The sequence below is a fragment of the Petromyzon marinus genome, unplaced genomic scaffold (genome assembly GCF_048934315.1).
Source record: "Petromyzon marinus isolate PM22_M1 ecotype Great Lakes invasive population unplaced genomic scaffold, UKy_Petmar_22M1.pri1.0 PM_G_Scaffold_36, whole genome shotgun sequence".
In the NCBI taxonomy this organism is placed as follows: domain Eukaryota; kingdom Metazoa; phylum Chordata; class Hyperoartia; order Petromyzontiformes; family Petromyzontidae; genus Petromyzon; species Petromyzon marinus.
Genome location: NW_027422939.1, coordinates 701072 through 773160, shown reverse-complemented (window position 1 = coordinate 773160; position 72089 = coordinate 701072). Strand labels below are relative to the sequence as shown.

Here is a 72089-nt window from a genome sequence, read left to right as displayed (position 1 = left end):
ACACTACTACACTACACTATACACTACTACACTACACGCTACACTACTACACTACACTATACACTACTACACTATACACTACTACACTACACTATACACTACCTACTACACTACACTACACACTACACTATACACTACACTATACACTACACTATACACTACTACACTGTACACTACACTATACACTACTACACTATACACTATACTATACACTACACTATACACTACTATGCACTATACACTACTACACTATACACTACACTATACACTACCTACTACACTACACTATACACTACACTATAAACTACTACCCTACACTATACACTACACTACACTATACACTACTATACACTACACTATACACTACACTATACACTACCTACTACACTACACTATACACTACACTATACACTACACTATACACTACACTATACACTACTACTATACAGTACTACACTACACTATACACTACTGCGCTATACACTACACTATACACTACACTATACACTACCTACTACACTACACTATACACTACACTATACACTACTACTATACAGTACTACACTACACTATACACTACTGCGCTATACACTACACTATACACTACACTATACACTACCTACTACACTACTCTATAAACTCCGTTCCGCCCCCCCCCCCGGCCAGAGCCGCCGTCGGCCCCCAGGGACGTCGTCACCTCGCCACTCTCCGCCGCCGCCTCGGTGACGCTCCGGTGGAGCCCGCCGGCGAATCCCGGCGGGCGCTCCGACCTCGCCTACTCCGTCGTGTGCCGGCTCCACCCGCCCCCCCTGCGGGGGGGGGGTGGGGAGAGGGGCCAGGAGCCGGCGCCGCCGTGCGGCCCGGCCGTGAGGTTCCGGCCTCCGCTCCCGCTGACGAACGCCAAGGTGGAGGTGAGCGGCCTGCGTGAGAACGCCGCCTACACCCTGGAGGTGCACGCCACCAATGGCGTCTCCCGCCTGAGCGGCGTCCCCTCGGCGTTCGCGGCCGTCCACGTCGCCACGTCACGGGATCGTGAGTCGTCGTCCCCCCCCTCCTCCTCTCGCTCACGGCCATCGTCTTTCTTTTTTTGAAATCTCTTTTTCATCTTTAGATATTTAGTTGCTTTTGTCAAATATTTTTTTTCTATCTTTTTTTAAATGGTTTTTTAAAATATTTTTTTTAAAATACATTCTCCTTTTTTAAAAGCTATAACATGCACATAACATTATAATAATATTATTCTTAAATGCTATGCAAAAACATGATAATTATATTATGATTAAAGACAATGCCGCCTGCATTTGCAGCCAGCCAATCACCGCTCTGCATCTTAGTTGGCCGTCTGCATTTGCAGCCAGCCAATCACGGCTCTGCATCTTAATTATCCGCCTGCCTTTGCAGCCAGCCAATCACCGCTCTGCATCTTAGTTGTCCGCCTGCATTTGCAGCCAGCCAATCACCGCTCTGCATCTTAGTTGGCCGCCTGCATTTGCAGCCAGCCAATCACCGCTCTGCATCTAAATTGTCCGCCTGCATTTGCAGCCAGCCAATCACCGCTCTGCATCTAAATTGGCCGCCTGCATTTGCAGCCAGCCAATCACCGCTCTGCATCTTAGTTGTCCGCCTGCATTTGCAGCCAGCCAATCACCGCTCTGCATCTAAATTGGCCGCCTGCATTTGCAGCCAGCCAATCACCGCTCTGCATCTTAGTTGTCCGCCTGCATTTGCAGCCAGCCAATCACTGCTCTGCATCTAAATTGGCCGCCTGCATTTGCAGCCAGCCAATCACCGCTCTGCATCTAAATTGGCCGCCTGCATTTGCAGCCAGTCAATCACCGCTCTGCATCTTAGTTGTCCGCCTGCATTTGCAGCCAGCCAATCACCGCTCTGCATCTAAATTGGCCGCCTGCATTTGCAGCCAGCCAATCACCGCTCTGCATCTAAATTGGCCGCCTGCATTTGCAGCCAGCCAATCACCGCTCTGCATCTTAGTTGTCTGCCTGCATTTGCAGCCAGCCAATCACCGCTCTGCATCTTAGTTGTCCGCCTGCATTTGCAGCCAGCCAATCACTGCTCTGCATCTAAATTGGCCGCCTGCATTTGCAGCCAGCCAATCACCGCTCTGCATCTAAATTGTCCGCCTGCATTTGCAGCCAGTCAATCACCGCTCTGCATCTTAGTTGTCCGCCTGCATTTGCAGCCAGCCAATCACCACTCTGCATCTAAATTGTCCGCCTGCATTTGCAGCCAGCCAATCACCGCTCTGCATCTAAATTGGCCGCCTGCATTTGCAGCCAGCCAATCACCGCTCTGCATCTTAGTTGTCCGCCTGCATCTGCAGCCAGCCAATCACCGCTCTGCATCTAAATTGGCCGCCTGAATTTGCAGCCAGCCAATCACCGCTCTGCATATTAGTTGTCTGCCTGCATTTGCAGCCAGCCAATCACCGCTCTCCATCTAAATTGTCCTCCTGCATTTGCAGCCAGCCAATCACCGCTCTGCATCTAAATTGGCCGCCTGCATTTGCAGCCAGCCAATCACCGCTCTGCATCTTAGTTGTCCGCCTGCATTTGCAGCCAGCCAATCACCGCTCTGCATCTAAATTGTCCGCCTGCATTTGCAGCCAGCCAATCATCGCTCTTCATCTTAGTTGTCCGCCTGCATTTGCAGCCAGCCAATCACCGCTCTGCATCTAAATTGTCCGCCTGCATTTGCAGCCAGCCAATCACCGCTCTGCATCTTTTTTGGGCGTCTCTCGCTGCTCCTGTTCGCCCCGATGCGACCTCACACATCCGTGCACACCGCTTGCAAACCCCCCCAGCGCGCGCGTTACTCCATTACACATGTAACATTATAATTATATTATTCTTAATGCATATACCACTCTAATTATTATTCTTAAAGACAATGCATCATCTGTTATAATTATCATCATCATAGCCATGTTCGCATGTTCACCACAAAGCACCGCGTGTGTGGCTGTTGCAAGTTGAGTTGATTGCTCGCAAAGCGGCGTCCGTCTGCTTGGTGTTTGAACATCTCACCGCAACTCGTATTTCATTCAGCAGCAAGGGGAAACGCACACCGATTGTCACTCACCGCACCTCGAGACGTTGGCCAGGGGGGTAAACAAACGAGTTAGCGCGTGACCACGTGCTGTGATTGCCCGCAGCACCGTCACCCGTGGTGCGTGTCCACACGGAGATCGTCTCTGAAGACGCCGTCCTGTTGACCTGGGCCGAGCCGGAGCAGCCCAATGGCATCGTTATGGACTATGAAGTCAAATGCTTTGACGAGGTGCGTAGCGGCTCGCGATTATCCATTTTACTTGCGCGCGTGTGCGTGTGAATGTGCACGCGCGTGCGTGCTGAGCGGTGGTGCAGCGATACGCGCTACGCTGCGCTACGAACCCGGCGTCTCGAGTTCGATTCCCGCTCACGGCAACCGGCACCGGTGACGATAATCTGAACGAGTCCTGGGTCTCCCCTAGGTCGACTCAGCCTCAAATTGAGTACCCTGGTGCGGTGTGTAGTAAACATTGTTGTATATATAGGTGTTATGAAAACTGATGAAAATAATGAAAATTAAATGAAATTTGAGATTAGCATAATTTATCCGAAATTATGTTAATCAGTGTAATTATGTGCATAAATTATGCTGATTCGAGAGATAATCGTATTAATTTATGCGAGTGGGCGTGGTTATGATAATGCAGGTCGTTATGGATTATCAGGTCGAGCCTCGGTGACGAGGTTTGTGTTATGAATTGGAATAACGCAATTAATCGTATGCAGTGACGCAGGCGTTGTGAGCGTGAATGAGAGAGAGTCGATTCGACTCTGCTCTTTAATTCCGTATTATCGATAAGGATACGATTACTCTCGATTGAACATTATGAATTATGTGTGTTATGGATTATGTGTGGTGATAGTGTACTTATGATAGGTCCCCAGGATTCAGATCTCATACGCAGAACAATATTATGCAGGATTTCAGGAAGAATCACACACAAACGTTCTGCTTTTATCAATTTTATTTCTAGCTAACTTTAATTTTTGGATAATATGAAAACTCAATCTCGGGATTTGGAATTTCAACACAGCGTTAACATGATAACATCACGATTGCGTTGTTTCACCTCGATAGCGGCACCTGTGGTTAATTCCCGACGCGTAACGCAATCGATCGGTTGTTGAGAGAGAGATTAAAAATATGCGAACTATTCTATCAAACCTTAACTTTATAATATGCAAACTCGTATACTTGAATTGTTACACAATACGGCACTTGGTCTTTGATTCGTATCCAATCCTTAATACATTCTGATATGCGAAGTTATTATGCTTGAAATCGTCAGCACAGTACCACGTTGATGTTCGTTCATTGATTCATAACGATTATGAATTTAAAGCGTTCGACTGAAATACTTCTAATTACCTTATCAACAACACTCGATGGCCGCAATGCTTCGTTACTTGAATTGTCACACAACACAGCATTCGGTCATTGATCATGCGCGGCCCTTAATGCAATTATTGTCACGTTGTTAACAATAGGATGACTAATTATTATGCAACGCTACTCGTTGAAAGGGCACTCCAACCAGTATTATTCTTGGAGGCACAAATATGCGTTTGAATTCGTTATTTCATTCGTGGATACCAGCAAGATTATGTAGAAAGAAAATATTAACGAACGACTCAAGTATTTCTAATCGACTTCTCAACGCGACTCAATGGGTGGCGATGTTTCCTTTTTAGATCCTTATCTCGGGCCAATCTTTTAATTAATTGTGGCCAGATCCCTGACAGGGAACCGGTTGAGCACGCTCTTCACCCCCGCGAGCGGCGCTCCGTGGTGAGGTGCCAAGAATTAATCCTTGTTAATGGGTCAGTTGGTAATTTATGCGGTTAGAAGTACAGCCCCAGCACAATATTACAGAGGAAAATTATGAACACTCTTAAAAACGATGGATTATTCACTCGGTCGTTGCGATGTTTCCACAATCACGGATGGTTCAATGGCTTGAGGTTTTAGGCTTTGTTAATGACCCGTGTGTGTGTGTGTTGAATGGTATGAGTGGTGAAAGAGTAGGCCAATGTTCGGAATCGATTCTTTGCGTCAAGCAGACGTCTGGTTTGTCGTGTAGTGGGGGGCAGTGTATCATACGTATCAGTTGATTCTTCTTTCAGTAGTTGGTTCGGACTCGACGGACGTTGGTGAACGAGTAGATACGCTCTTTTGCTGCCCGTGTGCAGGGTGGGGTGGGGGCCACTACTAAGTCCCGTGTGTGGCAGATGGTCCCCGCGATAACGATCTGTTTGCCCTGGCGTGAAATTCCTCTCTCGCGCTCTTCGGGAGAGACAAAGGTGGTCGGGAGCACCTCTTTATACTTTCGACTTATATTTCTCAAATACCATTTGGTCCCATGTTCGCCAAGACTCGTGTTTGTAACTACGTCCTCCCGACACCTCTCGGTTTTACCGAGGTTCGAATTGTTATGATAGAATTATTAAAAAGAAAAATAATTATCATCCTGAGTTTAAGAGGTCCGTTTCTTGATTGTTGGAATCCATATCCCTTGGTTCTGTAAGGTTCTATAATGGAATGTCGTGTAAGGTTAACACGTTGTTATTATTAATATTATATTGCAATTTTCTTTAAAACTGTCTTTGCCTGGTTGCCGTGTGTGGGGTGGGGTGTGTCTCCTCATCAAACCCGGCTGGCTTTTCCAGATGGCCCCTTGTGATAAGGTGTAATTCCTGCTTCTCCGCGCTGTGAGAGGGACAAAGGTGGTCGGGGTTGCTTGGGATATTGTTTAAATTCTTTTGCAAGTTTACCCATTGTCTCATTCCTTCTCGATAACCTTTGATGTGACTCGGTATTCCTGCTCCAAGCTTTGTTTTAACAGTAAAAGTATTAAAGGTGAAAATCATTTGATAGCGAATTAATCATTGGATAATAATTCACTGATGTGTCTGGTGGCCTGTTCTTAATTGGAGTGAGCGTTAGGATCGCTAATTCTATATTATTCTTGTTGTTGCCTTTTTTTTTACTGGCAAATAAGGAAAAGAATATGTATACGATTTACCCTGTTGGCGTCTCCGTGTCTACTCTCTTGGTGTTCTGACCTCGGAGGGACCTTTCCTAAGGGCCCATCAAACCCTTGTTCACCTGGAGATTTTTGCCGATAGCTGTTACATCCTCCTCGCCTTGAGAGTTTTATTATTTCTTTATATATATATGGCCTGTTTATGACCGACATCTGGTTTTTCGTGTTTCTGGCTTACGGGTTTTATTCATTAAAAAATATAAATTGTTTGTCACGAAAGAAAGGAAAAAGAAATCTAGGTGTATGCATCCGTAAATATTCTTATGGATATTAATTGTGGAAAAAGGGCCGTATACAACAACATCACCACTGTGGATACAAAGGCGGCCGGGCGTGGTGCTGACCACCCACCCCCTCGTGTGCCTCCATAGGTGGCCGCTAACAGCACTCGCCCCGACAGTCTGCTGACACTATACGGGGGTTCTTTGTCTTTGCATTAGCAAGTGGAGGGCAGTAGAGTTAACACAACAATATGCTGTGAACCACGTGACCCAGGTTCAATGGGTCTCTGTGGGATGAGTCTGAACCCATCCCCCCCCCATCTGTACCCCCCCCATCTGTACCCCCCCCCCCCATCTGTACCCCCCCCCCCCCACCAGGATGACGACGACGAGAGAGAGGTAATGAGGCTGATCTCCAGCGTGCCGAGCATCACCGTGACGGGGCTCCGGCATGCCGCGGTTTACTCACTGCAGGTCCGCGCTCGCAACGCCGCCGGCTACGGAGACTACAGCCCCACACTCCACTTCCAGACGTCTCCCGCACGTGAGCAACAACACCACCATCCAATCACCACCACCACCACCCAATCACCACCACCACCCAATCACCACCACCACCCAATCACCACCACCACCACCCAATCACCACCACCACCCAATCATCACCACCACCCAATCCAGCCACCACCCACCACCACCAGCCACCACCACCCAATCACCACCAACCAGCATCAACCCTACCCAACCACTACCCAACCACTACCCACCCACCACCAACCAGCACCAACCCCACCACCACCAACCACCACCAACCCCACCACCACCAACCCCCAACCACCACCCCACCACCACCAACCAGCACCACCACCACCCACCACCAATCACCACCCACCCACCACCAACCACTACCAACCCCACCACCACCAACCACCACCCCAGCACCATCCCCACCCAACCACTACGCCGCCACCACCACCACCCCACCACCACCACTCACCAGCACCACTCACCAGCACCATCCCCATCATCTCAGCACCATCCCCACCCAACCACTACGCCACCACCACCACCCATCCACCACCACTCACCAGCACCATCCCCACCCAACCACTACGCCACAAGGACCACCACCACCACCACCCACCACCACCACCACCACTCACCAGCACCATCCCCACCCAACCACTACGCCACCACCAACCCCACTACCAACCTACCACGACCCCACCAACAGCACCACCACCCCACCCCTCCTGTCTGTTGTAGTTGTTGTGGTTGTTGTTGTAGGTGTTGTCCTGTTGTTTGTTGTTGTGTTGGTGGTTATTGTGGTGTTGTTGTAGTTGTTGTGTTTGTTGTTGTGGTTGTTGTGGTTGTTGTGGTTGTTGTAGTAAGTGAAGGATGTGTTTGTAACTCTTTCCCTCCCCCTCCCCCAGCACAAGCGACTCAGGAAGTGACCCTCTGGGCCTCCTTGCTGTCCGCTGGCCTCGTGGGGCTGATGCTGCTCATCGCTGCTGCCTGCATCATCGTCAAGAAGAGGTGGGGGGGGGTCACACTGGGGGGGGGGTCACACTGGGGGGGGTCACACTGGGGGGTCACACTGAGGGGTCACACTGGGGGGGGGGTCCCACGGGCGTTCTGAGTGTTCCCACGTGATCTGGCTGCACCACCAAGAGGCAATCTCCCTGAACGTTGGGTAAGAGGCGGCACCCTCCAGAGCGAACTCGCTTCTTCAGCACTGCCGCCGCCGCCGCCTTGATGGCTGCGTGCATCGCGTTGCGTTTGAAGGAGGAGGAGCAGGAGGAGGAGTGGTCACTGGCAAGCAGCAGAGTCGGAGCCTCGCGAAGAGAGACGACCTCGCTTCTACAGCGTGCGGGGTAAACGCTGCTCCACCTCGCGCGCACAGACACACACACCACCTCTAAAACACACACACACACATCTCATACACACACACATCTCTCATACACACACACCACTCACACACACACCTCTCACACACACACCTCATACACACACACCACTCATACACACACATACACACACCACTCATACACACACACACACCACTCATACACACACACCTCTAATACACACACACCTCTCATACACACACACACACCTCTAATACACACACACACACACACACCACCTCTCACACACACACACCACTCCTCATACACACACACACCACCTCTCATACACACACACACACCTCATACACACCACTCCTCATACACACACACACCACTCATACACACACACACCACTTCTCATACACACACACCTCTCACACACACACACACCACCACTCATACACACACACACCACTCCTCATACACACACACACACCTCACACACACACACCACTCATACACCCACACACACACCACTCCTCATACACACGCACACACCACTCACACACACACACCACCCCTCATACACACACACCACCCCTCATACACACACACACACCACCCCTCATACACACACACCTCTCACACACATACACACACACCACCCCTGACACACCACCCCTCACACACCACCCCTCATACACTCACAACAACAACCGCCATTCGCCACTAAGTGGCGGTGACGTCACCACGACGCTTGTGCCAGGCTATGTGCACCCTGAGGCCACGCGAAGTGTCGAACGCCCACTGGCAGGAGGTCACGGGGCAGACCCAGCAGGTGCCACAGGTCGACTGACTGAGATGACTGGCTGATGCACCACCTGTGCCCCCTACTGTGCCAACCCGCTGTGCTTTAGCCACCCGGCGCTCCGCTCGTTGTTGTGAGCATCGCTCCTCCACCCTCCGATGTTGGTGGTGGTAGTGGTACGCCACTCAAGACATTGATGCATGCACAAGTCGCTCTCCGCTCCTCCACTATTGAGAGACAGTGTTCTTCCTCCTCCCACGAAGAGGTGGCAAAAACCCCACCTGCCACCAGCACACCAACCACAATCACCGTTACCGCCATTGCCATCTTCACCCTCGAGCAACGGGGACGGAGCGAAGCGCGTGACAACGAGCGTGCGACTGGGAATCATGTCGCAGCTGGAGAGGGCGGTGTGACCTGGCCTTGACCAGGTCACTAAAGCAGAGATGTAGGTCTTGCTGGAATTCCCTACACATCTGCTGTAGCAGACGGACAGAAAATATCGCATCTGAGCAGGACCGCCCTTTCCTGAAACCGCATTTGGGCTCCGCAAGCCTCTCCTCAGCGTGCCTGGCAAGGCGATGTTGAATAATCCTTGCCAGGACCTTTCCCGGCACACTGAGGAGTGAGATGCCCCTGTAGTTGTTACAGTCTGTGCGGTCCCCCTTCTTAAAGAGGGGGACCACCAGGGCATCCTTCCAATCCTGTGGAACCTGTCCAGTGGTCCAGACTGTTGTTATGATGTCATATAGGGCAGTCTGTGCACAAATGCCACCCTCCCTCAGCATTTCACTTGGGAGATCATCTCTGCCCGGTGCCTTTCCTGGTCTCAGACTCCGGATCGCCTTCAGTGCTTCCTCAACAGATGGCACCTCAGCCAGCCACTCACAGGGGGTGACTTCTTCCAATATTTGAGGCACCGCAGCCTCAGCAGGGTCATCCCCACTTTGTGCCATGATGTTTTCCTGGCTGAGAGATTTTCCCTCCTCCAGGACCTCACAGAAATGCTCAGCAAATCTGCAAACCGGTTCCTGGGGGTCGGAGATTGGATCACCGTTTTTTCCCCTAATGTTGGTAATAGGTGTGGCGCTGCAGGTTGCTTTTTTGATGGAGTTAAATAGAGATTTGTGATCACGGGCCACTGAGGCAGACTCCATCTCCTCAGCAACCCACGACCACCACCCATCCTTGCAGCGCCTCACGGCTCTCCGAACCTCCGAGCGAAGGCTGCGGTAAGCCTCCTCATTCTCTGATGTGGGATTCTGTAGCCGATGACAGTGGGCCTGTCGCTTTTTCTAAACTATCCTGATCACCTCCTCTTTCAGCCAGGGTCTCTGGGGAGGTCTGGACTGCGTAACCAAAGCAGCCAATGCAGCTGCATGAGTCACAGTCCTAAACCTCGCCCATTTACCCTCGACATCAGGAGGAGTGGGGGACGATGCCAACCCCAGCCGCAAGCGATGATGAAATTCTCGCTTGCAACTTTCATCAGATAACTGAGACTAGGCCACTTTAGGTTGGAATGGGGTCCTGGGTGTACACCCACCACCGGAGTGGAAGAATGGCAGGCGCATCTCACAGATGACTAGTCGATGGTCAGAGGGCAGATCAGCTCCACGGTAGGTCCTGGTGTCAAAGACATGGGCTCGCATCCGCTGATTCGTCACTATGTAGTCCAGCAGATGTTCTTGCTTGGACCCGGCATGCATCCATGATGTTGTGTGGATGCGCCAATGCCGGAACAGCGTGTTGGTAATTACAAGCCCATGGGCTGAACAAAAATCAAGCAGCCTCCTACCGTTGTTATTGAGCTGATCTGGCCCATGCCCTCCAATCACTCCAGACCAGGTGCCAGCATCATGACCAACTCGGGCATTGAAGTCACCAAACAAGATGACTCTATCCCGAGGGGCCACTTTAGCCAGCACCTGTGACAGGTCATAGAAGGCATCTGACTCATCGGCTTTGCCTGCATCCCTCCACAGATGTTCGTCTTCAGTGGGGGCATAAGTAACCACGACCACCACTCCTCGTCTCCGGTTGATGGGAAGGCGAGCCCAAAGTAGCCTGGGGCTTACAGCTTCCCACACCTCATCACCACGCTCCCATGCCCCCTTCATTCTTGTGTTCAAAAGAAGAGCCACACCCTGTTGTTTGGCAGTCTGCTGCCTCGAGTAGAGGACTGTCCACCCCTCATTGTGGCAGGAGCCAGAACCGGTCCACCGGACCTCCTGAATGCCACAGAGATCCAGGCGGTACCGGTCCAGCTCCCGACAGAGGAGTGGCAGCCTCTCCTCCGCAGTGAGCGTTCGAACATTCCACGTGGCCACACGAAGTGGCTTTTCGTTGTTTCTGGAGGAGACCCGAGGGTAGAGATTCAATCTCCTGGCTCTGCCAATTGGGGTTTGGCCAGGAGACGTCATAGACGCCTGTCCCCCCGGGGCCTCCGGCACAAGCTTATTAGTTAAATTTTTTATTAGTAGTTTCGTGGTAAAAATGTTGAAGGTGGAGGGGTTACCGGCCCCTCGTACCCGTCCAGAGCCCCCGTTTAGCCACTGTGGTGGTCACAGACGCCATGAGAGGAGGGGCCAATCGGAATTGGCCCTCCCCCCACAGCACTGTCCACGACAGAGTTTCCCGTCCGGCACCGCGAGGAGGTAGGGGGTTGTTTTGCCGGACACTCACACACACACCACCCCACACACACCACCCCTCACACACCACCCCTCATACACTCACACACACACACACACCCTGTGCACGGTTGATTTCGCCGTTGCCACCCACAGTGAAGATGCCGGGCTTCAGGCTGTACATTGACCCACACGACTACGACGAGCCCAGCGATGCTCTCCGCGAGTTCACGACGGAAATCGACGCCTCGCGAATCAAACTTGGACGCGTCATCGGAGCAGGTGAACGGGGGGGGGGGGGGGGGGGGACGGGGGCGGGCACGTCTGTACCGTGGTACCCGTTAACTAAAACTTACTCACAGGGCGCCCACTTCAAATGTTGACACTGCTGAGAATTTGCAACGCCGCCGCAAGAAATGTTTGTGCCTCCGGGGCTCTGGAGACCGCCTGGAGAAGGTTCCAGGCGCACGGTGACAACGACGGCGAACGAGTGGGAGAAACTCTTTGACTTTTGGAAGCTATTAACGTTACATTTGTTATCATGTTTAACACGTAGGCTTTCGCGAACCCAGATCATCCATACGTGACAAGCCTTACTAGTTGGCTGGGTCGGGTGGTGGCGAGTTTAACCATACATTTATAAATTTACGTGCACTAACCAGAGAAAAAAAATCTCCATTATGGATTTGTTATCATGTTACAGCGTAGTATTATTATTATCCGTTCTCTTTCCATGAAAAACCAATAGTCCAATATAAGTGTTAACATTTTCTTTGGTTCTTTCGGTAAAGTCACGTAGAATGAGAATAAAATAATAAATTGATAAAATAAAATAACACAATAATATTCTCACGACGTTTCGGCCACAACACAAGCGGCCTTCATCAGGTGAAGGGGACGAGACTGTCTGGACAGCGCTGTCCTCCAGACAGTCTTGTCCCCTTCACCTGATGAAGGCCGCTTGCGTTGTGGCCGAAACGTCGTGAGAGTTTTACCGCGTTATTTTATTTGAGCAATTTATTATTTTAGTCTCATTCTACGTGGTGGTGACTTTAGCGAAAGAACCAAAGAAGATGAATCCTCGCAGTCACGAAAGCTTCAAATCGAAAAGTGTTAACATTGTTTTGCAGCACCCCGTCGTTTGCCGTGGGTTCACACTCCCCAACGCATGCACCACACAGCGACCGGCCAGTGCACAACCAGCAAGCAATCGGCACGTTTTATTCACGTGACGAACCTTACTTAGCAGCTGGACGGGGGTGGGGGGGGTCCTCACACCTGCTCTACGTGCTACCCACTGTCATCGACCCCTCGGCCCGCAGGAGAGTTTGGGAAGGTGCACGTCGGATACCTGAAGCGCCAGGGCAGCAGCGGAGGGGCGGCGACAGTGCGCGTGGCCATCAAGACGCTGAAGGGCGGATCCAGCAAACAGCAGCAGCAGGACTTCCTGTGTGAGGCGAGCATCATGGGCCAGTTCGAGCATGACAACATCGTCCGCCTGGAGGGCGTCGTCACCAAGAGTGAGCTTCGAGAACGTCCAATCGATGCCACACGCATTTTAAACAAACTAAAAACTGGCAATTAATCTTTGTTTGTTTTTTCCGGTAAAGTCACATATAAATAAGAAGTAATAAAATAACATAATAGCGTACGACGTTTCGGTTGCAACGCAAGCAGCCATCATCAGGTACAGAAGAACTAAATTTAAGAGAGAGGGGAAATACATAACCCCAGATGTATACAACCGAAACGTCGGACGCTACTACGTTATTTTATTATTTCTTATTTATACGTGACTTTACCGAAAAAAACAAAGATTAATTCCTGCAGTCACAAAAGCTTTGAACCAAGTTTAAAACTGGCAAGTCTGTTATGTAGCTGGCTGTCCAGCTGATTATGCCCGTTGTTGTAATCACTGGTGATTGTACTCAGATTGGAAATGTTGTGGATTTGCTCTCCAACACACCGGTGTGGTGTACTTCTATACTACACTATACACACTGCACATTACACTATACACAACACTATACACGACTATACACTGCACTCCTCTATACTACATTATACACTACTATACACTACATGCCACTGGTTCTTTATGTTCTAAAGATGTAGATGCCACTGGTTCCTCGCGTGCTGCAGATGTAGATGCCACTGGTTCTTCACGTTCTGCAGATGTAGATACCACTGGTTCTTCACGTTCTGCAGATGTAGATGCCACTGGTTCTTCACGTTCTGTAGATGTAGATGCCACTGGTTCTTCATATTCTGCAGCTGTAGATGCCACTGGTTCTTCACATTCTGCAGATGTAGATGCACTGGTTCTTCACATTCTGCAGATGTAGATGCCACTGGTTCTTCACGTTCTGCAGATGTAGATGCCACTGGTTCTTCACGTTCTGCAGATGTAGATGCCACTGGTTCACGTTCTGCAGATGTAGATGCCACTGGTTCTTCACGTTCTGCAGATGTAGATGCCACTGGTTCTTCACGTTCTGCAGATGTAGATGCCACTGGTTCTTCACGTTCTGCAGATGCAGATGCCACCACCATCTATTGCGCAGAGGTTGAACCTCTGACTCTCGGTTCAGAACGGGCAACCGGACGTACGAACAGGTTTGTTTGTACCTCTGAGAGTTCGTAAGAGGAACATTCGTAAGTAGAGGAGTCCCTGTGTATGAACCCACAGCGACGCATCTTGGCAGAGATACAAGGTGTGTATGTGACCAAGTGATGATGTTACGGTATAAGTCGTGAATGCTGTGCGTGGATTGCTAACGTTTGGTTTTCTTGTCCTCTCGACGAAGGTAAACCTGTCATGATCATCACCGAATTCATGGAAAACCATTCCTTGGATTTATTCCTCAGGGTAAGAAGTGGCAATGCCAAATGATGCGATCATCGGTGTGTTGCAGTCTCACACTCCTCAGCGGTTGTGTGTGTAACTGTCCATAAATGGAGAGCACACGGTGGCGTTGTTGTGTGTGTGTGTGCCGTAGATCCTACTAACCGGGGCTCCGCTTGTGGTGACAACTGCACGCGTCTGCGTCAAACTTCTTTGTACCTTACGTGCCAACTGGCGCGGGGGGGGGGACAAACTAAACACAACAAGCGAGAGTTCTAAACAAATTAGTTTAGACAACGATGACTTAAACGCACATAGCAGCTCCCGGAAGAGCATTCCAGACGGCCGCACAACAAGCAGCACAACGTCACCCAGGCGGCTCATCGCCTCCTCTTCTCCCTCCCTTCCTCTTCCTTCTCCCCCCTCTCCTCCCCCCTCTCCCCCCTCTCCTCCCCTCCTCCCTCCCTCTCTCCCCCCTCTGGCCGGGCACGGTGTAGATGAAGAAGGGGCACCTCGTGGTGACCCAGCTGCTCGGGATGCTGCGTGACGTCGCATCGGGCATGGAGTACCTGTCCCGCAGGGGCTATGTGCACCGCGACCTGGCCGCCCGCAACGTGCTCGTGAGTGGCGAGCTGACGTGCAAGGTGTCCGACTTTGGCCTCTCGCGGACGCTTCTACTGGACGCCGACCCCGAGGGAGCGTACACCTCCCGGGTAAGGCGGGGCAGGAAAAAAGAAGCGCCGGCGTCGTCGACGGCCGACGTTCGGCCGACGTTTGGCCGACATTCGGCCGGAGTCGAGGAGAAGGCAAAGCCGCGCCGGCCCGGCGTGTGTCGGCGCGGCGTTACCGCTCCCTAAGGGGCTTCCGTTTTTCGCCGAAAGTACTTGCCGCCGCCGTGCGTCGAGCGAAATGCATTAACCTCACACACACACACACGCACACACGCACACACACACACACGCACACACACACACGCACACACACACACACGCACACACACACGCACACACACACGCACACGCACACACACACACACGCACACACACGCACACACGCACACACACATACACACGCACACACACACACACGCACACATGCACACACGCGCGGTGAAAGTGCGAACGTGCAGCGTACGGTGCCGTTGTCTTTGGGATTCACGGGTCCACACCGGAGACGGTGTGGACCCGTGAATCTCGACGCTCGGCGCGTCGAGGCGGCGCGAACTCGCGACGCCGGCTTTGACCCGGCAAACCCTTCGCCGCGTGCCGACGACGTCGGGCCGCGAGAGCCCCGCGTGCCGGACCCGAGGGCGAGGTCCCGTTGTGAATGTTCCCCACCAGGGGGGGAAGATCCCGATCCGCTGGACCGCCCCGGAGGCCATCGCACAGCTCAGGTTCACGTCGGCGAGCGACGTGTGGAGCTACGGCATCGTCGTGTGGGAGGTGACGTCGTACGGCGAACGGCCGTACTGGGACATGAGCAACCGGGACGTGAGTTCAGCACCGGCACCCCTGTGTGTGTGTCTGTGGTCTCTGTGTGTGTGTCTGTGGTCTCTGTGTGCGGCTGTGGGTCTCTGTGTGAGTAGTCTATGGGTCTCTGTGTGTAGTCTATGGGTCTCTGTGTGAGTACTCTATGGGTCTCTGTGTGTAGTCTATGGGTCTCTGTGTGAGTAGTCTGTGGTCTCTGTGTGCGGCTGTGGGTCTCTGTGTGAGTAGTCTATGGGTCTCTGTGTGAGTAGTCTATGGGTCTCTGTGTGTGTGTCTGCGGTCTCTGTGTGAGTAGTCTGTGGTCTCTGTGTGCGGCTGTGGGTCTCTGTGTGATTAGTCTATGGGTTTCTGTGTGAGTAGTCTATGGGTCTCTGTGTGGTGAGTCTATGGGTCTCTGTGCGAGTAGTCCATGGGTCTCTATGCGAGTAGTCTGTGGGTCTCTGTGTGAGTAGTTTATGGGTCTCTGTGTGAGTAGTCTATGGGTCTCTGTGTGAGTAGTCTATGGGTCTCTGTGTGAGTAGTCTATGGGTCTCTGTGTGAGTAGTCTATGGGTCTCTGTGTGAGTAGTTTATGGGTCTCTGTGTGAGTAGTCTATGGGTCTTTGTGTGAGTACTCTATGGGTCTCTGTGTGAGTAGTCTATGGGTCTCTGTGTGAGCAGTCTATGGGTCTCTGTGTGAGTAGTCTATGGGTCTCTGTGCGAGTAGTTTATGGGTCTCTGTGAGTAGTCTATGGGTCTCTGTGAGTACTCTATGGGTCTCTGTGTGAGTAGTCTATGGGTCTCTGTGTGAGTAGTCTATGGGTCTCTGCGTGAGTACTCTATGGGTCTCTGTGTGTAGTCTCTGGGTCTCTGCGTGAGTACTCTATGGGTCTCTGTGTGTAGTCTATGGGTCTCTGTGTGAGCAGTCTATGGGTCTCTCTGTGAGTAGTCTATGGGTCTCTGTGTGAGTCGTCTATGGGTCTCTGTGTGAGTAGTCTATGGGTCTCTGTGTGAGTAGTCTATGGGTCTCTGTGTGAGTAGTACTCTATGGGTCTCTGTGTGAGTAGTACTCTATGGGTCTCTGTCAGTAGTCTATGGGTCTCTGTGTGGGTAGTCTATGGGTCTCTGTGTGAGTAGTACTCTATGGGTCTCTGTGTGAGTAGTACTCTATGGGTCTCTGTGTGAGTAGTACTCTATGGGTCTCTCTGTGAGTAGTCTATGGGTCTCTGTGTGAGTAGTACTCTATGGGTCTCTGTGTGAGTAGTACTCTATGGGTCTCTGTGCGAGTAGTCTATGGGTCTCTGTGAGTAGTCTATGGGTCTCTGTGTGAGTAGTACTCTATGGGTCTCTGTGTGAGTAGTACTCTATGGGTCTCTGTGTGAGTAGTACTCTATGGGTCTCTGTGTGAGTAGTCTATGGGTCTCTGTGTGAGTAGTACTCTATGGGTCTCTGTCAGTAGTCTATGGGTCTCTGTGTGGGTAGTCTATGGGTCTCTGTGTGAGTACTCTATGGGTCTCTGTGTGAGTAGTCTATGGGTCTCTGTGTGAGTACTCTATGGGTCTCTGTGTGAGTAGTACTCTATGGGTCTCTGTGTGAGTAGTACTCTATGGGTCTCTGTGTGAGTACTCTATGGGTCTCTGTGTGAGTACTCTATGGGTCTCTGTGTGAGTAGTACTCTATTGGTCTCTGTGTGAGTAGTACTCTATGGGTCTCTGTGTGAGTAGTACTGTATGGGTCTCTGTGTGAGTAGTCTATGGGTCTCGTACCCCCCAGGTGATGGAGGCAGTAGAGGGCGGCTGGCGTCTGCCGTGCCCCATGGACTGCCCCATGCTTCTCCGCCGCCTCATGCTGAGCTGCTGGCAGCAGGAGAGCTCCTGGCGGCCCTCGTTCAGCCGCCTCGTTACCGCCGTCACTGACGCGCTGCACGACACGGCCAGGTGCGTTTGTGTGTGTGCGTCTGTGTGTGTGTGAGTTTGTCTGTGTGTGCGTGTGTCTGTGTGTGTGTGTGGGGAGCAAGAAAACAACCCCCTACCTCTTCGTGGTGCCGGACTGCAACGCTGTCGTGGGCGGTGCCGTGGGAGGAGGGACAATTTAAATTGGCCTTTCCCTTCATGGTGTTTGTGACCACCACAGCGACCAAATGGGGGATCTGGACGGGTGCGAGGGGTTGGTAACCCCTCCACCTTCAATTAATTACGACTAAATCATGAATGAAATTTTTAATTAATAAGCTTGTGCCGGAGGACAGGCATCTATGACATCTCCTGGCCAAAACCCCATTTGGCGGAGCCGGGAGACTGAATCCTCACCATCGGAGCTCCTCCAGAAACAACAACAAAAAACCACTACGCGTGGCCACGTGGAATGTTCGAACGCTCACTGCGGAGGAGAGGCTGCCACTCCTCTGTCGGGAGCTGGACCGGAACCGCCTGGATCTCTGCGATATTCAGCAGGTCCGGTAGACCGGCTCTGGCTCCTGCCACCATGAGGGGTGGATAGTCCTCTACTCGGGGCAGGAGACTGCTAAACAACAGAGAGCGAGTGGCTCTTCTATCTAAACAAAAGAATGAAAGGGGCGTGGAAGCGTGGCGGTGAGGTGGGGGAAGCTGTAAGCCCCAGGCTACTTTGGGCTCGCCTTCCCATCAACCGGAGGCAAGGAGTGGTGGTCGTGGTTAGTTATGCCCCCACCGAAGACGAACATCCGTGGAGGGATGCAGGCAAGGCCGATGAGTCAGGTGAGCACCTGTCAAAGGTGCTCACCTGAGTTGGTCATGATGCTGTCACCTGGTCTGGAGTGATTGGAAGGCATGAGCCAGATCAGCTCAATAACAGCGGCAGGAGGCTGCTAAATTTTTGTGCAGCCCATGGGCTTGTCATTACCAACACGCTGTTCCGGCATCGGCGCATCCACGCACCATCATGGATGCAAGCAAGAACATCTGCTGAACTACATAGTGACAGAAGAGCATGTTCTGTCAGTCGACCCGTGGCACCTGCTGGGTCTGTCCCGTGACCTCCTGCCAGCGGGCGTTAGACACTCCACGTGGCCTCAAGGTGTGCATGGCCTGGCACAAGCGTCGTGGTGACGTCACCGCCACTTAGTGGCGAATGGCGGTTGTTGTTATGTATGTGTGTATGTGTGTGTATGTGTGTGTGTATGTGTGTATGTATGTTTGTATATGTGTGTATGTGTGTGTATGTTTGTATGTATGTTTGTATGTGTGTGTGTATGTGTGTGTGTATGTGTGTGTATGTATGTGTGTGTATGTGTGTATGTATGTATGTGTGTATGTATGTATGTGTGTACGTATGTGTGTACATGTGTATGTATGTGTGTGTGTGCATGTGTGTATGTGTGAGCGATAGTGTAGCGATAGTGTATGTGTGTGTGTATATGTGTGTGTATGTGTGTGTGTATGTGTGTATGTGTGTGTGTGCGTGTGGGGAGCGGTGGTATAGTGGTCAGCACGCCGCCCTACGAACCCGGCGACACCGGATTTGATTCCCGCTCACGGCCAACACCAATGACGATTATCTGAACCGGTCCTGGGCCTCCACTAGGTCGACTCGGCCTCAAACGAGTACCCGGTGCGTTGTGTAGTAAACATCGCTAGCACTGGGGCGACGTGATGATGACGCGCACCGCTTCCCGGTAAAACAAAAACAGGAAACGAGAGCGGGCGGCACAAACGTCGCGACCACTTTGGCCTTCTCACGGTCCCAATGAGGGTCTGCCCGGTGGTCGGTGTTCCACCCTCGTCACCTTCCACTCCCTTCTCTCCCCCTGCCCAGCTTGTCGTCTCCGGCGGCGGTGGCCTCCATTCACGGCGACGCCTTCTCACCGCCAACGCCAACGCCGATTCCGCCGCCGTCTCCTCCCACTCGGTTGTAGTCGTGTTCGCTGGCGCGTCCTCCACTCGGGGTCTCAGCGTTTGCCTCTCGTGTCCCGTTGGGTTTTTCTCACGGCGCTCCCCCGTCGGTTTTAACACTTTCTATTGTTTTTCCCCCGCTCGCGACGACCTGCGTCTTCCCCGTGCTCGTTTGTTGTTCGCGTGCCTCCTCTTTGATCCCTTAACTTGTGTAATGACAGGGTGACACCTGCCGGCCTGTAGGGGTAATTGACGGTCGTGGCTGCATCACATCGTCTCTTCGTGTTCTTTACTAACCACACAGACTATAGTGGAAGCAGGGCCGACGACTTACACAATCCCTGGTCAGCTCCTCTCTCCGCTGCTGGATGACGCCGTTACTGCTGCTGCTGCTGCGTGCGGCCGTGATTCGACTGCTGCTGCTGCCACGTCTCCAGGCGTTTGAGTTGTGCGCTGAGTTGAGGCTCTTTATGTAATCACTACCTGGGGGCTGCTGCGTTGGTTCATCCACTAAGGGGGAGTTGGGACATCGCCCCACAAAGCAGCTCGAGATGACAAATTACTTTTCTAATAAAAAAATTAACTTTTCCCGCAAATTGTTTTGTCGTGTTTCAAAAAAAAAGTCGTATTGTCTATAAGCGCCCGCCGCCGGTAGATGAGACAGTTTTATCACTTTCATGGGAAGCCCCGCCTAGTGGCAATGTCACGGAGCGACGTCGCAATGGCAACCTGTGGCGGAACGAACGAGCGAGGAGCCAAAGTGGAATGGCAGAAGCTCACGCGGCAGGAGGTCGCAAGACAATTCGGATTGTGGTGGGGAGGTCAACTGACTGGGTGGGTGGGGGGGCGACTGGCAGAGCTGCCCACCATGCCAACTCCACCAGCAGGGAGAGCCGCCACCTCACGCCCGTGGTGCCTTTCAAATTGCGGTTGAAACTTGAACTTTTGAACTTGCGGTTGAAACTTGAACTTTTGAACTTGCGGTTGAAACTTGAACTTTTGAACTTGCGGTTGAAACTTGAACTTTTGGACTTGCGGTTGAAACTTGAACTTTTGGACTTGTGGTTGAAACTTGAAATTTGAACTTGCGGTTGAAACTTGAACTTTTGAACTTGCGGTTGAAACTTGAACTTTTGAACTTGCGGTTGAAACTTGAACTTTTGGACTTGCGGTTGAAACTTGAACTTTTGAACTTGCGGTTGAAACTTGAACTTTTGAACTTGCGGTTAAAACTTGAACTTTTGAACTTGCGGTTGAAACTTGAACTTTTTGAACTTGAGGTTGAAACTTGAAATTTTGGACTTGCGGTTGAAAGTTGAACTTTTGAACTTGCGGTTGAAACTTGAACTTTTGAACTTGCGGTTGAAACTTGAACTTTTGAACTTGCGGTTGAAACTTGAACTTTTGAACTTGCGGTTGAAACTTGAACTTTTGGACTTGCGGTTGAAACTTGAACTTTTGAACTTGCGGTTGAAACTTGAACTTTTGGACTTGCGGTTGAAACTTGAAATTTGAACTTGCGGTTGAAACTTGAACTTTTGAACTTGCGGTTGAAACTTGAACTTTTGAACTTGCGGTTGAAACTTGAACTTTTGGACTTGCGGTTGAAACTTGAACTTTTGAACTTGCGGTTGAAACTTGAACTTTTGAACTTGCGGTTAAAACTTGAACTTTTGAACTTGCGGTTGAAACTTGAACTTTTTGAACTTGAGGTTGAAACTTGAAATTTTGGACTTGCGGTTGAAAGTTGAACTTTTGAACTTGCGGTTGAAACTTGAACTTTTGAACTTGCGGTTGAAACTTGAACTTTTGAACTTGCGGTTGAAACTTGAACTTTTGAACTTGCGGTTGAAACTTGAACTTTTGAACTTGCGGTTGAAACTTGAACTTTTGGACTTGCGGTTGAAACTTGAACTTTTGAACTTGCGGTTGAAACTTGAACTTTTGGACTTGCGGTTGAAACTTGAAATTTGAACTTGCGGTTGAAACTTGAACTTTTGAACTTGCGGTTGAAACTTGAACTTTTGAACTTGCGGTTGAAACTTGAACTTTTGGACTTGCGGTTGAAACTTGAACTTTTGAACTTGCGGTTGAAACTTGAACTTTTGAACTTGCGGTTAAAACTTGAACTTTTGAACTTGCGGTTGAAACTTGAACTTTTTGAACTTGAGGTTGAAACTTGAAATTTTGGACTTGCGGTTGAAACTTGAACTTTTGAACTTGCGGTTAAAACTTGAACTTTTGGACTTGCGGTTGAAACTTGAACTTTTGGACTTGCGGTTGAAACTTGAAATTTTGGACTTGCGGTTGAAACTTGAACTTTTGAACTTGCGGTTGAAAATACTCTTTGTTTTTTTCGGTAAAGTCACGTAGAAATAATAAAGAAATAAAATTACATGATAGCATACGACGTTTTGATTGCAAAGCAGGCAATCATCATCAGGTATAGAAGAGCTAAATTTAAGGGAGAGAGGAAACACAGAGAGATGGAGAAGCACATCAAATTGAAACAAGATTTAGTAAAATTTTGGAAACAATATAATGCAGCACAAAGGGTCGGTCAAAACACAATTAACGCATGGTCTGGCTGATTAAGTTATTTCAAAGATTGCTAAATTATAGGTTAAGAGTGATAGAGTACAGATCACAGACACGTATACTGACATCCAAGCAGAGAGAGCCAGCACAGAGACACAGAGAGAGACACACACATGGGACAGAGTGAAACAATGCTTCTATTTAGCTATCAACACATACATTACATTATACACTACACTATAAACTACACAGAACATTTTTTTTGTTCCTCTCACACAGCTTAAAAGCCGTGATCTGAACGTGGCTCTCTCACTCCAGCGCTGTCCTACCAGACAGTCTCGCCCCCTTCACCTGATGAAGGCCGCTTGTGTTGTGGCCGAAACGTCGTGAGAATATTATTGTGTTATTTTATTTTATCAATTTATTATTTTATTCTCATTCTACGTGACTTTACCGAAAGAACCAAAGAAGATACACAGAACATCTATATACATAGCTATCAACACATACACTACATTATACACTACACTATAAACTACACACAACATCTATATACATAGCTATCAACACATACACTACACTATAAACTATACACACCATATATATACATAGCTATCAACACATACACTACACTATACACTACATAATAAACTACACTCATCTATATACATAGCTATCAACACATACACTACACTATACACTACACACACAACATCTATATACATAGCTATCAACACATACACTACACTATACACTACACACACAACATCTATACACCCACATCAACCGTCACCACCAACCCCCACATCAACCATCATCATCACCACCCACATGAACCATCACCACCACCACCCACATCAACCATCACCACCACCACCAACATCACCACCACCCACATCAACCATCACCACCACCACCCACATCACCACCACCCACATCAACCATCACCACCACCACCCACATCAACCATCATCACCACCACCACCCACATCAACCACACCATCACCACCACCCACATCACAACCACCCACATCAACCATCATCACCACGACCCACATCAACCATCATCACCACCCACATGAACCATCACCACCACCACCCACATCAACCATCACCACAACCACCAACATCACCACCACCCACATCAACCATCATCATCACCATCCACATCAACCATCACCACCACCACCCACATCACCACCACCCACATCAACCATCACCACCACCACCCACATCAACCATCATCACCACCACCACCACCCACATCAACCACACCATCACCACCACCCACATCACAACCACCCACATCAACCATCAACACGACCCACATCAACCATCATCACCACCACCCACATCACAACCACCCACATCAACCATCATCACCACCACCCACATCACCACAACCCACATCACAACCACCCACATCAACCATCATCACCACGACCCACATCAACCATCATCACCACCACCCACATCACAACCACCCACATCAACCATCATCACCACCACCCACATCACCACAACCCACATCACAACCACCCACATCAACCATCATCACCACAACCCACATCACAACCACCCACATCAACCACACCATCACCACGACCCACATCAACCATCATCACCACCACCCACATCAACCATCATCACCACCACCCACATCAACCATCATCACCACCACCCACATCAACCACCATCACCACGACCCACATCAACCATCATCACCACCACCCACATCACAACCACCCACATCAATCACACCATCACCACCACCCACATCAACCATCATCACCACCACCCACATCAACCATCATCACCACCACCCACATTAACCATCATCACCACCACCCACATCAACCATCATCACCACCACCCACATCAACCATCATCACCACCACCCACATCAACCATCATCACCACCACCCACATTAACCATCATCACCACCACCCACATCAACCATCATCACCACCACCCACATCAACGACCCTCACGTGTTGCACACTGCGCATCGACTTGCCCCTCGGTCAACTGTACGCACGGCGTATTTCACTACACTACAGTGTGTGTGTGTGCGCACGTTGGAACTATACGTGTAGCGCGTACTATAGTGTAGACTCTAGTGTATACTATAGTGTATAGTGTAAGGTGTACTATAGTGTCGTGTGTACTATAGTGTACTGTAGTGTGGTGTGTACTGTAGTGTAGTGTGTACTGTATACTGCAGTGTAGTGCGTACTATATACTATAGTGTAGTGTGTACTATAGTGTCGTGTGTACTATAGTGTACTGTAGTGTAGTATGTACTGTAGTGTGTACTGTAGTGTGGTGTGTACTACAGTGTAGTGTGTACTATAGTGTAGTGTGTACTACAGTGTAGTGTGTACTATAGTGTACTGTATACTGTAGTGTAGTGTGTACTATAGTGTAGTGTGCAGTGTAGTGTACTGTATACTACAGTGTAGTGTGTACTATAGTGTAGTGTGTACTGTAGTGTGGTGTGTACTATAGTGTAGTGTGTACTATAGTATAGTCTGCTGTATACTACAGTGTAGTGTGTACTATAGTGTAGTGTGTACTATAGTGTGGTGTGTACTATAGTGTAGTGTGTACTATAGTGTAGTGTGTACTATAGTGTAGTGTACTGTATACTACAGTGTAGTGTGTACTATAGTGTAGTGTGTACTGTAGTGTGTACTATAGTGTAGTGTGTACTATAGTGTAGTGTGTACTCTAGTGTAGTGTGTACTATAGTGTAGTGTAGCTATCAACACATACACTACACTATACGCTACACTATAAACTACACACATCTATATACATAGCTATCAACACATACACTACACTATACACTACACACACAACATCTATACACCCACATCGACCATCACCACCACCACCCACATCAACCATCATCATCACCACCACCCACATGAACCATCACCACCACCACCGCCCACATCACCACCACCACATCAACCATCATCACCACCACCCACATCAACCATCATCACCACCACCCACATCACCACCACCCACATCATCACCACCCACATCAACCATCATCACCACCACCCACATCAACCATCATCACCACCACTCACATCAACCATCATCACCACCACCCACATCAACCATCATCACAACCACCCACATCAACCACCATCACCACCACCCACATCAACCATCATCACCACCACCCACATCAACCATCATCACCTCCACCCACATCAACCATCATCACCACCACCCACATCAACCATCATCACCACCACCCACATCAACCATCATCACCACCACCCACATCAACCATCATTACCACCACCACCCACAAGAACCATCATCACCACCACCCACATCAACCATCATCACCACCACCCACATCAACCATCATCACCACCACCCACATCAACCATCATCACCACCACCCACATCAACCATCATCACCACCACCACCCACATCAACCATCATCACCACAACCCACATCAACCATCATCACCACCACCCACATCAACCATCATCACCACCACCCACATCAACCATCATCACCACCACCCACATCAACCATCATTACCACCACCACCCACATGAACCATCATCACCACAACCCACATCAACCATCATCACCACCACCCACATCAACCATCATCACCACCACCCACATCAACCATCATTACCACCACCACCCACATCAACCATCATCACCACCACCCACATCAACCATCATCACCACCACCCACATCAACCATCATCACCACCACCCACATGAACCATCATCACCACCACCCACATCAACGACCCTCACGTGTTGCACACTGCGCATCGACTTGCCCCTCGGCCAACTGTGCGCACGGCATATTTCACTACACTGCAGTGTGTGTGCACGTTGGAACTATACGTGTAGCGTGTACTATAGTGTATACTATAGCGTATAGTGTAGGGTGTACTATAGTGTAGTGTGTATTATAGTGTCGTGTGTACTATAGTGTACTGTAGTGTGGTGTGTACTATAGTGTAGTGTGTACTGTATACTACAGTGTAGTGTGTACTATATACTATAGTGTAGTGTGTACTCTAGTGTAGTGTCTACTGTATACTATAGTGTAGTGTGTACTGTATACTATAGTGTGTACTATAGTGTAGTGTGTACTGTAGTGTGGTGTGTACTGTATACTATAGTGTAGTGTGTACTGTATACTATAGTGTGTACTGTAGTGTAGTATGTACTATAGTATGTACTGCAGTGTATAGTGTAGTGTAATAACGCGGGTTTGTGACGGTGTAAGGGGCACTGACGGCAGGGGGCAGTGCACACGTTGGCGTGAGGAGATCACGTGGGGAGCTCAGGACAGGGGTCCATCTGGAAGCTGAGAACCCGCAAGTCGCTTTTAGAAGGGGGGGCGTGGCTATGTAGGGCGTGGCTAGGTAGGGCGTGGCTAGGTAGGGCGTGGCTAGGTAGGGCGTGGTTAGGTTGGGCGTGGCTAGGTAGGGCGCGACTAGGTAGGGCGTGGCTAGGTATGGCGTGGCTGTGTAGGGCGTGGCTATGTAGGGCGCGGCTATGTAGGGCACGGCTAGGTAGTGCATGACTAGGTAGGGCGTGGCTATGTAGGGCGTGGCTAGGGCGTGACCTCGCCCCGCCCTTGCCAGGATATGAGAGGGGCCCGGGGCCGTTGCTGGCAGTGTCGCCCTTCGTCTCGACCAGTGACGTGCGGTGAGGTCAATGGCTAGGCAGGCACTGGCCAGTGTCAGAGCCAGATTCACACACTGAGGGGGGCGTGGCCTCACTGAGAGGGGGCGTGGCCTCACTGAGGAGGCGTGTTAGACACGTCCCCCTCAGTGAGGCAGATGTGATAGCTGCCTCCCCCGATGCTTTTTCATTGCAGTTTCACGATGAGACCAGCGAGTCTAAATATCTTTATACACATACGTGAAGTAAGTTACCTGGACTATGGAAGGCGAGGACATGAAATGAAGGGGTCTACAAACATTACATTAGTGACATATTGAGACAGTAACAGGCACGCGCTTATTGCCCGCGCTCCATCCAGTTATTGAGGGGTTGCGCAATCAGAGGGGAGGCTGAGCTCGTCGCTGCCTCACCTCTCACCCCTCCCTGTATTTGCAGCGGAGCTCCGCAAATTTGGCGATTTTAACTGTAAAAAATGATCGTGTAGTCATACAGAAATGGCATAACACAGATCAGTGGGACAAACGTAATCTTTATTTGATCAGATTTTTTTTTACTTTTAGTAACAGCTTATTTTCATTGTGGCATGACAGGTAAAGGCTCTGCCTCCCCTGCCTCCCGTGACCGCACGTCCCAGGTCTCGACCACCTTTAGGCGACGTCGCTAGCTGGCTGGCCAGGCAGCCTGCCGACTGCGCTAGCGAGGCAGTACCTCCACGCGATGGACGTGCGGCTGACTTGCAGTCAGCGCGCAGGGCGTCTGGGGTTCCCTTACGTGTAGAAATGAAGGCGGTGTCTTAAAAACCCCGTCTCGGAGTGAGTCGCTACAGTAGTGTAGTGTTTACTGTAGTGTAGTGTATAGTGTAGTGTATACTATAGTGTAGTGTATACTGTATACTATAGTATAGTGTGTACTGTAGTGTAGTGTGTACTATAGTGTATACTATAGTGTAGTGTATACTATAGTGTAGTGTATACTATAGTGTAGTGTGTACTGTAGTGTAGTGTGTACTATAGTGTAGTGTATAGTGTAGTGTGTACTATAGTGTAGTGTATACTATAGTGTGTACTATAGTGTAGTGTATACTATAGTGTAGTGTGTACTATATACTATAGTGTAGTGTGTACTATAGTGTAGTGTATACTATAGTGTAGTGTATAGTGTAGTGTGTACTATAGTGTAGTGTATACTATAGTGTGTACTATAGTGTAGTGTATACTATAGTGTACTGTATACTTCAGTGAAGTGTGCACTATATACTATAGTGTAGTGTGTACTATAGTGTAGTGTGTACTATATACTATAGTGTAGTGTGTACTATAGTGTAGTGTGTACTGTATACTATAGTGTATACTCACACAGAGACCCACAGACTCGCACAGAGATCCACAGACTCACACAGAGACCCATAGACTCACACAGAGACCCATAGACTCACACAGAGACCCATAGACTCACACAGAGACCCATAGAGTCACACAGAGACACATAGACTCACACAGAGACCCATAGACTCACACAGAGACCAATAGACTCACTCAGAGACCCATAGACTCACACAGAGACCCATAGACTCACACAGAGACCCATAGACTCACACAGAGACCCATAGAGTCACACAGAGACACATAGACTCACACAGAGACCCATAGACTCACACAGAGACCAATAGACTCACTCAGAGACCCATAGACTCACGCAGAGACCCATAGACTCACATAGAGACCCATAGACTCACTCAGAGACCCATAGACTCACACAGAGACCCTTAGACTCACACAGAGACCCATAGACTCACACAGAGACCCACAGACTCACACAGAGACACATAGACTCACACAGAGACCCATAGACTCACACAGAGACCCATAGACTCACACAGAGACACATAGACTCACACAGAGACACATAGACTCACACAGAGACGCATAGACTCACACAGAGACCCATAGACTCACACAGAGACCCACAGACTCACACAGAGACCCACAGACTCACACAGAGACCCATAGACTCACACAGAGACCCATAGACTCACACAGAGACCCATAGACTCACACAGAGACCCATAGACTCACACAGAGACACATAGACTCACACAGAGACTCATAGACTCACACAGAGACACATAGACTCACACAGAGACCCATAGACTCACACAGAGACCCATAGACTCACACAGAGACCCATAGACTCACACAGAGACCCACAGACTCACACAGAGACCCATAGACTCGCACAGAGATCCACAGACTCACACATAGACCCATAGACTAACACAGAGACCCATAAACTCACACAGAGACCCATAGACTCACACAGAGACACATAGACTCACGCAGAGACCCATAGACTCACACAGAGACCCACAGACTCACACAGAGACCCATAGACTCACACAGAGACCCATAGACTCACACAGAGACCCACAGACTCGCACAGAGATCCACAGACTCACACATAGACCCATAGACTCACACAGAGACCCATAAACTCACACAGAGACCCATAGACTCACACAGAGACCCATAGACTTACACAGAGACCCACAGACTCACACAGAGACCCATAGACTCACACAGAGACCCACAGACTCACACAGAGACCCATAGACTCACACAGAGACCCATAGACTCACACAGAGACCCACAGACTCGCACAGAGACCCATAGACTCGCACAGAGACCCATAGACTCACACAGCAGAGACCCATAGACTCACAGCAGAGTCCCACAGACTCACACAGAGACACATAGACTCACACAGAGACCCATAGACTCACACAGAGACCCATAGACTCACACAGAGACCCATAGACTCACACAGAGACACATAGACTCACACAGCAGAGACCCATAGACTCACAGCAGAGTCCCACAGACTCACACAGAGACACATAGACTCACACAGAGACCCATAGACTCGCACAGAGATCCACAGACTCACACAGAGACCCATAGACTCACACAGAGACCCATAGACTCACACAGAGACCCATAGACTCACACAGAGACCCATAGAGTCACACAGAGACACATAGACTCACACAGAGACCCATAGACTCACACAGAGGCAATAGACCCACTCAGAGACCCATAGACTCACGCAGAGACCCATAGACTCACATAGAGACCCATAGACTCACACAGAGACCCATAGATTCACACAGAGTCACATAGACTCACACAGAGACCCACAGACTCACAGAGAGACCCATAGACTCACACAGAGACCCACAGACTCACACAGAGAACCATAGACTCACACAGAGGCACATAGACTCACACAGAGACCCATAGACTCACACAGAGACACATAGACTCACACAGAGACCCATAGACTCACACAGACCCATAGACTCACACAGAGACCCATAGACTCACACAGAGACCCACAGACTCACGCAGATACCCATACACTCACACAGAGACCCACAGACGCACACAGAGACCCACAGACTCGCACAGAGATCCACAGACTCACACAGAGACCCATAGACTCACACAGAGACCCATAGACTCACACAGAGACCCATAGACTCACACAGAGACCCATAGACTCACACAGAGACCCATAGAGTCACACAGAGACACATAGACTCACACAGAGACCCATAGACTCACACAGAGACCAATAGACTCACTCAGAGACCCATAGACTCACACAGAGACCCATAGACTCACACCGAGACCCATAGACTCACACAGAGACCCATAGAGTCACACAGAGACACATAGACTCACACAGAGACCCATAGACTCACACAGAGACCAATAGACTCACTCAGAGACCCATAGACTCACGCAGAGACCCATAGACTCACATAGAGACCCATAGACTCACTCAGAGACCCATAGACTCACACAGAGACCCTTAGACTCACACAGAGACCCATAGACTCACACAGAGACCCACAGACTCACACAGAGACACATAGACTCACACAGAGACCCATAGACTCACACAGAGACCCATAGACTCACACAGAGACACATAGACTCACACAGAGACACATAGACTCACACAGAGACGCATAGACTCTCACAGAGACCCATAGACTCACACAGAGACCCACAGACTCACACAGAGACCCACAGACTCACACAAAGACCCATAGACTCACACAGAGACCCATAGACTCACACAGAGACCCATAGACTCACACAGAGACCCATAGACTCACAGAGAGACTCATAGACTCACACAGAGACACATAGACTCACACAGAGACCCATAGACTCACACAGAGACCCATAGACTCACACAGAGACCCATAGACTCACACAGAGACCCACAGACTCACACAGAGACCCATAGACTCGCACAGAGATCCACAGACTCACACATAGACCCATAGACTAACACAGAGACCCATAAACTCACACAGAGACCCATAGACTCACACAGAGACACATAGACTCACGCAGAGACCCATAGACTCACACAGAGACCCACAGTCTCACACAGAGACCCATAGACTCACACAGAGACCCATAGACTCACACAGAGACCCACAGACTCGCACAGAGATCCACAGACTCACACATAGACCCATAGACTCACACAGAGACCCATAAACTCACACAGAGACCCATAGACTCACACAGAGACCCATAGACTTACACAGAGACCCACAGACTCACACAGAGACCCATAGACTCACACAGAGACCCACAGACTCACACAGAGACCCATAGACTCACACAGAGACCCATAGACTCACACAGAGACCCACAGACTCGCACAGAGACCCATAGACTCGCACAGAGACCCATAGACTCACACAGCAGAGACCCATAGACTCACAGCAGAGTCCCACAGACTCACACAGAGACACATAGACTCACACAGAGACCCATAGACTCACACAGAGACCCATAGACTCACACAGAGACCCATAGACTCACACAGAGACACATAGACTCACACAGCAGAGACCCATAGACTCACAGCAGAGTCCCACAGACTCACACAGAGACACATAGACTCACACAGAGACCCATAGACTCGCACAGAGATACACAGACTCACACAGAGACCCATAGACTCACACAGAGACCCATAGACTCACACAGAGACCCATAGACTCACACAGAGACCCATAGAGTCACACAGAGACACATAGACTCACGCAGAGACCCATAGACTCACACAGAGGCAATAGACCCACTCAGAGACCCATAGACTCACGCAGAGACCCATAGACTCACATAGAGACCCATAGACTCACTCAGAGACCCATAGACTCACACAGAGACCCTTAGACTCACACAGAGACCCATAGACTCACACAGAGACCCACAGACTCACACAGAGACACATAGCCTCACACAGAGACCCATAGACTCACACAGAGACCCATAGACTCACACAGAGACACATAGACTCACACAGAGACCCATAGACTCACACAGAGACCCATAAACTCACACAGAGACCCACAGACTCACACAGAGACCCACAGACTCACACAGAGACCCATAGACTCACTTAGAGACCCATAGACTCACACAGAGACCCGTAGACTCACACAGAGACCCATAGACTCACACAGATACACGTAGACTCACACAGAGACTCATAGACTCACACAGAGACACATAGACTCACACAGAGACCCATAGACTCACACAGAGACCCATAGACTCACACAGAGACCCACAGACTCACACAGAGACCCATAGACTCGCACAGAGATCCACAGACTCACACATAGACCCATAGACTAACACAGAGACCCATAAACTCACACAGAGACCCATAGACTCACACAGAGACCCATAGACTCACACAGAGACCCACAGACTCACGCAGATACCCATACACTCACACAGAGACCCACAGACTCACACAGAGACCCACAGACTCGCACAGAGATCCACAGACTCACACAGAGACCCATAGACTCACACAGAGACCCATAGACTCACACAGAGACCCATAGACTCACACAGAGACCCATAGACTCACACAGAGACCCATAGAGTCACACAGAGACACATAGACTCACACAGAGACCCATAGACTCACACAGAGACCAATAGACTCACTCAGAGACCCATAGACTCACACAGAGACCCATAGACTCACACAGAGACCCATAGACTCACACAGAGACCCATAGAGTCACACAGAGACACATAGACTCACACAGAGACCCATAGACTCACACAGAGACCAATAGACTCACTCAGAGACCCATAGACTCACGCAGAGACCCATAGACTCACATAGAGACCCATAGACTCACTCAGAGACCCATAGACTCACACAGAGACCCTTAGACTCACACAGAGACCCATAGACTCACACAGAGACCCACAGACTCACACAGAGACACATAGACTCACACAGAGACCCATAGACTCACACAGAGACCCATAGACTCACACAGAGACACATAGACTCACACAGAGACACATAGACTCACACAGAGACGCATAGACTCACACAGAGACCCATAGACTCACACAGAGACCCACAGACTCACACAGAGACCCACAGACTCACACAGAGACCCATAGACTCACACAGAGACCCATAGACTCACACAGAGACCCATAGACTCACACAGAGACCCATAGACTCACACAGAGACACATAGACTCACACAGAGACTCATAGACTCACACAGAGACACATAGACTCACACAGAGACCCATAGACTCACACAGAGACCCATAGACTCACACAGAGACCCATAGACTCACACAGAGACCCACAGACTCACACAGAGACCCATAGACTCGCACAGAGATCCACAGACTCACACATAGACCCATAGACTAACACAGAGACCCATAAACTCACACAGAGACCCATAGACTCACACAGAGACACATAGACTCACGCAGAGACCCATAGACTCACACAGAGACACATAGACTCACGCAGAGACCCATAGACTCACACAGAGACCCACAGACTCACACAGAGACCCATAGACTCACACAGAGACCCATAGACTCACACAGAGACCCACAGACTCGCACAGAGATCCACAGACTCACACATAGACCCATAGACTCACACAGAGACCCATAAACTCACACAGAGACCCATAGACTCACACAGAGACCCATAGACTTACACAGAGACTCACAGACTCACACAGAGACCCATAGACTCACACAGAGACCCACAGACTCACACAGAGACCCATAGACTCACACAGAGACCCATAGACTCACACAGAGACCCACAGACTCGCACAGAGACCCATAGACTCGCACAGAGACCCATAGACTCACACAGCAGAGACCCATAGACTCACAGCAGAGTCCCACAGACTCTCACAGAGACACATAGACTCACACAGAGACCCATAGACTCACACAGAGACCCATAGACTTACACAGAGACCCATAGACTCACACAGAGACACATAGACTCACACAGGACTCATAGACTCACACAGAGACACATAGACTCACACAGAGACCCATAGACTCACACAGAGACCCACAGACTCACACAGAGACCCATAGACTCACACAGAGACCCACAGACACACACAGAGACCCACAGACTCGCACAGAGATCCACAGACTCACACATAGACCCATAGACTCACACAGAGACCCATAAACTCACACAGATACCCATAGACTCACACAGAGACCCATAGACTTACACAGAGACCCACAGACTCACACAGAGACCCATAGACTCACACAGAGACCCACAGACTCACACAGAGACCCATAGACTCACACAGAGACCCATAAACTCACACAGAGACCCATAGACTCACACAGAGACCCATAGACTCACACAGAGACCCACAGACTCACACAGAGACCCATAGACTCACAATGCGACCCATAGACTCACACAGAGATCCACAGACTCACACATAGACCCATAGACTCACACAGAGACCCATAAACTCACACAGAGACCCATAGACTCACACAGAGACACATACACTCACACAGAGACCCATAGACTCACACAGAGACCCACAGACTCACACAGAGACCCATAGACTCACAGAGAGGCCCATAGACTCACACAGAGACCCATAGACTCACACAGAGACCCACAGACTCACACAGAGACCCATAGACTCACACAGAGACCCATAGACTCACACAGAGTGCCACAGACTCACACAGAGACCGACAGACTCACACAGAGACCCACAGACTCACACAGAGACCCATAGACTCACACAGAGACCCATAGACTCACACAGAGACCCATAGACTCACACAGAGACCCATAGACTCACACAGAGACCCACAGACTCACACAGAGACCCATAGACTCACACAGAGACCCACAGACTCACACAGACCCACAGACTCGCACAGAGATCCACAGACTCACACATAGACCCATAGACTCACACAGAGACCCATAAACTCACACAGAGACCCATAGACTCACACAGAGACCCATAGACTCACACAGAGACCCACAGACTCACGCAGAGACCCATACACTCACACAGAGACCCACAGACTCACACAGAGACCCACAGACTCACACAGAGACCCACAGACTCGCACAGAGATCCACAGACTCACACAGAGACCCATAGACTCACACAGAGACTCATAGACTCACACAGAGACCCATAGACTCACACAGAGACCCATAGAGTCACACAGAGACACATAGACTCACACAGAGACCCATAGACTCACACAGAGGCAATAGACCCACTCAGAGACCCATAGACTCACGCAGAGACCCATAGACTCACATAGAGACCCATAGACTCACTCAGAGACCCATAGACTCACACAGAGACCCTTAGACTCACACAGTACTGTAGTTTATAGTAGTGTAGGGTATAGTGTAGTGTATAGTAGTGTAGTGTATAGTAATGTAGTGCATAGTAGTGTAGTGTATAGTAATTGTAGTGTATAGTTGTGTATAGTGTACAGTGTATAGTTGTGTAGTGTATAGTAATGTAGTGTATAGTTGTGTATAGTGTACAGTGTATAGTTGTGTAGTGTATAGTAATGTAGTGTATAGTTGTGTATAGTATAGTGTACAGTGTATAGTATAGCGTACAGTGTATAGTATAGTGTACAGTGTATAGTATAGTGTACAGTGTATAGTGTGCAGTGTATAGTGTACAGTGTATAGTATAGCGTACAGTGTATAGTATAGCGTACAGTGTATAGTAGTGTACAGTGTATAGTAGTACACAGAGCACCGGTGAGCCCCCCTAAAAGCGATTCACCAGAATGTTCCTGTGAGCTCCAGCAGCGGCCAGAGACAACCTGGAGTCACCGGCACTCATCACGGCAACTGTGGAGACAGCAGGAAGACAGCGGCACTCGTCACGGCAGCTGTGGAGACAGCAGGAAGACAGCGACACTCGTCACCGCAGCTGTGGAGACAGCAGGAAGACAGCGGCACTCGTCACGGCAGCTGTGGAGACAGCAGGAAGACAGCGACACTCGTCACGGCAGCTGTGGAGACAGCAGGAAGACAGCGACACTCATCACGGCAGCTGTGGAGACAGCGACGTGGTGGGGGGGGGGGGTGAGTAATGCTCAGCCGCCGGGCACGGCTGACGACCACCTCGTGGGGACCGCCTGTGTCGTGAGTCTATGGGTCTCTGTGTGAGTCTGTGGGTCTCTGTGTGAGTCTGTGGGTCTCTGTGTGAGTCTGTGGGTCTCTGTGTGAGTCTGTGGGCTTATGGGTATCTGTGTGAGTCTTTGGGCCTCTGTCAGAGTAAATTGGTATCTGTGTGAGTCTATGGGTATCTGTGTGAGTCTGTGGGCCTCTATCAGAGTAAATTGGTATCTGTGTGAGTCTATGGGTCTCTGTGTGAGTCTGTGGGTCTCTGTCAGAGTAAATTTGTCTCTGTGTGAGTCTATGGGGCTCTGTGTGAGTCTGTGGGTCTCTGTCAGAGTAAACTGGTCTCTGTGTGGGTCTATGGGTCTCTGTGTGAATCTGTGGGCCTCTGTCAGAGTAAATTGGTATTTGTGTGAGTCTATGGGTCTCTGTGTGAGTCTGTGGGCCTCTGTCAGAGTAAATTGGTATCTGTGTGAGTCTATCAGTCTATGGGTCTCTGTGTGAGTCTGTGGGTCTCTGTCAGAGTAAATTTGTCTCTGTGTGAGTCTATGGGTCTCTGTGTGAGTCTGTGGGTCTCTGTCAGAGTAAATTGGTCTGTAGTGATAGCAAGTACCGCCACAGTCAGTATGCACTGCTGTAGTGATAGCAGTTACCACCACAGTAAGTATGCACTGCTGTAGTGAGAGCAGGATCCACCACAGTCGGTATGCACTGCTGTAGTAATAGTAAATAATGCTATCGAGTTGGTACATACCGCTATATAGAGTTAGTAGATACTAAAACAGTCAGACTATACCACTACAGTCAGCAAATACTGCTACAGTCAGCAGATACAACTACGGTCAGTAGCTACTAGAGTCAGTAGGCACTACTATAGAGTGAGTAGATACTGATATAGAGTTAGTAGTTACTACTATAGTCAGTGAATACTCCTATAGAGTCAGCAGATACTACTATACAGTTAGTCGTTACTACTATAGAGTCGGTAGACACTACTGTAGGGCCAGTAAATACTACTACGGTCAGTAGTTACTACAGTCAGTAAATACTACTAAACAGTCAGTAGCTACTACTGGCTCAGTAGATACTACTGTACAGTCAGTAGATACAACTACAGGGTCAAGAGATACTACTTATTCTGTTGTATGTAGGCTGTGTAGGTATATCCAGGACTAGCTGTTACTACCCGGCTTCGCCCGGGACTTGGATTCACCACACCCGGCCGCCTTTGTCTCCCCAGTGGCGATGTTCACACACCACAGCAGTTACTCGTTAGAGGCTGAGTCGACCTAGGGGAGGCCCAGGACCGGTTCAAATAATTGTCACCGGTGGTGGCCGTGAGCGGGAATCGAACTCGGGTCGCCAGGTTCGTAGTGTAGCGTAGCGCTAACCGCTACACTACAATGCGTTAGGCTTACACACACACACAGACACACAGACACACACAGACACACACACACACAGACACACACAGACACACAGACACACACACACAGACAACGCTAACCGCTACACTACAATGCGTGACGCTTCCACATACGAGGGTCACGTGACAGATCTGACGTCACAGCTCACTTGCCGTGCAAAAAAATCTATACATTATTGAGCTCCCCCCCCCTAAAACAACACAAAAGTGTATTTGTATAATGTTTGCACGGTGTAAAGTCTGGAAAGTAACTGAAGGCCGTCAATGTGTGTGTACACTGTGTGTGTACACTGTGTGTGTACATTGTGTACATTGTGTGTGTACACTGTGTGTGTGTACATTGTGTGTGTGTACACTGTGTACAGACACTGTGTGTGTACACTGTGTGTGTACACTATGTGTATACACTGTGTGTGTACACTGCGTATGTGTACACTGTGTGTGTACAGTGTGTGTACACTGTGTGTGTGTACACTGCGTATGTGTACAGTGTGTGTGTACAGTGTGTGTACAATGTGTGTGTGTACATTGTGTGTACATTGTGTGTGTACACTGTGTGTGTGTACACTGTGTGTGTGTACACTGTATACAGTGTGTGTGTACACTGTGTATACTCTGTGTGCCACTGTGTGTACACTGTGTGTGTGTATACATACACTGTGTGTACCCTGTGTGTGTACACTGGGTGTATACACTGTATGTACACCGTGTGTACACTGTGTATGTGTACACTGTGTATACCCTGTGTGTGTGTGTACACTGTGTGTGTACACTGTGTATACACTGTGTGTGTGTACATTGTGTGTGTACACTGTGTGTATACACTGTGTGTGCACACTGTGTATGTACACTTTGTGTGTGTACACTGTGTGTGTACACTGTTTGTATACACTGTGTGTGTGTACACTGTGTGTATACACTGTGTCACTGTGTGTCGCTGTGTCACTGTGTGTCACTGTGCTTGGCACAAGCGTCGTGGTGACGTCACCGCCACTTAGCAAATGGCGGTTGTTGTTGTGTCACTGTGTCACTGTGTGTGTCATTGTGTGTGTACACTGTCACTGTGTGTGCGTCACTGTGTCACTGTGTGTACACTGTGTGCACTGTGTCACTGTGTGCGTGTAGACTGTGTGTGTACACTGTGTGTGTGTATACTGTTTGTGTTCGCATTGAACCGAACCCCCGGCAAGGCCGTCTACTTAATGACGAGAGAAAATTCACATGAAATGTCCTTTTCAATGAAGTCTTCCAGATGTAAATTGATACAAGCTTTTAATGAAGAAATAAAAATTATCTAATTCAAAACACAACACAATTCAAAGATGTTTCATTTTAAAACTTCAAAACGGAGCACCGGGTGCTTGCGTGAAAGCGTCCTTCGTGTGCAAATGTTGTGACTTTCCTGGCATGAAGGGCGTCAATGTGTTGGTCCCTTATTGGTGCACAGCGTCTCAACAGCAGTGGGGTTTGCTTCAAGCGATAGGTACGAACATCCAGACGTTAATCAGCAAGGAGCATTTCTAGTCCCAGTTAGACAAAATCTACGTCAACACGTAAGACAAAACTACAATTCGTGTTGTAGAGAATGTACCTCCTCCTATACGTGTAACTTTCAAGTGGTATGCCTTGTAACTGATGAATGATCCGAGCGTGCTACCTATTTCAAAGACAATGAGTTGCTCCAGAGGCAGATGCTTCGTGAAACACAAAAGTACCCTTTGACCTGTATCACAAGAACAACGGGTCTCACCCGAGTTCTCTGTACAGGTTACTTCCAAAACACACACACACTTTGTCCTAACATCACTTATTCAATGTTTGACCCTCAGACAAAATGGTTCATGCACGCGCACAATCAGACAAGTATTCATTCTAAATCATTGACGGGCATATTAACAAAATTGAATTTCTGCAGTGAAATTGACTGCATCACGTTACATCGTATTAACAAGAAGTTATTTTACAAATACGCACCGTCTGCTTAACAGTGAATGTACACCGTACTATTGTTGTGTCATTCAAAACGAGTAGGCCGTTGCATGCTGGCGTCTGGGTCAAAATGTAGCAAATTCTACACATTACGCTACAAATAATAGATCACGGCGTTTAGATCGCAACACAAGCAATCGTCATCAGGTGGGACAAGCACAGCAGCAATAAGAAGAAACTGCTGGAGAAGGCGCCTACTACTTCAGCAGTTTCTCTTGCTGTGGTTGTCCCACCTGATGACGATTGCTTGTGTTGTGATCTAAACGCCGTGATCTGTTATGTTCCTACCCACGTGGTGACTTTACCAAAATAACTCAAGGGTGTGGATTCCTGCAGTCACGACAGCTTCGAATCAAAATTGCCTACAAACTACACAACTGAGATGACGCATCAATCATCGCCCCCTACTGACAGGCTCTTGTCCACATGCAGGCCGGTGCTGGGCCACCACCTTGTGCCACACGGGCAGCTGCTACTTGGGGATGCTCTTCGAGTGTTTCAGACGAGGTACGACACAAAACTCCGAGTTGCTGAGGCGATTAAGCAAGCACCGTGTAAATGCAATTATTATAACATAGTGAATGATTGGGAGCTTATTGTCTCTCGCTCCTGGTTAAAGATCTACCCAACCCACAGGTCCACAAAGACTGGCCGCCCTTACTCTGCAGGTTGAACCTAGCAACTGAGTGTCCAACTTCACGTTCTTGTCATTGAAGGCCTGTGACAAAGGTGCATCTATTGTAGCGACATCGTCTCTGGCTTACACATCTACCGGGTCTCCACTTGACTTTGTATTGTCTAGGAGGAAGTCCACCCACACCTCCACTTCCACAAACTGCTGGGAGTTGCCTCGCTCTGCCTCAGTCAGAATTCTCCTCCTGCTTCACGTTGCCTCCATCGATATGAAGGTCCCATTTTGGAGTTGAATCTTCATCTTCACATTTTACCTTCACTTCTTCCCTCTTCACCATCACTTCTTCACATTTCACTTTCACTTCTTCGCTCACCACTTCTTCCCTCTTCACCATCACTTCTTCATATTTCACCTCGATAACTTTAAAAGTGTCCAAGCTGGGATTTTCTTCCGGTTCGTGTTTCATGAGGGATGGGCTCATGGTGGCACTTTGACCTTCACAAGCTGATTTCAGACTGCACTCCTTGTGGATCTTCTGATGCTTCTGTGTTCTCTGGTGTTTTACAAGATCAGATGACTGTGCAAACGCCTGCACGCACACACTGCACTTGAAGGGTTTCTCTCTCGTATGTGTTCTCTGGTGTACTTCAAGATTTGATGAATGTGCAAATGCCTTCCCGCACACACTGCACTTGAAGGGTTTCTCTCCTGCGTGCGTTCTCTGGTGTGTTTTAAGAGCAGATAACTGTGAAAATGCCTTCACACACACACTGCACTTGAAGGGTTTCTCTCCCGTGTGTGTTCTCTGGTGTTTTAATATATGAATCTGGAAATGCCTTCCCACACACACTGCACTTGAAGGGTTTCTCTCCCGTGTGTGTTCTGTGGTGTTTTTTAAGAGCAGATGAATTTGAAAATGTCTTCCCACACACACTGCACCTGAAGGGTTTCTCTCCCGTGTGTGTTCTCTGGTGTTTTTTAAGAGTAGATGAATCTGAAAATGTCTTCCCACACACACTGCACCTGAAGGGTTTCTCTCCCGTGTGTGTTCTCTGGTGTTTTTTAAGAGTAGATGAATCTGAAAATGTCTTCCCACACACACTGCACCTGAAGGGTTTCTCTCCCGTGTGTGTTCTCTGGTGTGATTTAAGAGCAGATGACTGTGAAAATGCCTTCACACACACAGTGCACTTGAAGGGTTTCTCTCCCGTGTGTGTTCTCTGGTGGCTTTGAAGATTAAATGAATCTGGAAATGCCTTCCCACACACACTGCACCTGAAGGGTTTATCTCCCGTGTGTGTTCTCTGGTGTGTTTTAAGAGCAGATGACCGTGAAAATGCCATCCCACACACACTGCACTTGAAGGATTTCTCTCCCGTGTGTGTTCTCTGGTGTGTTTTAACAGCAGATGACTGTGAAAATGTCATCCCACACACACTGCACTTGAAAGGTTTCTCTCCCGTGTGTGTTCTCTGGTGTTTTTTAAGAGCAGATGAATCTGAAAATGTCTTCCCACACACACTGCACTTGAAGAGTTTCTCTCCCGTGTGTGTTCTCTGGTGTGTTTTAAGAGCAGATGACTGTGAAAATGCCTTCCCACACACAGTGCACTTGAAGGGTTTCTCTCCTGTGTGTGTTCTCTGGTGGGTCTGAAGAACTGATGGCCGTGCAAATGCCTTCCCACACACACTGCACTTGAAGGGTTTCTCTCCCGTGTGTGTTCTCTGGTGTACTTGAAGATGTGATGAATGTGCAAAGGCCTTCCCGCACAGAGTACACCTGAAGGGTTTCTCTCCCGTGTGTGTTCTCTGGTGTCTTTTAACAACAGATGCCTGTGAAAATGCCTTCCCACACACAGTGCACTTGAAGGGTTTCTCTCCTGTGTGTGTTCTCTGGTGGGTCTGAAGAACAGATGGCCAAGTAAATGCCTTCCCACACACAGTGCACTTGAAGGGTTTCTCTCCTGTGTGAGTTCTCTGGTGCCGTGTCAAATTTCCAGTCCGATCCGTGCTGTATGCACACTGGTCGCATTGTTGACTTGTCCTAGCGAGCTGCGCTGACTGCATTTGCTCCATCAGACCAATTCTGCGGAGGAAGCGTCAGAGGAAGCGTCAGCTGAAGACAGAAAAAAATAATATCCACACCATCTACACGACAGTATCGAGGCACAGAGGAATGCATATATAGTCACATGTGACTTACACGTCTATATTCATATATTCAGGATGTAGTAAAAAGTTTCCCAAATTCATCACACGGGCTGTTATGGCACACAATGAGAGGGCAAATGGTTATAAACATGCCTGGAAGCCCTCGTATCTTCAAAATGAATGTTCACCCAAAACTCCGAGCACACAATTTCAGCTGTCTGGCTACAAAAGGAATATTTATGAGAGCTAAATTCAGCTGACATAGCAAAGGGTGTTGAAAACAATACTATTTGTGTTAGGCAGAAATGCATAAATTAATGTTCAATCGCAACTTAGAGGTGTGAATCCAGGCTCAGATGTCCTTGAATGCTGGGATGAACAGTTCCGACTTCAGCTGAATGTGTGTGCTGTGTTCACCTCCTGTTTCCATTCTTATAGAGAGTTCCAGAGGAAAACAAAAATAAACTATAACTATGATATAACCTCCGTGTTCAACAGAGTTAATAGACGTTACTGCAAACACAAACTGTACACTGTCACTGGGTAAACAGGCGGTGGTGTGTCTAGAATCACGCCTGGCCACCATCTGCTTGGCATGAATGCTTCCTCACTCCACCAAGTAATTAATCGAGGATCAACGTGGTGAGATGTTAACTACCTCACCTGGTATACAGGAAGTCGTGGGTTCGATCCCGACCCTGACGCCTGCTGTATATTTGGAGTTTGCGCGTCTCTCCGTTTAGCGTCTTTGACCGATAGACATTGACACACGTATTCTTGTTGATTTCGGTAAAGTTACGTAGATAGAAAATAACAATAACAGATAATACAATTACATTAAATAAAGACAACTTGTGTTGCGATCAAAACGACGGGAGTTTTTTGCTTTATTTACAATTTTATTTAATTCATTTGTATTATGTTATTTTTATTTTATTTTCTATCTACGTGACTTTACCGAAAGAACCAAGAATATTAATTCCTGCAGTCACCAAAGTTTTAAGTCAAAACATTCACACACGTTGACAAAGCCTCACCTTGTGTTGTTGTGGGCAGGTTGCTTCTGATAACAAGAGCGGTATAGCAGTTCAAGCGGACTTGGCCTGGTGAAAAAGAAAATAAAAACTGCGTGAATATTGACAATAAAACAAAGTTACAAAGTGGCGAGCCGGGTGAAGAAAAATTAAACTTAAGCGAGATAATTAAAGTGAACGCAATCAGGCGAGGGCAGGAGGCAAGGCCCCGCGTGGCTAGGCCCCGCGTTGTAAAGTTCCAACCTGGACATCGATTCCCATGCTCGCTGCTACTCAACTGACATCCCTACGAGAGAGAGAGGCTCTACCTTGGTAAACAACAACCACCACCACCACAACAACCACAATCGCAATGAGAATTTCTCACCTCGGATTTCAGTGCAGGAAGCGATAGCTGCCTGTTACCTCGTGACGTCACGCGGTAGCAGGTGACGTGACGTCACTTCTGGGAAACGGGACACGCTCCTCCCACAATGAGCTTCTCCGTAAATAAATAAATTAGAGTATGAATAAATTATGTTAATGTACAATTCGATATATAGGTGCTGAACCCGTCGCAATAAACTCGCGACGGCTTTAAAACATTATGTTAATGAGCCGCCAGTCACTGGGCGTAGCTTTGCCCAAATAAGGATTGGCACTGGAACGATAACGGCAGTGACCCAAGCGGAGGTGACGTCTCGCTCAAGAGCGGGGTGGAATACCTTGAAGACATGACGTCACTATCGAGGTACACCTCCCCCTGGCGTTTCACGCCGATGAAGTAATGCAGAGTGGTGACGTCACAGAGCGGGATTGGAGTTTAAGTTGATTTAGATTCATTTTCATTGCTCCCTCCCTTGAGTGCGTGGGCTCAGCTACAACAACAACGTGGACATTATTGTGTGTACACTGTGTGTGTACACAGTGTGTATGTGTACACTATGTGTGTGTGTGTGTGTACACTGTGTGTGTGTACACTGTGTGTGTGTGTGTACACTGTGTGTGTGTACACTGTGTGTATACTGTGTGTGTGTGTACACTGTGTGTGTGTACACAGTGTGTGTACACTGTGTGTGTGTGTGTGTGTACACTGTGTGTGTGTACACTGTGTGTACACTGTATGTGTGTGTACACTGTGTGTGTGTGTACACTGTGTGTGTACACTGTGTGTACACTGTGTGTACACTGTGTGTGTGTACACTTTGTGTGTACACGTACACTGTGTGTGTGTACACTGTGTCTGTGTGTGTACACTGTGTGTGTGTACACTGTGTGTATACTCTGTGTGTGTGTACACAGTGTGTGTACACTGTGTATGTATACTCTGTGTGTGTACACTGTGTGTGTACACTGTGTTTACACTGTGTGTGTGTGTACACTCTGTGTGTGTTTATACTGTGTGTTTACACTGTGCGTGTACACTGTGTGTGTACACTGTGTGTGTACACTCTATGTGTGTTTACACTGTGTGTGTGTACACTGTCTGTGTACAGTGTGTGTGTGTACCCTGTGTGTGTACACTGTGTCTGTGTACACTGTGTGTGTGTACACTGTGTGTGTACAGTGTGTGTGTGTACACTGTGTGTGTGTACACTGTGTGTATGTGTGTACACTGTGTGTGTACACTGTGTGTGTACACTCTGTGTGTGTACAATCTGTGTGTGTGTACACTGTGTGTGTTTACACTGTGTGTGTGTACAATGTGTGTGTGTGTGTACACTGTGTGTGTTTACACTGTGAGGTTGTGTCTGTGTGTGTGTGTGTACACACACACACAGACACAACCTCTACCGTCAGCAGTGGATGGGTGTAGCGAGGTGCAATGCCCGCCCCCATCTCTGTGATTAAAACACACAAACACCACTAGCCTATAATAATAAAGTGACCAAAAAGGACAAAGAGTACGTTTGACCTGTCAACTGATATAAATTCCACATTTATATGGCGTAGCCCAGTCTCTCCATTGGATGACTCCTGTTAACCTCACACAGAGTAGTACTCAATTTATTGAGCTCTGATGCCCAAACTGTATTTTGAAATTGCAACCTTTAACACTGCGAGACAAACGTTTTAACCACATCACTTTACAGCCAGATATCTCTGCCCAAGTTGGAGCACTCTACCAATGAATCCAGTCATCTGAAATTAACGTTATTGTAACATGCATTCGGAATTCCTTTGGTCGCCCAAATGAGCCTCCGCACCTTGGCATGGATAGCGAGTCCTGCACTCACGTCAGAAGCAATAACGTCCAGCTATTTTATTTCAGCATGGCAGATTTTAAGCCATGTTGACTTGGAATAAACCTCCCCAGGTACTTGGTCCGATTGAAACTGTAAAAATAAAATAGTACCCTTAGGGGTTAGCCTGAATTGAACCCATGAGATCGGATCCAAGCGTAATGCATCAAAGCAGCACTCCCATCTCACTGGGTTTGTACAAAATATCTGTGCTATACACCATACTACTTTACAGTAATATACTACTATACTTTAGCTGGAATGTAGCATGTTTATGGTAGAGTGGATTATTTGTAAATTTTGATTGAAAATCCGAAGTGTCTTCAGTTATAAGACTCCGTCATTCTTCAAGCTGCATACCAATGTTGAACAAACATTTACATTGCTAAAGGACATTTGCAGATGATACATTATTAATGTTTGAGACAGAGGGACATGCCAATGCACGTGAATGTTTTTTCAATAAAACATATCAAAACTATACAGTTGCAATGATATTAAAATTAAATCCAAGCAACATTACCATTTTCCCTGCTCCTTGAGTTTGTGCTCAATACTTTAACGTGTACAGGGCCATGGCGGTGTGGGGGCCGACGTCCACCCCACCGCCCTCGCTAGGCAGGTGGGGCGCGACGTCCGCCCCTGCCGCCGCCTCCTCCACCGCGTCGGTCGGCTCCCGCCGGGCCCCCGCCGACCGAGCGATCGGGGCCCCCCGCGCTAGCGCCCTCTCCGAGGGACAGACTCGTGCTGCTGGCTCACGGCCGCACGGAGTAAACCCACGCACTCCCGCGCACACCGCGGCTATCGCTAACGCAGCGGACAGCGGCACGCTAGCGCCTACACCGGCGAGCGATTACCTCCACGAGCATCCGCGGGCACCGCAGCCGTCGTTAACACGGGGCCCGAACGGTCTCGCACCTGCGGGCGATTATCTCAACGCGCGTCCGTGCACGCCGCGCGCCCACTACGGCTGACGCTGACGCAGCATGCGGCGGCCCACTCGCGTCCAGGCCGACGGGCGATGATCTCAACGCGCGAGCTCCGGCCGCGGCTCCGCCCTCGCTCTCGCCACGCATCCGCCCACGGAGCCGCTCCGCACGGGGATCACACGCGCACCACACCGATGCTCTCTGCTAACTTTTATTCGTGGCGCAAACCCCGCACCGCCCGGAGGGAATATTCTACGAGCCGACCCTAGGCCTACCGCTACCCAAGTCCGCAAATGCTCGCACGCCCCATCACGTACCTCGCGGCCGTGCTCACGGCGTCTCGCGGACGCCGTGAGAGTCGGAGGGACGAAGACGAAAGGGAACTTTGCCTATCGCCGCCTCGTAGCGGCGCTCGCCGGCGTCGCACAGATGCCGTGAGCGGCTCGAGAAGGCGGGGAGCATCGCGCGCGACTCGTCGCCGCCGACCCGGCAAACCTTCGCGCGCCCAAACAATTTGAAGCCAACTCAGGGGCGCCGCAATGTGACTCGCTCCGCGAGGGTCGGCCATTCTCCTGGCACCGGGAAACCGCGGGACTTTCATCCCAGAGACCCTTCGGATGAAAACCCGTCGTGACGGGCAAACCCCCGCCAGGACGCTACGTGCGCGCGCTGCAGGTGCATGCTCAGTGTGGGGGGCCACGGGGGAGTCGAGGCGATGGCGGAGACCGTGGCACCACAACGGATCGGGAATTGTGTTGAAATCCGGCTCACGCAAAAGCACAAAAGGGGCGACCCAACGGGGCCCCGAAATCAAATCGATTCGCCGAGTCGACAAATGTGCACATCGCCCCGGGGATGGCAACTGACAGTCGAGTACGGAAAATCGTGATGTGCACCGATTCTGTTTATGTGCGACACAACTTCACGCCACATGGTCCCACGGGGAAAGACGGTGGCATAAGTAAATACAAAAACGAACCAGTAAACCATTGGTGATTGATCAAAGCTATGAAGGCGATGATCCAGGAAAATTATATTATGATGCTGTGGTAAAAGGTAATAAGTTACTCTAAAGTGCATGGCCATGGAAACGTTGGTAATGATTAGGAAAAAGTCTGAAATATGTTGACGTGTAAATCAGCAAATCAAATTAAATCCACAGAGGAGGGAAAGAAGGATCCCAAGCATGCGACACTCAGAACCAAAAGTGGCAGAAACTCGGCCGAGAGAGGGGAGAGAGAGAGAGGAAGAGACTTTTCAGGACTTTATTTCCATAAAAAAAGTAACAAAAAAACATTACAGCAAAATAACACCAAAATTGAAAATCAATAAAACATCAAACTCTTAACAGCGGTATGTGCATGAAATACAAATGGCACCGGGATAGAGGCTGTGGAAACGAGGCAGTGCACGGACATCTCCATGTGCAGCAAAGTTGTTCAAGGGTTTTTCAATTTTATAAAGAATCAAATGTTTTGACATCAGAATGCGATGTGAACAATATATATTTTTCTCCCCTACATTTTCAAAACGAAATGGCGTTGACATGTCAAACACCTGAATTCGTTTTTTCAAGGATTCTGTTGTCGTAGCTACGTATGCAGTCTGCAAGTTTTTTATGTGGGCACGTGCAAATATTGTCTGGGTACATGAAAATATTCCTTTGAAAATGTGTCCTAGACTATATATATTTGTAAGTTAATAAAAGTAGAATTGAAACATTAGCACAATGTAGATTTGTATATTGTAGGGTAGAAATATATTTATCATAGCGATGATCTAACATTGGTTTAATACAATTTACATTTTTACTTAGAATACTTTAGCCATGCAATAGACTAAATATAATGCTTGTGTTTTAAAAGAAAAAAATATATTTACTAGGATTAAAGTTGCGCGAAAGATTTTATAAAATCTGAGGCTTGGAGATTTGCATGCTGGGAATTAAATTGAGACAGAAAGGGGTTAATGCATGGCTTGCAGAGCAGTTGCACGTTACAGAGATCATTGACAAAACAGAATGCGATGTGAACAATATATATTTTTCTCCGCTACATTTTCAAAACGAAATGGCGTTGACATGTCAAACACCTGAATTAGTTTTTTCTTCAAGGATTCTGTTGTCGGTTTTCATTAAAGTGTAATGACAGGGTGACACCTGCTGACATCACAGGGTGACACCTGCTGACATCACAGGGTGACACCTGCTGACATGACAGGGTGACACCTGCTGACATCACAGGGTGACACCTGCTGACATCACAGGGTGACACCTACTGACATCACAGGGTGACACCTGCTGACATGACAGGGTGACACCTGCTGACATCACAGGGTGACACCTGCTGACATGACAGGGTGACACCTGCTGACATCACAGGGTGACACCTGCTCACATGACAGGGTGACACCTGCTGACATCACAGGGTGACACCTGCTGACATCACAGGGTGACACCTGCTGACATGACAGGGTGACACCTGCTGACATCACAGGGTGACACCTGCTGACATCACAGGGTGACACCTGCTGACATGACAGGGTGACACCTGCTGACATGACAGGGTGACACCTGCTGACATGACAGCGTGACACCTGCTGACATGACATGGGGTAACACCTGCTGACATCACAGGGTGACACCTGCTGACATCACAGGGTGACACCTGCTGACATCACAGGGTGACACCTGCTGACATCACAGGGTGACACCTGCTGACATGACAGGGTGACAACTGCTGACATGACAGGGTGACACCTGCTGACATCACAGGGTAACACCTGCTGACATGACATGGGGTAACACCTGCTGACATCACAGGGTGACACCTGCTGACATCACAGGGTGACACCTGCTGACATGACAGGGTGACACCTGCTGACATGACAGCGTGACACCTGCTGACATGACATGGGGTAACACCTGCTGACATCACAGGGTGACACCTGCTGACATCACAGGGTGACACCTGCTGACATCACAGGGTGACACCTGCTGACATCACAGGGTGACACCTGCTGACATCACAGGGTGACACCTGCTGACATCACAGGGTGACACCTGCTGACATCACAGGGTAACACCTGGTGACATGACAGGGTGACACCTGCTGACATCACAGGGTGACACCTGCTGACATGACAAGGGGTAACACCTGCTGACATCACAGGGTGACACCTGCTGACATCACAGGGTGACGCCTGCTGACATCACAGGGTGACACCTGCTGACATCACAGGGTGACACCTGCTGACATCACAGGGTGACACCTGCTTGCATGACAGGGTGACACCTGCTGACATCACAGGGTGACACCTGCTGACATCACAGGGTGACACCTGCTGACATCACAGGGTGACACCTGCTGACATGACAGGGTGACACCTGCTGACATGACAGGGTGACACCTGCTGGCCTGGCAAGGGCTTAACAGGTACAGCCACAAAGGTAACAACCAATCAGGGAAGGAGGCGCATCTGGGGCAAAGGCAACAGGTGGGGCTAGCCGAGTTACTCCGGTAACCTGCTCAAAAGGTTCCACGAGAGGGCGTGGCCAGAGGCGGGGCCTAGCCACACCTCTGGCCACGCCCTCTCGTGTAACCTGCTCCAAGGTTTCACGAGAGGGCGTGGCCGGAGGCGGGGCCTAGCCACGCCTCTGGCCACGCCCAGTCCACCTTGATGGTCCGGCCCCATAGCTGCAAGTTGATAAGAAGGAGCTTCCGCCGGGCCATGGCGGCCGCATGATGGCTCCGGTACTCGATGAACGCGTAGCCTCGGTTGAGGGTTTTGTCCCGGTAACAGACGCTCATCTTGACGTCCACCACGCCCTCTGTGGCACCGCTCATCGCCATCATCACCTCCGCTCGCTTCTTGTCCTCTGGCAGCCCCCCAATGAAGAGGCAGCGATTGTCCACGCTGAAGCGGACTCCAATGCGGCGTCCGGGACGGATCTCGAATTTGTTGAGTTTCTTGACGGCATCCGTGGCTTCGGCGAGCGTCGCGTAGGTAGCGAACGCGTAGCCGCGGGTCTCTCCACTATGATCCATCATGAGGCGGAGCTGGTAGAGCTTCCCCACCGTCACCAGCACGGGCACCAGCTCATCCTCGTAGAGGTCGCGCGGGATCCCCCCCAGAAACACCTCGCAGCCACGGGCGGGAGGGGGCCCCTGCCAGTCGGGCGGCGGTCCGAACTTCCTCTGTCTGCTCTCCTGGACGATGCTGTACCCCGTGCGCAACATGAGGTCCAGCAAGACCTTCATACGGGCCATGCCGAGCACCGATGGTTTGGCTACTACGGTGGTGCTGGGGCAGCGCCTTGGGGCCCGGTGGAGCACTTGACACTCCGCGCGGTCGCCTCGTGCCGACAAAGCCACGGGGGGAATCAGCTCCTGAAAAGCCAAATCCCCGGCAGGAACTCGCTCGGCCCAAACCTACAGGCCAGCAGTGAAGAGAGGAAAAGAGAGAGAGTGGAGACGGATGGAGAAAGATAGACGCGTTTGTTCGGTCCATGGGCCTAAATGTGACGTTAGCGTAGCCTGTGCAGTATGCATACAGTGCTTTTGTCAATCCACTGCTGGATGAAGCCCTCCCCCACATTGCGCAGAGGAGACAAGAAACACAAACCCACACGGTTCCCGAGCGGCGCTCACGAGGCGGCGTTTGACTTCGCGCAGTGAACTTCGCCCGTGATGACGTCACTGGGCACGACAGGAGAGGTTGCCACTGACTTTTAGCGCCGGTTTTTTTCTCCCCATCCAATAGTCCATGAAACGCTTCAAAATGAGACCGTTTTGCCGGTATCAAAGTATGACAAAATAAGAATAGAATTGATCCTTTTTTGGCAACAAAACGGGTGTTTAGATGTCCAAACACAAAACAGAAACCTTCTTCAATGAATCGTAAGATCTGTTTTATTGCCAGAAAGGATACAACCTATTCTTATTTTTTCATAGCCCATGAGATGTCTCCTTTGTCGGTACCACGTGAGGTGGCCTAAATTGAGCAGTTGCAATTTCTCTACGTGGCCAGTGATAAACAAATTCAATGAGTGAGACTATAAAGTAATTTACTTTCATTTTCCATCCAAATAAATGGGTACAACTGAAGTGTTGCTACCTTAGGTGGTACCGAGTTCTGCTCTGGACCATGAGTGGGCCGTGTAATAAATTTTGGCCAGTTTTCAACATTGTTAGGTCCCTAACAGCAACAGAGCTATTGTACTACAATTGTGTTCATATTGGATCATCTTTACAACAGAGCAGACATGCAGACAGAGCTAATGCTTAATGCTTTCAACCCTCGTTGTTGAAATGTGAGTTTACTTGCAAATGGAAACACAGTTCTAGATTTAAAGCTTTCGTGACTGCTAGGATCCATAATCTTTGGTTCTATTTGGTAAAGTCACGTAGGTAAAAAAATAAAATAACAAAAATCACGACGTTTCGCCCACAACACGGCCTTCATCAGGTGAAGGGACGAGACTTTCTGGAGGACAGCGCTGGAGTGAAAAAGCCACGCTCAGATCACGACCTTTAAGCTGTGTGAGAAGAAACAAAGCGCCTTGACAAAGGAATTAGCATATAATTTAGCATTGAAATGGCTCATTGAAATAGCTAAGTTAAAGTATACACATCTGCAGAGGCACCCCTTGACAAAGGAATTAGCATAGAATTTAGCATTGAAATAGCTGAGTGATTAGCTTGTAACTGGTCACAGAAATAGCTATGTTAAATTCAGAGCATATACATTCACCGAGGCACCTAGTACAAATCAAACAGGAGAATTTAGCGAAACACAACCACGCTCAGACCGCGGACCTTTAAACTGTGTGCGAGCAAACAAGGTGTCCTGACAAAGAAATTAGCATAAAATTAGCATTTGATTGGCCGATTTTAGAAAAGATGTGGTGCACGTGCCGGTGGACTTGCCGTTTGGCACGGGGGGGGGGGGGGGGAGTTTACCTATTGATGGTGTGAAAAACGAATTTATAAGAGCTGCGAAAGTTTGGGGTACCACTACTTGAAAAATATACTGTACCATTGAAATTAGTTTAATGATTAGTTCGATTTAGAACATCTTTCCAATGGTTGCTTAATTTGAAACCATCTTCTCGGTTGAAATTGTGTCTGTGTTTGTAAAACCCGTGGGTTTGCAAAGAACCTTGGTATCGGGAGAAAATTATATCGTGATCACCCACAGCGTTGTAACAGTGATCAGCCACGGCAGAAGAATTCGTTTTGCCGTGTTTCAAATCTGATTTGTGCTCGCGAATTCGGTCAGAGACATGTCGCTTTGTCTCCCCGATATAGCAATCACCGCAGGTACAACTCAATTTGTAAACCCCGGGGTACTGTAAGTCAGGAATGACATCCTTCACGGATGGGATCAGATCACGAATTTTGTGTACTGTATTGAACCGGACCTGGATCTTGTGTTTGTTTAGAATTTTGGAAATATTTTTAGTAACGCCTGCTATATATGGTAGTGTGATGGTTTTGACCGGAGTATCAAGTGGTTGTTTCTGTATGGAGGGAGAAAAAGCTTGGCGGATGGTACGGTCAGAGTAACCATTCCTTTTGAGGGCCAGGTGTACATGTTGTAATTCACTAGTCAGGTGGTGTTGGTCCGAAATGCAATGAGCACTATGGTATAAAGTTTTGATGAGAGAATTATTTTGGGCTGGGTGGTGGTGGGAATCAGGTTTCAAGTAGGAATCTGTGTGGGTGGGTTTCCTGTAGACAGAATGCCCCAATGAGCCATCAGGTCTCCTCTCAAACAGAACATCACTCAGCTATTTCAATGCTAAATTTTATGCTAATTCCTTTGTCAAGGGGTGCCTCTGCGGATGTGTATACTTTAACTTAGCTATTTCAATGAGCCATTTCAATGCTAAATTCTATGCTAATTCCTTTGTCAAGGCGCTTTGTTTCTTCTCACACAGCTTAAAGGTCGTGATCTGCGCGTGGCTTTTTTTTCACTCCAGCGCTGTTGTTGTATATGAGCCTTTTCCAAAATTGATATGAACAATAATATTTGCCATTATATATATCATATTTTTTTTAACAAACGAAAAAAATAATCAATAAAACCCGTAAGCCAGGCACACGAAAAACCAGATGTCGGTCATAAACAGGCCATTAATAAAGAAATAATTAAACTCTCGAGGTGAGGATGTTAGCAGCTATCTGCGAAGATCTCCAGATGAACAAGAGTTGAATGTGCCCTAAGGGAGGTCACGCAGAGGGAAGCCCTCCGCAAGCCAGAAATGAGGACGCCCATGGGTTAAACCATTTTTTTTTTTAAACAACGGTTAAAATTTAAAATGCAATAACAAGAATAAGCTAAAGTTAGCGGTCCTCGCGCTCACTCCAATTAAGACCAGGCCACCAGATACATCAGTGAATTATTATCCAATAATTCGCTTTCAAATGATTTTCACCTTTAATACTTTTACTGTTAAAACAAAGCTTGGAGACAAAATACACAGTCACATCAAAGGTTTTCGAGAAGGAATGAGACAACGGGCAAACTTGCGAAAGAGTTTAAACAATATCCCAAGCAACCCCGACCACCTTTGTCTCTCTCGCAGCGCGGAGAAGCAAGAATTACACCTTATCACAAGGGGCCATCTGGAAAAGCCAGCCGGTTTGATGAGGAGACACACCCCACCCCACACACGGCAACCAGGCAAACAAAGTTTTAAAGAAATTGCAATATAACATTAATAATAACGTGTTAACCTTAAACGATATTCCATTATAGAACCTTACAGAACCAAGGGATATGGATTCCAACAATCAAGAAACGGACCTCTTAAACTCAGGATGAAAATTATTTTTCTTTTTAATAATTCCATCATAACAATGCGAACCTCGGTAACCCGAGAGGGGTGTCGGGAGGACGTAGTTACAAACACGAGTCTTGGCGAACATGGGACCAAATGGTATTTGAGAAATATAAAGTCGAAAGTATAAAGAGATAGGTGCTCCCGACCACCTTTGTCTCTCCCGCAGAGCGCGAGAGAGGAATTTCACACCAGGGCAAACAGATCGTTAACGCAGGAGCCATCTGTACACACACGAACTCACACACAAACAGACCACGCCCCCCCCCCCCCACCTTTTCCACAGCGTGGAGAGAATTGTCTTTGAATATAACGGTCAGCCGCATTTTCAAAAGTCAGTCAACAGTCAAGAGTCAAGACAGATCAGCGAGTCAAGACGTCCACAGGACGAGCAGTCGCATGGAGCGGCTGGCTCCGAGCCTTGCTGAGTAGCGAGGATCGCATGAGTCGCCATGTATCAACGAAATTGAGTCATACAGCAGTGGAGAGAAACTGCTATCAGCGAATCAGCACTGAGAGCGCTCGAGCATCTCCACAGGGAGAGAGCGTGCAACGTGGCTAAACCAGCAGCGGAAAAGCTTGGACAGCCGCCAACAACTTCAGCAAACCAGCGACCAAGCGCGTGCGACTTGAGTCATACAGCAGTGGAGGAAACCTGCTGTCAGAGAGCCGCCAACAACTTCAACAAAGAGAGCACGTGCGACTCGGCTCACTCAGCAGAAGAAAACTTGACCTGTCGCCCGCGAGCGCAGCGTCAGATACTACAGCAGCGGAAAGAGCGCGGCCAGCAACGCCAAGCAAGAGCGTGCAGCAGCTCATCCGGCAGTGGATGAAACTGCTGTCAGCGAACCAGCACGGGCACGTTCGCGCATCTTCAAGGAGAGGGAGCGCGCGCCACCAGCGTGCCATCAGCACCAGCATCAGCACCAGCGCGCGAACAGCGTGCCACCAGCGTGCCACAGCTCGCAACTTCACGTCACCAGGGCTGAGAGGGAAGCGGCCCCGCACTCAACACCCATCGGCGCGACGATGGCGAGCGTCGTGCTGACTCATCCAGCCAGCGGTGGACAGAAACTGGCAGTCGTTCGTATGCCCCTCCCCCACACTCCCTCCTCACTCCCCCACCGCTACACAACGAACAAACATTTTTTTGACAAGGAAATCAACCTAGGCGTTTGCTCAACGCAAGAAATCAACAACGCTTCCATTAAACATACAAGACTCATGATAACTGCGTCAACTATTAGCTGATAACGAAAAACATCGCCACCCATCGAGTTACGTTGATGAGGCAATCAGAATTATTTCAGTCGAACGCTTTAATTGCATAATCGTTGATGAATCAATGAACGAACATCGCCGTGGTACTGTGCTGACGATTTCAAGCATAATAATTTCGCATATCAGAATGTGTTAAGGATTGGATACGAATCAAAGACCGAGTGCCGTCTTGTGTAATCATTCAAGTATACGAATTCGCATATAATAGAGTTAAGGTTTGATAGAATAGTTATGCATGTTTAATCTCTCTCTCAACAACCGATTGATTGCGTTACGCGTCGGGAATTAACCACAGGTGCCGCTATCGAGGTGAAACAACGCAATCGTGATGGTATTATGTTAACGCTGTGTTGAAATTCCAAAATCCCGAGATTGAGTTTTCATATTATCCTAAATTAAAGTTAGCTAGAAAATAAAATTGATTAAAGCAGGTTTGTGTGTGATTCTTCCTGAAATTCTGCATATTGTTCTGCGTATGAGATCTGAATCCTGGGGACCTATCATAAGCACACTATCACCACACATAATCCATAACACACATAATTCATAATGTTCAATCGAGAGTAATCGTATCCTTATCGATAATACGGAATTAAAGAGCAGAGTCGAATCGACTCTCTCTCATTCGTGCTCACAACACCTACAGAACTGCATACGATTAATCGCGTTGTTCAAATTCATAACACAATCGTCACCGAGGCTCGACCTAATTATCATAACGACCTGCATCATCATAACCATGCCCACTCGCATAATTAATACGATCATCTCTCGAATCAGCATAATTTATGCACATAATTACACAAATTAACATAATTTCGGATGAATTTTGCAAATTTCAAATTTCATTTAATTTTCATTATTTTCATCAATTTTCATAACACCTATATATACAACAGTTCCAACCTGGACATCGATTCCCATGCTCGCTGCTACTCAACTGACATCCCTACGAGAGAGAGGCTCTACCTTGGTAAACAACAACCACCACTACCACCAGCATGAGAATTTCTCACCTCGGATTTCAGTGCAAGCGCGGATCGGCAGCCTCCTGTTACGCGCGATGTCACGCGGAAGCAGGTTGGCGGAGTGTGAATACCTTGGTGAGATGACGTCACTAGCGAGGTACACCTCCCGCTGGCACTTCATGCCGATGAGGTCATGCTGAGTGGTGACGTCACAGAGCGGGGATGGAGTTTAAGTTGATTTAGCTTAATTTTTCATTGCCCCCTCCCTTGGGTACGTGAACTCAGCAACAACGTGGACATTATTGTGTGTACAGTGTGTGTACGTACACACACTGTGTGTACGTACACACACTGTGTGTGTAGTGGGGGGCAAAGGCGGTGCATTGGCCAGTCATCTGAGTCAGTCGACCCATGGCATCTTATCATCAATTTATTTTTATTTGTTATTTGTATAAAAAAATTGTTTAATCTTTAATTTTGTTTTCTATCTACGTGACTTTACCGAAAGAACCAGGAATATGGTAGCGTATTCTCTATTTGTTGCAGAGGTTTAACGTTCAAATCCGACAGGCACACCTGGCTACCCCAGTAACATTCACCACAATATGCGCTGTTCTGCTTCACGGCGGATGTCAAACAGAGTATTGTGTCACTTACAATGCACAGGTCATTGCATGTTGGTGTAACGGTCAAAATTGTGGTTAATTCCAGACATTATCCGGAAACTCCACAATGTAGATGACGCGTCAATGATCGACCCCTACCGACAGACTCATGCCACGTGCAGGCCGGTGGAGGGCCACCTTGTGCCACACAGGGGCAGCTGCCACTAGGGGGCGGCCTTCGATTGTTTGAGATGAGATTCGATACGAAACACCGAGTTGCTGAGGCAATTAGGCAAGCGACTTATGAGCGAAAATATGTTGTTTATAACATAGTGAATGCTTGGGAGCTTAATTATCTCTCGCTCCTGCTCACAGATTTACCCAGCCCACAGATCTTACATATGAACAGCTAACGGTCAGTGAGGTCAGCAGCACGGTAGGTTCTGGTGTCAAGGACATGGGCCTGCATTCACTGGTCCACTGCTATATAGTCCAGCGGATGTTCTTGCTTGGACCCGGCGTGAATCCAAGATGTTGTCTGGATGCACAGATGCCAGAACAGCGTGTTGGCCATGACAAGCCCACAGGCTCCACAGAAGTCTAACAGCCTCCTACCGTTGTTATTGAGTTGATCTGGCCCATGCCTTCCAATCGCTCCAGACCAGGTGCCAGCATCATCACCAACTCGGGCATTGAAGTCACCCAACAGGATGACTCTATCCCGAGGGGCCACTTTTAGCTAACACCTGTGACAGGAGGTCATAGAAGGAATCTGAATCCACGGGCTTGCCTGCATCCCTCCACTGATGTTCGTCTTCGGTGGGGGCGTAAGCAGCCACCACCACCACCATTCTCTGCCTCCTGTTGATGGGGAGGCGAGCCCAAAGTAGCCTGGGGCTTACAGCTTTCCACACCTCGCCGCCACCTTCCCACGCCGCCTTCATTCTTTTTTTCAGAATAAGAGCCACTCCTTGTTGTTTGGCAGTCTCCTGCCCCGAGTGGATGACTCTGCACCCCTCATGATGATTGGAGTCAGAGCCGGTCCACTGGATCTCCTGAATGCCACAGAGATCCAGGCGGTACCGGTCCAGCTCTGTGCAGAGTAGCAGCCTCTCCTCCACGTGGCCACTCTCAGTGACTTTTTGCCATTTCTAGAGGAACCCCAAGGGTAAGGATTCAGGCATTGCTCCTCACAATGTTATCGTCTGGCATTACAACCACCAACAACACACCTATATTTGAATTGCAAGTAACTTTAATGAACACAACGCAACCCAAACAACTGTTCGTTTGAAAAACATATCCTAAAGAATCGTCACTGGGTGTTGGCTGTGAGCGGGAATCAAACTCGAGTCGTCATGTTTGTAGAGCAGCGCACTAACTGCTAGACTACCGCCACACACGTTACACACACACAAGGTACACACACACAGTGTACACACACATGGTACACAGACACACAATATATACACACACACACACACAGTACACACGCACGCACAGTACACACACAGTACACACACACACGCACGGTACACACACACGCACGGTACACACACACGGTACACACACACATGCAAGTACACACACACACAGTACACACACACACACACGGTACACACACACACGGCACGCCCTCACTCCTTCAGTCACGTGACTAAGGTTGACGTGCCGCCCCGTCTCCCGAGGTGACCTCTTGGCTCTCTCGTCTCTCCTCGACACGTAGATTCATTTCTTACTCTTACCTAGAAACGTCATTGTCTGTGTCTGTGGACGCAACTTGCGAGGAATTGTACTCACACACTGTGGGGTTTACGTTTCAAATAAAGTGCCCAGATACCACGCGATAAGCCCCGTGGTGAGCCAGTGCTATTCGTAGTTACAATCCGTCAACATGAAAGTAATTAAATTAACAATTTATTACTAATCTCCATATATATCAAAGGCAAAGTTGTGAATGTGTGTGTCTGTTCAAAATGTTTAGCGTACTTCCCGACACGCACCAAGCTTGAAATTTGCCATGTGGGTAATTTCCAGACTGTACACCATGCAAACATTATAAAAATACACTTTTGTATATTTTTTTGGGGGGCGTGCAATAATGGATAAGCATGAAAACACCAAGATACATAGGACTTACTTTGATTAGAATCTTGGAATTGATTGTGTACATGTTGAAATTGGTAAATTTGCATTTTGAGCACACTGATGTTTTAATAAATGTTCATGATTCTGAGAATATAAGTGTAATTCTGAGCATCATAATGACCATATTGGAATTGTCATCATGAATGGGGGTTCAATTATTTTTTTATAATAGGAATGCGGTTTTGAGCATGACTATTGCTATTTCGGACTCATTAATGACAATAGATTGATGATTAAATTGCGATTTTGTTTTGCTCATCAATCAGGACACTGTTAATGATGCGCATGCCCATAAATTGTTGAAATGACTAGAAATGCAAGTTGTGTATACTCTCCAACCCCATTCCTCTACCTACCCATTCCCTTGGCGGGCTCCATGCCCACTTAAAACCCATGACGGTGACGATTCCACCCATCGCTGTAACAATCAAAGCACCTCCAACTTCTGAATGCAAAGGTGCTGGTTGGTGTAACGCCAAAACACATCGTCAACGCCGCTCCCAAGCCCGCCCTACGTTAGTTAAAGCGTTAGAATCAACAAAATAAAAAGTTCCACAGAGGAAACTAAAATGACATTACGCAATCCCCAAAGTTGCACGCGGTAGGCTACACGACTCGGAGAACAACGTCAGACTTCAAGACTTGCATCGCCATCATCATCATTCTTCCTCTCCACAAGTCATCGCACGTCAATATTCAATAAGCTGCACACACGTGCAAGTCACCTCTCGACCCGCCACCTGCACAGTTAACGCGATCAGACCCGGGGGTCAAATTAAAATTGTGTCGTCTTTGGTGACGTATTACAATCGGTGTAATTTTAATGATGTACGTACAGCAACTGCTGTACGTACATCGAATTATCTCATTGACAACGGGGTCCACTTTTGCGGTATTTGCGTGCGGTCTTTTAATTATATAGATACGTAGTCAGTTCATTAGTATGGGGTTCCTCTATAAGGAATTGTAATTGTAAAATGTATTACTTAATAATACGATTCCAGGCCGCACTTAGCTTGTAGCAGTCAGAGCAGTTAAAATGACTGTACATGTGTAGGTATGAAATAAAATAAATTTAATTTAAATACAATAAATGTAATTTATTAAAAATTTAAATTAAACGTAGGTATAAAATAACTTTAATTTAAATACATTTAATTTATTTAAAAAATCAATTTAATTTAACGTATGTATGAAATAAAATTTAATTTATTACAAATTTAAATTAAATTTAACGAAGGTATAAATTAAAATTAATTTAAAGTATAAAAAAAATATTCATTTATAAAAAATTACGTAGGTATAAAATAAATTTTAATTAAATTAATTCCAATTTTAAATTAAATTTAACGTAGGCATGAAATACATTTTAATTAAAAATTTAAATTAAATTTAACGTAGGTATAAAATAAAATGTAATTAAATAAAATCATGAATAAATTTTATTTTCTACCTCCGTGACTTTACCGAAAGACACAAAGAGTGTGGACCCACGTGACATCAAGGCTGTCCTAGTCTAGGCAAGGCCTCAGGGTGTACCGGGCCTTTCACAACAACAGCAGCAGCAACAACGGTTCTCTTGAGAAAATGCTTTAAAAAATAAAGTCTACGTAGCTTACCTTGACACTCGCGAATTTTAATGATTAAAATAATTAAAACAAAACTAAACACTCACACGCACATGGGCGCGCGGCTTTCAGCGTGTAAGGCATTAAAAATGGTAGCGTCCTCCCGCGATCTGATTGGTCGCAGCGTGCCAAAGTGGGGAGGAGGGAGGGCCAGCGATCCGATTGGTCGAGAGGCAAACCTGGGCGCGTCTCCAGCGATGGTGCGCAGCGATTGGTCAACGGTTGACCTATGCTAATTTTGGTATGCTAATATATTTTAATCTTGACTTAAAGCTTTCGTGACTGCAGTAATTCATATTCTTAGCTCTTTCGGTAAAGTCACGCTGAAGGGAAACAATAAAATAATAAAATATATAAAACAAAAAAAATTCTCACGACGTTTCAACCATAACACAAACGGTCGTCATCAGGTGTGTCGGTTTGCAATAATTAATTTATTTTAAAAGGTGTATTTATTTAAAAAAACGTCAGCACCACACGCAGCGATTTGGCAGTTTATTTAGAAGGACTAGTCCATCTATGTTCTGAAAAGAGGGAGACGAAAAATTAATTTGTCTGAAAGCCAATACCAGCGACAATTAGGGGCCGTCCGTGAATGACGTCACACACCTAGAGGGGGGCGGGGTCAGACGTTTGTGACGATGACAAGAATAGTTTAAAGCGATTTGAAGCATGTTTTATTTTTTTGGGGGGGTGGGGGGGGCAGAGCTTTGTGACGTCATAATTGAGGGGGGAGGGGTCTGACTTTTTGTGACGTCGTGTGACGATGGGGCGGGGGTCAAAAATCCTCTAAAATCGCGTGACGTCATTTAAGGTCGGCCCCTTACCTGAAGCAGTCCTGAGCGTCACTTAGGTGGACTCAGCCATAATTAAGGAGGTGGTGAGGTGGGTGGGGGTGCTAACATCAGAATTTGAGAGACGAGCGGCCAGCCGTGGTTCTGTCCACACCAGCCCCTGGTGTTGTTCCATTGCGACTCTCACCGGTGCTCGCTAACAGCGCACGCCCAGTGGGAGTCGATGAGTCCGTGGGTTTCTGTGCGAGTCCGTGGGTCCATGTGTGGGTCTGTGGATGCGTCAGTCTACATTGGGGAGCCTTTGTCTTTGCAGTTTGGGGACTAGTGCAGCACTAGTGTGTAGTAGTGTATAGTAGTGTATAATGTAGTGTATAGTGTAGTGTACAGTGTAGTGTATAGTGTAATGTACAGTAGTGTATAGTGTAGTGTATAGTGTAGTTGTGTACTGTGTAGTAGTGTAGTGTAGTGTATAGTGTAGTGTATAGTGTAGTGTATAGTGTAGTGTATAGTGTAGTGTATAGTAGTGTATAGTGTAGTGTATAGTAGTGTATAGTGTAGTGTATAGTAGTGTATAGTGTAGTGTATAGTGTAGTGTATAGTAGTGTATAGTGTAGCGTATAGTATAATAGTGTTTAGTGTAGTGTATAGTGTAGTGTATAGTGTAGTGTGTAATGTAGTGTATAGTGTAATGTATAGTGTAGTGTATAGTGTAGTGTATAGTAGTGTGTAGTGTAGTGTATAGTGTAGTGTATAGTAGTGTATAGTAGTGTGTAGTAGTGTATAGTGTAGTGTATAGTAGTGTATAGTGTAGTGTATAGTAGTGTATAGTGTAGTGTATAGTGTAGTGTATAGTGTAGTGTATAGTAGTGCATATTGTAGTGTATATGGTAGTGTATAGTAGTGTAGTGTATAATAGTGTATAGTAGTGTAGTATATAGTGTAGTGTATAGTAGTGTGTAGTAGTGTATAGTGTAGTGTATAGTAGTGTATAGTGTAGTGTATAGTGTGTAGTGTAGTGTATAGTGTAGTGTATAGTAGTGCATATTGTAGTCTATATTGTAGTGTATAGTAGTGTATAGTAGTGTAGTGTATAATAGTGTATAGTAGACGCAGACTCCAAATATACAGCAGCAGGCATAGTCAGGGTCGGGATCGAACCCACGACCTCCTGTGTACCAGGCGAGAGAGTAAACATCTCCTAGCCACCGTGATGATGATGATGAGAGAGAGAGATGCAGACTGCAAATATACAGCAGTAAGCATCGTCAGGGTCGGGATCGAACCCACGACCTCCTGCATACCAGGCGAGGTAGTCAACATCTCCTAGCCACCGTGATGATGGTGGTGGAACCCACGACCTCCTGTGTACCAGGCGAGGTAGTCGACATCTCCTAGCCACCGTGATGATGATGAGAGAGAGACGTAGACTTCAAATATACAGCAGCAGGCATCGTCAGGGTCGGGATCGAACCCACGACCTCCTGCATACCAGGCGAGGTAGTCAAAATCTCATAGCCACCGTGATGATGATGAGAGACGCAGACTCCAAATATACAGCAGCTGCAGGCATAGTCAGGGTCGGGATCGAACCCACGACCTCCTGTGTACCAGGCGAGAGAGTAAACATCTCCTAGCCACCGTGATGATGATGATGAGAGAGAGAGAGACGAAGACTCCAAATATACAGGAGCAGCAGGCATAGTCAGGGTCGGGATCGAACCCACGACCTCCTGCACACCAGGCGAGGTAGTCAAAATCTCATAGCCACCGTGATGATGATGAGAGATGCAGACTCCAAATATACAGCAGCTGCAGGCATAGTCAGGGTCGGGATCGAACCCACGACCTCCTGTGTACCAGGCGAGAGAGTAAACATCTCCTAGCCACCGTGATGATGATGATGAGAGAGAGAGAGAGACGAAGACTCCAAATATACAGGAGCAGCAGGCATAGTCAGGGTCGGGATCGAACCCACGACCTCCTGCATACCAGGCGAGGTAGTCAAAATCTCATAGCCACCGTGATGATGATGAGAGACGCAGACTCCAAATATACAGCAGCTGCAGGCATAGTCAGGGTCGGGATCGAACCCACGACCTCCTGTGTACCAGGCGAGAGAGTAAACATCTCCTAGCCACCGTGATGATGATGATGAGAGAGAGAGAGACGAAGACTCCAAATATACAGGAGCAGCAGGCATAGTCAGGGTCGGGATCGAACCCACGACCTCCTGCACACCAGGCGAGGTAGTCAAAATCTCATAGCCACCGTGATGATGATGAGAGATGCAGACTCCAAATATACAGCAGTTGCAGGCATAGTCAGGGTCGGGATCGAACCCACGACCTCCTGTGTACCAGGCGAGAGAGTAAACATCTCCTAGCCACCGTGATGATGATGATGAGAGAGAGAGAGAGAGACGAAGACTCCAAATATACAGGAGCAGCAGGCATAGTCAGGGTCGGGATCGAACCCACGACCTCCTGCATACCAGGCGAGGTATTCAACATCTCATAGCCACCGTGATGATGATGATGAGAGAGAGACGCAGACTCCAAGTATACAGCAGCAGGCATCGTCAGGGTCGGGATCGAACCCACGACCTCCTGTGCACCAGGCGAGGTAGTCAACATCTCCTAGCCACCGTGATGATGATGGTGGTGGAACCCACGACCTCCTGTACACCAGGCGAGGGAGTCAACATCTCCTAGCCACCGTGATGATGATGAGAGAGAGAGAGAGATGCAGACTGCAAATATACAGCTGTAAGCATCGTCAGGGTCGGGATCGAACCCATGACCTCCTGTATGCCAGGCGAGGTAGTCAACATCTCATAGCCACCATGATGATGATGATGAGAGAGAGACGCAGACTTCAAATATACAGCAGCAGTAAGCATCGTCAGGGTCGGGATCGAACCCATGACCTCCTGTATGCCAGGCGAGGTAGTCAACATCTCCTAGCCACCGTGATGATGATGATGGTGGTGGAACCCACGACCTCCTGTGTACCAGGCGAGGTAGTCAACATCTCCTAGCCACCGTGATGATGATGAGAGAGAGACGCAGACTTCAAATATACAGCAGCAGGCATCGTCAGGGTCGGGATCGAACCCACGACCTCGTGCATACCAGGCGAGGTAGTCAACATCTCATAGCCACCGCAATGATGATGATGAGAGAGAGAGAGAGACGCAGACTCCAAATATACAGCAGCTGCAGGCATAGTCAGGGTCGGGATCGAACCCACGACCTCCTGTGTACCAGGCGAGAGAGTAAACATCTCCTAGCCACCGTGATGATGATGATGAGAGAGAGAGAGACGCAGACTCCAAATATACAGCAGCAGCAGGCATAGTCAGGGTCGGGATCAAACCCACGACCTCCTGCATACCAGGCGAGGTAGTCAACATCTCATAGCCACCGTGATGATGATGAGAGAGAGACGCAAACCCCAAATATACAGCAGCAGGCATCGTCAGGGTCGGGATCGAACCCACGACCTCCTGTGCACCTGGCGAGGTAGTCAACATCTCATAGCCACCGTGGTGATGATGGTGGTGGAACCCACGACCTCCTGCGTACCAGGCGAGAGAGTCAACATCTCCTAGCCACCGTGATGATGATGATGAGAGAGAGAGAGATGCAGACTGCAAATATACAGCAGTAAGCATCGTCAGGGTCGGGATCGAACCCATGACCTCCTGTATGTCAGGCGAGGTAGTCAATATCTCCTAGCCACCGTGATGATGATGGTGGTGGAACCCACGACCTCCTGTGCACCAGGCGAGGTAGTCAACATCTTCTAGCCACCGTGATGATGATGATGAGAGAGAGATGCAGACTTCAAATATACAGCAGCGGGCATCGTCAGGGTCGGGATCGAACCCACGACCTCGTGCATACCAGGCGAGGTAGTCAACATCTCATAGCCACCGTGATGATGATGAGAGAGAGAGACGCAGACTCCAAATATACAGCAGCTGCAGGCATAGTCAGGGTCGGGATCGAACCCACGACCTCCTGTGTACCAGGCCAGAGAGTAAACATCTAGCCACCGTGATGATGATGAGAGAGAGAGAGACGCAGACTCCAAATATACAGGAGCAGCAGGCATAGTCAGGGTCGGGATCGAACCCACGACCTCCTGCATACCAGGCGAGGTAGTCAACATCTCATAGCCACCGTGATGATCATGAGAGAGAGACGCAGACTCCAAATATACAGCAGCAGCAGGCATAGTCAGGGTCGGGATCGAACCCACGACATCCTGCATACCAGGCGAGGTAGTCAACATCTCCTAGCCACCGTGATGATGATGGTGGTGGAACCCACGACCTCCTGCGTACCAGGCGAGGTAGTCAACATCTCATAGCCACCGTGATGATGATGGTGGTGGAACCCACGACCTCCTGCGTACCAGGCGAGGTAGTCAACATCTCATAGCCACCGTGATGATGATGGTGGTGGAACCCACGACCTCCTGCATACCAGGCGAGGTAGTCAACATCTCCTAGCCATCGTGATGATGATGGTGGTGGAAGCCACGACCTCCTGCGTACCAGGCGAGGTAGTCAACATCTCCGAGCCACCATAGCGCACTCCTTGTGAAGGACCCAGCGCAGAAGATCCCTGGCTTTTGATCTCCCACGAAGGTCGTGGTCCACCCTAAACAGCATCCGCTGCGCAAAACCATGGCAGATGCGGATGCCTGTTGTGACCCCGTGCTCCTACCGGACATCTGTGAACCAAAAAAAAAGAGCTTCATAGCTCATCAGATTCCTCCTGCGGTCTGAAATAAAGACCCCGAATCTGATGTACAAATGTCTGAGACCCTGAAAACCTTTCACGGGCAAGTCCACCTCAGCTGTACTTAACTCAGCTCACTTGGTTTCTCTAATCAAGGACATCTCACTGCCTCCAGATGATTTGCTTGTCAGTTTCGATGTAAGTCTCTCTGTTCACCAATGTACCGGTACCTGACACCATTGCAATCATTGAAGACTTGGTCCAACAGGGACTGAATCCAGATGCACCAACTTTGGTAAGGCGCTTGCCTTACCAACAAATACTTCACCTGGAATGGTACATTCTACAAACAAAATGAGGGTACCCCAATGGGTTCTCCCTTATCGCCAGTGGTAGCGAATGCTTTCATGGAGAAATTTGAGACAGATGCCATCCAGACATCCACCCTACGTCCTTCCCTGTGGAAGAGATACGTAGATGACACTTTCGTCATCTGGCCACATGGCCTGCCAGCACTGAACCAATTTCTCAACCACATCAATTCCATACAACCGTCTATCAGATTCACCATGCAAGTGGAAAAGGATGGAAAGCTACCATTCCTGGATGTTTTGATCGAGAAGAGACCTGATGGCTCGTCGGGACATTCGATGTACAGGAAAGCCACCCACACGGATGCCTATCTAAAGCCTGACTCCCACCAACATCCAGCCCAGAAGAATTCCCTCATCAAAACACTACATTGCATCTGCGACCAGCGCCACCTAGCCAGTGAGTTGGAGCACGTGCACCAACCCCTCAGGATGAACAGATACTCGGACGGTACAATCCGCAAAGCTGTCTCCCCAGCCATGGGGAGTCAACCTTCTGAGGATCCAACCAAAACCATCACTTCGCCGTACATAGCAGGGGTTACCAAACATAGTTCTAAAATCTTAAACAAACAACAAGATCTGGGTTCGTTTCAACACAGCACAGTGACATCGGGGAAACGAAACGACATGTTTTGATTTAAAGCTTTCGTGACTGCAGTTATGCATATTATTGGTTCTTTCGGTAAAGTCACGTTGAAGGGAAACAATTAATTAAAATATTTTATTATTTTGTTTCCCTTCAATGTGACTTTACCGAAAGAACCAAGAATATGAAACGACACGTCTTGGACCGCGCGCATGAACACAATGCGGATCTGAAACACGGTAGGCCCAATACCTCTGCCGTTGCTGATCATTGTTTCAACGCTGTGGGCTCGCACGACATTGATTTTTCCAAGACGGAGGTACTCTGCAAACCTGCCGGCTACCTTCAGAGATTTGTTCATGAAGCCATCCAGATATATGAACACAGACACAACTTCAAGCGAGAAGATTCGGTACAAACTGAGCAATCATTGGAAGGACGTTATTAGCCAGGTCAAGTCATAACTGACTGTGATGTTTCCATCCTACCTGCATATGTCAGCTGTTATTTCCGACACTCTGTGAGTCTCTCTGTGCCTCTCGCTTAGATATCTCATGCTCACATGTCCTTTGGATTGCACTATCATGCTCACATGTCCGATTGTGATGCTACTGGTGCTGATATTGATTGTGATGCTGCTGCCGATATTGATTGTGATGCTACTGGTGCTGATATTGTGAAGCTACTGGTGCCGATATTGATTGTGATGCTACTGGTGCTGATATTGATTGTGATGCTACTGGTGCCGATATTGATTGTGATGCTACTGGTGCCGATATTGATTGTGATGCTATTAGTGCTGATATTGATTGTGATGCTACTGGTGCTGATATTGATTGTGAAGCTACTGGTGCTGATATTGATTGTGAAGCTACTGGTGCTGATATCGATTGTGATGCTACTGGTGCTGATATTGATTGTGAAGCTACTGCTGCTATTGATTGTGATGCTACTGGTGCTGATATTGATTTTGAAGCTACTGGTGCGGATATTGCGATGCTACTGCTGCTGATATTGATTGTGATGCTACTGCTGCTGATATCGATTGTGATGCTACTGGTGCTGATATTGATTGCTTAAGCTACTGGTGCTGATATTGATTGTGATGCTACTGGTGCTGATATTGTGATGCTACTGGTGCTGATATTGATTATGATGCTGCTGGTGCTGATATTGATTGTGATGCTACTGCTGCTGATATTGATTGTGATGCTACTGATGCTGATATTGATTGTGATGCTACTGGTGCTGATATCGATTGTGATGCTACTGGTGCTGATATTGATTGTGATGCTACTGGTGCTGATATTGATTGTGATGCTACTGCTGCTGATATTGATTGTGATGCTACTGGTGCTGATATCGATTGTGATGCCGCTGGTGCTGATATTGATTGTGATGCTACTGCTGCTGATATTGATTGTGATGCTACTGGTGCTGATATTGATTGTGATGCGACTGCTGCTGATATTGATTGTGATGCTACTGGTGCTGATATTGATTGTGATGCGACTGCTGCTGATATTGATTGTGATGCTACTGGTGCTGATATTGATTGTGATGCGACTGCTGCTGATATTGATTGTGATGCTACTGCTGCTGCTGGTGATGTTGGAGACGATGCCGCTGGTGGCTGTGAAGCAGCAGCAGCGGCAGCGGCAGCGGCAGCGATCATCCACCCAGAGAACCCCAACCGGACGCCACCGTTCACTCAACGCTCCTCCACGCGTTACAAAAGAAGTCGCTTTTATTGTTTTATCGCGAAGTCGCGGCTAACACCGCCGCCCCCGCCAACACGCGTGGACTCTCAACAAGCGGCGGCTGACACAACGGTGGTCAAAACGGTAACTACGCACGCGTGGACTCTCAACAAGCGGCGGCTGACACAACGGTGGTCAAAACGGTAACCACGCACGCGCACGCGCGCACACCAACATCCCTCGCTTAACCACTGCACATCAGAGATGTTCCCCAGCCGGCGCGGGCGTAGCGACGTCGCAGCAAAGTGAACTCCGTCCTTAGCTCCCTGCCCCCACGGCCCTGGCCCTGCTTGCCCCCCCCTCCCACGGCCCTGGCCCTGCTTGCCCCCCCCCCCCGCAGCCCTGGCCCTGCTTGCCCCCCCCCCCCCCACGCCTGAGTCAAGACTCAGTCGTCGTCGTCGTCTTGCGAGAGCGGCAGCAGCAGTAGAGACTCGACCACAGTTCGGTTCAAGCTCGGCTCGGCAAACGGGAAGAAAAAAAAACATAAAACGCCCGTACTGTGCCAGTTAGTGGGCCTGGTGCGCTGCCTCCACTCAGGTGTGGCTAATGGAAAAACCACCACCCGTGCCGTGCCAGAGACCATACGAGTCGGCTCGGTTCGGGTTTGGCCAGTGGAAAAACACCACCCGTACCGTGCCAGGGGACCCCATGAGCTGGCTTGGTTCGGGTGTGGCCAGTGGAAAACCCCACCTGTACCGTGGCAGAGGACCCCACGAGCTGGCTTGGTTCGGGTGTGGCCAGTGGAAAAACACCACCCGTACCGTGCCAGGTGACCCCACGAGCTGGCTCGGTTCTGGTGTGGCCAGTGGAAAAACACCACCCGTGCCGTGCCAGGGGACCCCACGAGCTGGCTCGGTTCGGGTGTGGCCAGTGGAAAAACACCACCCGTGCCGTGCCAGGGGACCCCACGAGCTGGCTCGGTTCGGGTGTGGCCAGTGGAAAAACAACACCCGTACCGTGCCAGGGGACCCCACGAGCTGGCTCGGTTCGGGTGTGGCCAGTGGAAAAGGCGTACGTGCGCGTTAATTCGCATCACACAAGACAAAGATTCCCCGTGTAGCCTTCAACAGGCTGATGGGGCAAGTGTTGCTGAGCAGCACAGCACACGAGGGGGTGGGGGGAAGGGGTGACCAGGGCCACGGCCGGCCGCCTTTGTCTCCCCGGGTGCCGACGCTTCACAAATCGCACCAGGGTACTCGTTTGAGGCTGAGTCGACCTAGGGGAGGGTCGTATTTATCGATCGCCGACAATGTTAGCCGGGAATCGAACCCGGGTCGCCGGATTTGCCAGGTGACCAGGTGACTGGGTCACCAGGTTACCAGGTCACCAGGTGAGTGGGTCACCAGGTCACCAGGTGACTGGGTCACCAGGTTACCAGGTGACTGGGTCACCAGGTCACCAAGTGACTGGGTCACTAGGTCACCAGGTGACTGGGTCACCAGGTTACCAGGTTACCAGGTCACCAGATGATTGGGTCACCAGGTTGCCAGGTGACCGGGTCACCTGGTTACCAGGTTGCCAGGTCGCGGGGTAACTGCGTCGCCAGGTCACCAGGTTGCCAGGTAACCAGGTCGTCGGGTGAACAGGTCGCCAGGGTCGCAAGGTGATCAGGTTGCCAGATCACTGTGTCACCAGGTCACCTGGTGACAAGGTCACCAGGTGACCAGGTTATCAGGTTGCCAGGTCACCAGGTGAGCAGGTTATCAGGTCACCAGGTGAGCAGGTTATCAGGTCACCAGGCGAGCAGGTTATCAGGTCACCAGGTTATCAGGTCACCAGGTTATCAGGTCACCAAGTGAGCAGGTTATCAGGTCACCAGGTGAGCAGGTTATCAGGTCGCCAGGTCACCAGGTTATCAGGTCACCAGGTTATCAGGTCACCAGGTTATCAGGTTACCAGGTCACCAGGTTATCAGGTCGCCAGATGACCAGGTTATCAGGTTGCCAGGTCACCAGGTGAGCAGGTTATCAGGTCACCAGGTGAACAGGTAATCAGGTCACCAGGTTATCAGGTTATCGGGTCACCAGGTTATCAGGTCACCAGGTGACCAGGTTATCAGGTCACCAGGTGAGCAGGTTATCAGGTCGCCAGGTGACCAGGTTATCAGGTCACCAGGTTATCAGGTTACCAGGTCACCAGGTTATCAGGTCGCCAGGTGACCAGGTTATCAGGTCACCAGGTGACCAGGTTATCAGGTTACCAGGTCACCAGGTTATCAGGTCACCAGGTGACCAGGTTATCAAGTCACCAGGTTATCAGGTGACCAGGTTATCAGGTTACCAGGTCACCAGGTCACCAAGTTATCAGGTTGCCAGGTCACCAGGTGACCAGGTTGCTTGGTCACCAGGTCACCAGGTTATCAGGTCACCAGGTTATCAGGTCACCAGGTTATCAGGTCACCAG

The 72089-nt window shown here is 48.8% G+C and overlaps 1 protein-coding gene and 2 pseudogenes across 1 annotated transcript; 1 reads left to right on the top strand and 2 right to left on the bottom strand.

The window, feature by feature from the left end:
* The window catches only part of LOC142915873 (ephrin type-A receptor 3-like), a 30985-nt pseudogene extending 10591 nt beyond the window's left edge, over positions 1–20394 (top strand).
* Positions 20395–41347: 20953 nt separating this feature from the next.
* On the bottom strand, positions 41348–44229 carry LOC142915845 (uncharacterized). The gene is made up of 3 exons (XM_076061482.1): positions 44168–44229; positions 43804–43869; positions 41348–42701 (listed from the first exon to the last, which is right to left on the bottom strand). Exon 3 carries the CDS (start codon positions 42689–42691, stop codon positions 41348–41350), a length of 1344 nt encoding a protein of 447 aa, XP_075917597.1. The 5' UTR covers positions 42692–42701; positions 43804–43869; positions 44168–44229.
* Positions 44230–50553: 6324 nt separating this feature from the next.
* Positions 50554–61514, bottom strand: LOC142915844 (putative RNA-binding protein 46 pseudogene; annotated as a pseudogene).
* Positions 61515–72089: the final 10575 nt, after the last annotated feature.

What these genes read in the sequence shown, in the direction of transcription:
- LOC142915845 (XM_076061482.1), bottom strand. Translation starts at nt 42,691, where the DNA reads ATGGAGCAAATGCAGTCAGCGCAGCTCGCTAGGACAAGTCAACAATGC.